Source organism: Oncorhynchus nerka, linkage group LG9b (genome assembly GCF_034236695.1).
Source record: "Oncorhynchus nerka isolate Pitt River linkage group LG9b, Oner_Uvic_2.0, whole genome shotgun sequence".
Taxonomy (NCBI): domain Eukaryota; kingdom Metazoa; phylum Chordata; class Actinopteri; order Salmoniformes; family Salmonidae; genus Oncorhynchus; species Oncorhynchus nerka.
Window position 1 is genome coordinate 46,523,304 of NC_088424.1, and position 53,014 is coordinate 46,576,317.

A 53,014-nucleotide genomic window follows, 5' to 3' on the forward strand; every position below is an offset into this window, starting at 1 on the left:
CTGTGGTAAGACTCTCTCCACCTCCTTAGATTTGACATTCACTCAGGTAGTAGCTAAATGCAACGTTTGAATTGAGTTCTGCATTTTCTTTGTGCACGTCTCTTATACGATTTTACAATATGCAATCAAGTGGCATTGATTAAAACTATTTTTATTATTATTATTTTAACATTAAAGGTGTTATCACTAAAAATCTATAACTTTAATTCACAGTCAAAAGTGGTGGTCCTGCACTTGTTTGTAAATTGAGGGGGTTGGTCTCAAATGTAACTGGGTTTTCAGAGGTATTTATTTACATTCTTGACCGAATGTCTAGTCATCTAAGTTGCCACCAGTAAAATGAAAGTTTCCAGTTGCACCCTGTAGTTGAATTGGACATGGCTGTAATGATTTGGGTTGAATGTTGGCATTCAAATGGTTTTCTAGCCTTTCAGGGGACTAAATGATAAGGCTTCAGAATTCACAACACCCTAATGTTTCACAGGCTCATCCAAGAAGTACAACTTCATCTGTAGGAGGGGAAAACGAAGGTGAGACATTGTTTGAGTCTTCATATAAAAACGATGAAAATATTGTGTAAGAGATACTGCTCATCTAACTCTGTTGACTGTGGAGGAAGCACCACAGAGTCATTCTAGTTTCCTTGTTTCATCTCTTTCCTAGTAATCCGTCACCATGAGTACGGACGCGGAGATGCAAATCTACGGCAAGGCTGCCTTGTACCTTCGTAAGCCTGAGAGGGAGAGGATGGAGGCACAAGCAGCACCTTTTGATTCAAAGAACGCCTGCTATGTGACAGACAAGGTGGAGCTGTACCTAAAGGGTTTGGTCACTGCCAGGGCCGACGGCAAGTGTACTGTGACAGTCACCAAACCTGACGGCAGTAAGGAGGTAAGTCTGATCTGAAAAGTATTCAAGTTCAACTTTGTGCCATTACTCTATTTCTTGAAAAATCATCCAAATGAATGAAACAAAATGCCTATAAGGCCATATGAAATCGGTAATAAAAGATCGTTTTTTTAAGTTGCCACCAGTAAAATGAAAGTTTCCAGTTGAACCTGTAGTTGAATTGGACATGGCTGTAATGATTTGGGTTGAATGATGGCATTCAAATTGTTTTCTAGCCTTTCTAGTCTGACCTTTAACAATGGAATGAATTATTGTTATTTATTAGTCAAGAATATCCATGCATGTGTCAATGGGCGATAACAGAGTAGTTGGATTCAACTGGGATATGCATTTAAAAAAAGATTGAACTAAATAATGAGCAAAACGCATTCAGTCATGTCCAGTTTGATCTGTGTGTAATGTAGATTTCTGACTGTTTCAGGAAGGAAAAGAGTTCAAAGAAGCAGACATCTATCAGATGAACCCCCCTAAGTACGACAAGATTGAGGACATGGCCATGATGACCTACCTGAATGAAGCCTCTGTGTTGTATAACCTCAAAGAGCGTTATGCAGCATGGATGATCTATGTAAGAAACCTGCATAAACATACACACACACATACGTCAACATAAGAAATACACACTTCCAGTACTACACATACATCAACATAAGAAATACACACATACAGTACTACACATACATCAACATAAGAAATACACACTTCCAGTACTACACATACATGAGCGGTATAAACCAAAACATACCACTACAGTAGACCAACAAGAAAACAAGTACATTTATCCGATTTGATTGAATCCCTTTCCTCCAGACCTACTCTGGGCTCTTCTGTGCCACGGTGAACCCCTACAAGTGGCTCCCCGTCTACGACGAAGAGGTCGTCAACGCCTACAGAGGGAAGAAGAGGATGGAGGCTCCACCCCATATCTTCTCTGTCTCTGACAACGCCTTTCAGTTCATGATGATTGGTACGAGCTCTCATGGATGGATGGATGGATGGATGGATGGATGGATGGATGGGATGGATGGATGGATGGGATGGATGGATGGGATGGGTGGGTGGGATGGGTGGGTGTTATGGAGGGAGGGAATCTACTGTTTCTCATGTAGGTTTGAACATTTTGTATTGAATATCTGATTTCATTAGCCTTAGAAAATGTTCCAAAATGAAATTCATGATATACCCATAATGTTGCTTAAGTATAATAAACATGATGTTTTTTGGTTCCAGATAAGGAGAACCAGTCCATCCTGATTACGTAAGTTGTTTGTGCTGAGCGATTAACCAAAATGTCTTTTTTTTTTTTATAACTAGGGAAAGGGGATACCTGGTCAGTTGCACAACTAAATGCATTATACCATTCCCCCTCTGGCCTTAGTGCTTCATCATTTAGTCACATTACTTTACTTTAATATTTAAGTTGTATACAGAACCCAGAGTCTCTGGTAGCACAGCTGGCGCAGCAATACAGCGGCCTTAACCACTGCGCCACTTGGGAGGCATCGCATTTGTTTATAATTTGATGACTTTATTTTTTAATTCCAAGTCATCATCTATTTTCTAGAGAGCTGCTGCCTATGTTGTCTGACAGAATCACTGTTATAGTAGTTCTTCAAAGTAAATAAGGCATACTTTTATGACTGCTGAATACCAACTATCCATCACTTAGATCATATATCAACATCTCTATATCCTTCTCTATCGCACGTCTTCTGTCTCTTCTCTCCCTCTCTGTGTAGGCGCACAATGGATTATAGTCATTGTAGTTAACACACTCAAACTGGTGTGCCTGGCACCTACCACCATACCCCGTTCAAAGGCACTTCAATCTTTTGTCTTGCCCATTCACCCTCTGAATAGCACACATACATAGTCCATGTCCCAATTGTCTCAAGGCCTAAAAATCCTTCTTTAACCCGTCTCCTCCCCTTTATCTACACTGATTGAAGTGGATTTAACAGGTGACATTAATAAGGGAGCGTAGCTTTCACCTGGGTTCACCTGGTCAGTCGATGTCATGGAAAGAGAATGTGTTCGTACTGTGTGGTACACTCAACATATATTTAATTGAGATATCATTGTTGGACATAAAAGACTGTAAAAAAATGTATAAATGGAAATCAGATCCAAGTTATAATGTAGGAAATCTGTTCTCAAAGTATTCCCACACATAAATAGAGAGACATATGTGATCATATCACAATGTAATCCAGGTTTGAAATTATGATGTTTTTGTTCAATCTGTTTGGGTTTATTGCAGTCAATTTGCACAAATTATTTGCAATTATGTTCCGGCCCCCTCCTCAGAAACAAAACAACATCTGCTTTAATGCATTTGGGATTATTTTGGACTAGGCTATGTGCAATAATACATCAATGAGTGGGAATATTTGTTAATTATTTACTTCTGTTAGAAAACAGGTCAACAGTGTATATTCTAATGCTATTTCTTAGTGAAAGCCAATCTGACACAATCTGTGACTAAAACCCCTCTTTCTCTGTCATATTAACCAGTGGAGAATCCGGTGCAGGAAAGACTGTCAACACCAAGCGTGTCATCCAGTACTTCGCCACCATTGCGGTATCTGGTGCCAAGAAGGAAGTAGACCCCAGCAAAATGCAGGTAGGTTGTGCCTTTTTAACACATTTCAGTTTGGTGTAAATGTTTTTTTTCCAGCGGTGAATCTTGTTTCAAGAAAGGGTTTACCAGTTTCTAAGCAACTTGTGTGTTTGTCTCAATCAGGGGTCTCTTGAGGATCAGATCATTGCAGCTAACCCTCTGCTGGAGTCTTACGGTAATGCCAAGACAGTGAGGAACGACAACTCGTCTCGCTTTGTAAGTTTGAAAGACATACTGTGGAAGTGACATTATATTTGGAAGAAAAAAAACATGTCAGTAGTTCCTTATAGTTATAACAGTCCAACAAACTAACATGTCAAGGGGTTCTATCAAATACCTATTTCTAACCCCCATGCTCTACTACAGGGTAAATTCATCAGGATTCACTTCCAAGCAGGCAAACTGGCTAAAGCTGATATTGAGACCTGTGAGTTGGATTTGATTGTTTGTCAATGCTTTCCATAATTCACACGGAATATTTTAGGAGATACATTCATCACATGTAATTCTCTCTCTCTCTCTCAGACCTGCTGGAGAAGTCCAGAGTGGCCTTCCAGCTGCCCGATGAGAGAGGCTACCACATCTTCTACCAGTTAATGACAGGCCACAAACCTGAACTAGTTGGTAAGGAAAAGTAGAGGTTGATGTGAAATTATTCACACCTCCATCTGTGGAACTTTAAAAAATAAAATAAATCATAGTTTATCTATTTATACTATTACAATGAGTACATCCAAGATAACAAGGCATCTAGACATGTGTCTGGTCTTTATAGATCTTTCATGGGAAAGACTGTGATGCCCTACTCTAGGAGCTTCAGTCCAGTCTTTTGATGCTATTTATTATATAATACATATAACCTCAGCAAAAAAAGAAACCTCTGACTGTCAACTGCGTTTATTATGTGTAAATATTTGTATGAACAGTATGGCTGGTGGCATTGTCATGCTGGAGGGTCATGTCAGGATGAGCCTGCGGGAAGGGTACCACATGAGGGAGGACGATGTCTTCCCTGTAACGCACAGCATTGAGATTGCCTGCAATGACAATGCAATGCCTGCAATGACAACAAGCTCAGGCCTCGGTGTAACGCTCATTCCTTCGACAATAAACGCAAATCCGACCATCACCCCTGGAGAGACAAAACCGCGACTCGTCAGTGAAGAACAATTTTTGCCGGTCATGTCTGGTCCAGCGACGGTGGGTTTGTGCCGGTGATGTCTGGTGAGGACCTGCCTTACTACAACAGGTCTACAAGCCCCCAGTCCAGCTTTCCAGTTTTCATAACTCCGACCTTTAATGCCTACCGTCTGTAAAATGTTAGTGTCTTAATGACCGTTCCACAGGTGCATGTTCATGAATTGTTTATGGTTCATTGAACAAGCATAGGAAACAGTGTTTAAACCATTTACAATGAAGATCTGTGAAGTGATTTGGATTTTTACTAATTATCTTTGAAAGACAGGGTCCTGAAAAGGGGACGTTTCTTTTTTTGCTGAGTTTATCCTTGAGTCCATCTACTGAGTAAAGGAGGGTGAGATACTGTAAAGGTGGGACAGGGGAATTCTACTAGATTTAACTGAGAAGCCATTCTCTGTTGTCCACAGAAATGACGCTCCTCACCACAAACCCCTACGACTTCCCCATGATCAGCCAGGGTCATATCGCTGTGCCCAGCATCAACGACAAGGAAGAGCTGGATGCCACAGACGTGAGTTATACAAAGGGCTAACCAAACTCTAGACATGGAACGGCTAGGAACATTGTGCAATTCCAACTTGGTGACAGATGGGCACCTTTTTGTTAGTTGACATGTGTCTCAAACCACTTGTCACGCCTCCACACTTCACCTTTAAGTACATGTAAGACAAGAGAGTGCCACTAAATGTCCTGCGGAACTGTGTAAAACTGCTCTTGTGCTGCCACATAATAGTGTTGGCCAAAAGTAATCATGTGAAACAGAGAAGCCAGTCAATTCTATCCATCCCGTTTGTTCTGGAGTGAGCACAGAACTGTAGTGTTCTGTAACAGACCAACCTACTGTTGAGTTCATCACTGTTGTACTTCCTCTCTAATTCCAGGATGCCATTACGATCCTGGGCTTCACTAATGATGAGAAGATGGCCATCTACAAGCTGACAGGAGCTGTAACGCACCATGGCAACTTGAAATTCAAGCAGAAGCAGCGTGAGGAGCAGGCCGAGCCAGACGGCACAGAGGGTGAGTCCCACTCATAGATATACAACATGTAAAGCGTTAGTCCCATTCACCAACATAGAAATAGAAACGGTAAGACAGACAGCACCACATCAAGGTCAGGTAGGAGATACACGATGGAGACTAAATTCCAACCTCCACAAAGATTTGAAACAAGAGGATGAGGATGACAATCAAAACCTGTCCAGTGTAACATCAGAAACAAGCGATCTGAGTACCTGAGTCTGTTGATGTTGGTTCTCTCTCCAGTGGCTGATAAAATCGGCTACCTGCTGGGCCTGAACTCAGCGGAGTTGCTGAAATGTCTGTGCTACCCCAGAGTGAAGGTCGGCAACGAGTATGTGACCAAGGGACAGACTGTGGCTCAGGTGAAGTGAAACACAGCATCTACCATTTTCTGAGCACCGGAATTATTTTGGGGATGAGAACATTGCCTTTATTTTCAATAGTCGGTCTAATGTTGTTTTTCCAAGCGCTTATCACCTTCTGGCTAGATATGGTCAATATCTCATGTATTCATTTGAGGTATTATCTTTGCAGGTTTATAATGCAGTCATGGCTCTGGCCAAGTCCATCTATGAGAGGATGTTCTTGTGGATGGTCATCCGTATCAACGAGATGTTGGACACCAAGAATCCAAGGCAGTTCTATATCGGTGTGCTCGACATTGCCGGGTTTGAGATCTTTGATGTGAGTACGAGACCAGAACAAGACAATTAGTTGTGATTGAGAGGGATTACAGCCTTGTACGATGAAATGATCCCTTTTGAAATTCTTTCAACAGTACAACAGCATGGAGCAACTGTGCATCAACTTCACCAATGAGAAACTGCAACAGTTTTTCAACCACACCATGTTCGTCCTGGAGCAAGAGGAGTACAAGAAGGAGGGAATTGTCTGGGAATTCATTGACTTCGGGCATGGACTTGGCTGCCTGCATTGAGCTTATTGAGAAGGTAAACTGTCTGTGAGGATTATACTGGACCACAACAGCAAAGCTCATAGCGAGTGATGTGTGTTATACTATCACAGAGGTACAAGGTTTCTGACGGTTGAGAACTCAATATGCCTCCATACATGTGACCCTTAATGAATTGAATCCTATAATAGCATGTTTACTAAAGGAATAAACGTTTCTTAAATCTATTTTCTTAAAGCCATTGGGCATCTTCTCCATCCTTGAAGAGGAGTGCATGTTCCCCAAGGCTTCAGACACTACCTTCAAGAACAAGTTGAACGACCAGCATCTTGGCAAAACCAAGGCGTTTGAGAAGCCCAAGCCTGCCAAAGGCAAGCCAGAGGCCCACTTCTCTCTCGTACACTACGCCGGCACTGTGGACTATAACATCACTGGCTGGCTGGATAAGAACAAGGACCCCCTGAACGAATCAGTTATTCTGATGTACGGGAAGTCCTCAGTCAAACTGTTGGCTACCCTGTACCCTGCTGCCCCACCTGAGGGTAAGACTAGCATCACATATCTACCTCAATGACCTGGTACCCCTTCACATCGACTCGTACTGGTACCCTGTGTATCTATAGCCAAGATATTGTTACTCATTGTGTATTTTTCCACATGTTATTATTTGTCATCTATATATTTCACTCTAAATTGTAGGTAAGTCAGCATTTCACTGTTGATCTACAACTGTTGTTTACGAAGCACGTGACAATTTAAACTGTTCTTGTCATTGAACGTATTACAATGTCTCAGGGTTCACTGGGTTCATTTTCTCCTACAATATGTGTTCATTTACACCATCTCATCGATACCAATTGCATTGAGATAAGTGTGAAGATATCCCGACATGATCTGGTTTATAATTAGTGTGCTTGCTGAAGACACCACCACTATAGATATCTTACATCTTATTATTATTCTACTTATTCTGCTCTAGGAAATGTACTTCTAATTACCTCTTGCCTTTCCCCTAATTTTAACAGATAAAGCCAAGAAAGGAGGCAAGAAGAAGGGTGGTTCCATGCAGACTGTGTCGTCCCAGTTCAGGGTGAGCTTTTGAAATGTATCTATTCAGACCTTCAAAAGGTGCAATGATAATCACAAATGATTTCTGAGAAAATGGTTTGTAACCCTCTTACAGGAGAACTTACACAAGCTGATGACCAACTTGAGGAGCACTCATCCTCACTTTGTGCGCTGCCTGATCCCCAACGAGTCAAAGACTCCAGGTGTATATTGAGTTAAATAGGACATCTTATCAGTACAGTATCACTACCCTTAACCATCTGAATCTTTAACCTGTTTATGATTATTAAAAGAGACTTGGTTTGTTTTACCAGGTCTGATGGAGAACTTCCTGGTTATCCACCAGCTCAGGTGTAATGGTGTTCTGGAGGGTATCAGGATCTGCAGAAAGGGCTTCCCCAGCAGAATCATCTATGCTGACTTCAAGCAGAGGTACATGCAGACAAATACTAATGAGCACAGTCACCGCACACACACCTGCGTTAAGGGTTTTCCCATCATCAGCATAGGCTTACCTTTCACGTAATTTGACCAACCTGTTACAATTTGACACATGTTAAAAATGTCTCCTCATTCAGGTATAAAGTACTGAATGCCAGTGTCATCCCAGAGGGCCAGTTCATGGACAACAAGAAGGCTTCTGAGAAGCTGCTTGGGTCCATTGATGTAAATCACGAGGATTATAAGTTTGGACACACCAAGGTCAGTCAAATACAACCCAGCCATGGCTGACAACACAACACAACTACAATGATGATAGAAACCTCAACCATTCAACATCTCTCCAGTTGATATATCCATGATATTGTTCTTTCTTCTTCATTTAACTAATTGAAAAGGTGGATAAACATTGTACCTTTTTTTCTCCATCATATTCAAACGTCAGAGAAACTCAACTCATTATCATGTGCATTGTGTTAGAGTGGTATGGCTGCAGTTATATCAGTAGACATTATTCATCTACAACTGTACAATAACTAACAACTTATAAACAACCTATCCCATGGTTTGTTTGTAAGAATTGCAATGTTTATGTGGTTCAATTCAGTCTAGTGGTGTTGTTCCCCTCTTTGGAGTCAACCATTTATATCTGTCCCCATCTGACTGTGGTTCCATTGACAACGTTAACCTGTTTCAGGTGTTCTTCAAAGCCGGTCTGCTGGGTGTCCTGGAGGAGATGAGAGATGAGAAGCTAGCAGCTCTGGTCGGCATGGTCCAGGCTCTCAGCCGTGGATTCCTCATGAGGAGAGAGTTCTCCAAGATGATGGAGAGGAGGTGAGAAATAGTAGACATCTTGGCAAAGCGTTCTGTCAACCCCCTGTATGTAATGCATTATTATTACATACTGTATGTGATGTGAGTTGATCAGAAGGAGAAAGTAGGTCTTCTAATGCTCTACTAACGCTGCAGTTTGGGAAACTGGCAAGCTGTTCAATAGTTCATTTAAATTTGGGATATTAACATATTCATTTCTTAAGAATACAAAATGCCTCATGAGCTCAGAACCTGTCAGTCCTGTGACCGAGAGAGCTGTCTATGAATTTAATAGAGGTTACATTTCAATTTAGACAGAAAAAAATCACATATACTGGAAAAACTTTTCCTTTGCAAAGTTTGTTCGTAGAATTACAGTAAAATCTCCTTTAGTTTCATTCTGTGAAATAACTGTTTATCTGCACAGTTCTTCCTGTGAAAGTGTTTTTGTTCAGCTGAAAAGGTGGCGCAGGGAATTCAAAAATATTCTTTAGAAATATTTAACTTTCACCCATTAACAAGTCCAATACCTCAAATGAAAGATAAACATCTTGTTCATCTACCCATCATGTCAGATTTTTTCAAATGTTTTACATTGAAAACACAACATATATTTATGTTAGACCACCACCAAACCAAAGAAAAAACAGCAATTTTTTCCAGCCAAAGATAAAATCACAAAAGCAGGATTAGAAATAAAATGAATCACTAAGCTCTTGAAAATCTTAATTAGATGACAGTCATATGACATGTTACACAGTACATTTATGTTTTGTTCGATAATATGCATTTTTATATCCACAAATCTCGGTTTACATTGATGCCATGTTCAGAAATTCCTCCAAAATATCGGGAGGAATTTATAGAAAGCTACGCCAGATAACAGAAATACTCATCATAAACTTTGACTAAAGATACATGTTCTACATATAATTAAAGATTATAGAACACTGGTTCTTAATGCAACCGCTGTGTCCGATTTTTAAAAAACATTACAGAAAAAGCCTAACATGCAATAATCTGAGACGGCGCTCAGACGTAACCTCCATGTTGGAGTCAACAGACATACAAAATTACAACATAAATATTCCCTTACCTTTGATGATCTTTCATCAGAATGTAGTGCAAGGAGTCCTAGTTCCACAATAAATCGTTGTTTTGTTCCATAATGTCCAATACTAGTGTCCAAGTAGCTGCATTTGCTATCACTTTCAGCTCACGTGCCCAAAAACTGACTGCTGGTCCAAGATAACTCGCACGAAAACTTCCAAAAGATATATTCCAGGTCGAATAAACTGGTCAAACTAAGTAGAGAATCAATCTTCAGGATGTTATTATTACATATATCCAATAACGTTCCAACCGGATCATACGTTTTCATCTGGAGCCGAATGGAACAGCCGTAGCACCCACAGAGAAATGCGTCACAGCAAAATGGCATTCTGTCGGGACACTGACTATTTTCCCTCCCATTAGGTCAAAGTTCACAGCAAATGCTCCATTACACTTTCTACTGAATGAGGCCATCTAGTGGAAGGCGTAGGAAGTGCTTCCAGATCCATATCTTGTTGGGAAAGGAGGGGGCGATGATGTCAAAGTTGCCCCAACTTTCAGAATTTCACTTCTTGTTTGGAAGATTGCTTGCCCTATGAGTTCTGTTATACTCACAGACATAATTCAAACAGTTTTAGAAACGTCAGAGTGTTTTCTATCCAATAGTAATAATAATATGCATATATTAGCAATCTAGGACAGAGTTTGATGCAGTTCACTATGGGCACGCAATTAATCCAAAGTGAAAATACTGCCCCCTATCCTCAACAAGTTTTAATTAAACTTTTAAATAAATGTTTTTTTGTTTGGTAAATATTTTCAAGTGTCTTCCATGACTATGCCTGTTACATTTCTCAAGCCCAATTCCTCAACTGTATACCATAATGTAGTGGGGTGGCAGGTAGCCTAGTGGTTAGCGCATTGGACTAGTAACCGAAAGGTTGCAAGATCGAATCTCCGAGTTGACAAGGTTCAAATCTGTCGTTCTGCCCCTGAACAAGGCAGTTAACCCACTGTTCCTAGGCCATAATTGAATATATGAAATTGTTCTTAACTGACTTGCCTAGTTGAATAAAGACGTGTTTTTAAATAAGCATGCCACTCTATCCTTTCTGTCGACCAGAGAGTCCATCTTCTCCATCCAGTACAACATCCGCTCATTCATGAATGTGAAAACCTGGCCATGGATGAAGTTGTACTTTAAGATCAAGCCCCTGCTGCAGAGCGCTGAGACTGAGAAGGAGCTGGCCAACATGAAGGAGAACTATGAGAAGATGAAGACAGACCTGGCCAAGGCTCTGGCCACCAAGAAGCATTTGGAGGAGAAGTTAGTGGCCCTGGTGCAGGAGAGGGCAGACCTGGCTCTCCAAGTTGCATCTGTGAGTGACCAACGACCCTCATAAAGGCATATTGACACACAAATCAATACTGTGAAGTATGTGGCTACCTCCCACATTTTTATAGCCCATGTTAAAAATATATTTCATGAATTTATATTGAATTGCTCCGATCTCTGACTAAATTAAGTCTATATTTTGATACACAAAGTGAGGCCTCTGTGTTTTTCTCCTGTTCTGAAACCAGGAAGGTGAGAGTCTGAACGATGCTGAGGAAAGGTGCGGGGGCTCATCAAGAGCAAGATCCAGCTGGAGGCCAAACTCAAAGAGATGACTGAGAGGCTGGAGGATGAGGAGGAGATGAATGCTGAGTTGACTGCCAAGAAGAGGAAGCTGGAGGACGAGTGCTCTGAGCTGAAGAAGGATATTGATGACCTGGAGCTCACCCTAGCCAAAGTGGAGAAGGAGAAGCACGCCACTGAAAACAAGGTCTCGTGTTTTTACCAGTGACAGTATAACCACCAAACAATAATCAACTCAAAACATAGCTTAACAGAAATGGAATTCAAGTTGTATTGTGGGTGCAGGAAAAATGAAAAATTGTTGATTTTCAGTTGCGGAGTACTCCCCACACTCATTGCACGTTCCCCCTCGTTTATGAATGCCATTCAGTACACTGGCATGGTGTACACTGCCATCTAGTGTTGAATATATGGTACTGTACTTGGTGACCCATTTCTAATATAATTTAAATGAATGCAAAATATATCAAACTAAATCTCTCCTTTAAAGACTAATTTTGTTTGGCGGTTTTCAGGTTAAAAACCTGACAGAAGAGATGGCGTCTTTGGATGAGAGTGTTGCCAAGCTGACCAAGGAGAAGAAAGCCCTCCAAGAGGCCCACCAGCAGACACTGGACGACCTGCAGGCAGAAGAGGACAAAGTCAACACTCTGACCAAGGCCAAGACCAAGCTGGAACAGCAAGTGGACGACGTGAGAGGAGTTTGACATTTTGGCCATGATAGTATGTGAGATGATATTATCTTCAGTTGTTAAGATTTGAACATTGTGGTTATATCTTATAGCTTGAGGGTTCTCTGGAGCAAGAGAAGAAGCTCCGTATGGACCTTGAGAGAGCCAAGAGAAAGCTGGAGGGAGATCTGAAACTGGCCCAGGAGTCCATAATGGACCTGGAGAATGACAAGCAGCAAGCCGATGAGAAAATCAAGAAGTAAACACACAGTCCTACCTGCCATAATGATCAAAATAATGGTTGTTCTTGACTAATCCTTGTAATTATGAATTACCATTTGCATGTGATTCTTGAAAGAAAACTGAATGGTATGATACTCTCTCTTTACAATATCGAACCAAAACTCTGCAATCTACGTGTTTGTGTTTCTTAGAAAGGAGTTTGAGACCAGCCAGCTCCTCAGCAAGGTTGAGGATGAACAGTCTCTGGGAGCTCAGTTGCAGAAGAAGATCAAGGAACTCCAGGTACAGTACAGGATCTCAGCTCCAGTACAGGAAAGCCAACACCTGAATCATTTCCTTCATTTCCTGAAAACAATTAATCTGGTAGCATACATTTTTCCTGGTGGCTTCTGATGGCTCAGTAGGATGGAAGATGGTGCTTCTTACTGGTCCTTCTTACCATTGTAAAGATGGTGCTTTTTACCATTGTGGTTTTGGTTCCTGCGTGGGCAAGTTAATACGGAATATATTAGTGGAACTGGCTTAGTTTGCACAAATGTAATTGTTTCAACTGCATTGTAGTGTTCATTCCTCCTGGTCCTGCCCCCTGTTCTAGGCCCGTATTGAGGAGCTGGAGGAGGAAATTGAGGCTGAGCGTGCTGCCAGGGCTAAGGTTGAGAAGCAAAGGGCCGATCTCTCCAGGGAACTTGAGGAGATCAGCGAGAGGCTGGAGGAGGCCGGAGGCGCTACTGCTGCTCAGATTGATATGAACAAGAAGCGTGAGGCTGAGTTCCAGAAGCTGCGTCGTGATCTTGAAGAGTCCACTTTGCAGCATGAGGCCACAGCCGCCGCTCTGCGCAAGAAGCAGGCCGACAGTGTGGCTGAGCTCGGGGAGCAGATCGACAACCTGCAACGCGTCAAGCAGAAGCTAGAGAAGGAGAAGAGCGAGTACAAGATGGAGATTGATGACCTCTCCAGCAACATGGAGGCCGTCGCCAAGGCTAAGGTGAGTAGTGATATTTTGATCAAGCAGTGTTGAGGAGGGTCAAAATACATTACCATTCAAGAGAACTGCAGCTGACAGGAGTCCCATATATAAAGTAATGATGGAACATGTTTCACTAACAGGGCAATCTGGAGAAGATGTGCCGTACTCTTGAGGACCAGCTGAGTGAGCTCAAGACTAAGAATGATGAGAATGTTCGCCAGGTCAACGACATCAGCGGACAGAGGGCCAGACTCCTGACAGAAAATGGTACCATCATCAACAATGAACAACAAACTGATGCTTTCTTTCAGTAAAACACAATAACATGTATTGTAGGATATATCCTGATAGTCCAGTCCACAATAGTCTCTAGTGTACTATTCACCACATCACAATGCCCTACAATACCTAAAAATACATTTTCAATCTTAGGAGGTCAGAGACCCCATTAACAAGGTATCCCTCTATCTCTGCAGGTGAGTTTGGACGCCAGCTGGAGGAGAAGGAAGCCCTGGTGTCTCAGCTGACCAGAGGAAAACAGGCCTTCACCCAGCAGGTGGAGGAGCTGAAGAGGCAGATTGAGGAGGAGGTCAAGGTAAGGGACATAAAACGGACACTACCGACCACAGAGTTAATAGCCATATCTTCATATAGATGGTGACTACGCCACCCTCAGAGACTTTTACTGTCATTTGCTGTACTATCTCTCTAATATCTCTTTGTCGTTCTCTTTCACAGGCTAAAAACGCCCTGGCCCACGGTGTCCAGTCTGCCCGCCATGACTGTGACCTCCTGAGAGAGCAGTTTGAGGAGGAGCAGGAGGCCAAGGCAGAGCTGCAGCGCGGCATGTCCAAAGCGAACAGTGAGGTGGCTCAGTGGAGGACTAAGTATGAAACTGATGCCATCCAGCGCACAGAGGAGCTGGAGGAGGCCAAGTGAGTCACACGCAACAGCAACAACTCAAATATACAGTGTGGATGGTGAGGGTCCATATGTATTGTAACATTCCTACACCCTCTGTCGTCAAACAGGAAGAAGCTGGCCCAGCGTCTGCAGGACGCTGAGGAGACCATTGAGGCGACCAACTCCAAGTGCTCCTCCCTGGAGAAGACCAAGCAGAGGCTGCAGGGAGAGGTGGAGGACCTCATGATTGACGTTGAGAGAGCCAACGCCACTGCCGCCAACCTAGACAAGAAGCAGCGTAACTTTGATAAGGTGAAAATAAATAAACCTCACACTAGGTTGACATTTTCTGTCTGCTATATGATCAATTGTGGTATAATTGTAGCATTTTTCTGATTTAAAACTCTTCATCAATTGCTTGAAATGAAAATCCCATGGATTCGCCCTAGGTCCTGGCAGAGTGGAAGCAGAAGTATGAGGAGGGTCAGGCTGAGCTGGAAGGAGCTCAGAAGGAGGCTCGCTCTATGAGCACTGAACTCTTCAAGTTGAAGAACTCCTACGAGGAGGCTCTGGATCATCTGGAGACTCTGAAGAGAGAGAACAAGAACCTGCAACGTGAGCATTTGACAGCAGTTTTACTTGGCTCATGTTTGACTAGCGTTTTGAACATTTTGGAAACTGTAACCATCAAAATTACTATTACACCATTTTAGAACGGTATAAAATGAAATAAAAACGTAACTTGTTATCGGTGTTCCTTTGAACAGCCCAAGGAAGTGGGGGCAATTAGATTTGCAAGACTGTATGAAGTGCTGATTAATTAATTAATTATTATGATTGAAGGTGTTTTCGTAAATTCCATCTGGAGTGCCAGAGTGCGCTCTGGGCGTTTGTAAATTCATAGTTTAATGCTCTCGGAGAGTTCAAAGCACACACTGGACACTGGCCTACGAGTAGGTTTATTTCCAGCGTTCTGACCTCACAACAGCAGTCAAGCACCCAAGCTAACTGGCTAACGTTGGCTAGCTATTTCCAGACACAAATGAGAGAAGACCTCACTCTGACCATGTTACTCACCCAAGCAGAGCATGTTACTCTCCCTAGCAGAGCTGGTTAGGCTGTTTTCCTGTTATCCAGAGCGTTGGTGACTGTAACTGTGCTGCTGGCCACAATTTAAATACGCTTTATTGCCGAAGTTTACTGACATCGACCATCTTCAAAGGGTGTTCAACATTCATAAATTCATCAATTATTCTGTGCTCTGGCACATGCAGACGAGAGTGCTCTGAAATCAGAGTAGGTAGCCAGAGTGAATTTACGAACGCACACTCAATGTCAACTTCAGCGCATTGGAGATATCCACTGAAAATCTCCCAAGTCTGAACTGCTCCTGTGTTTGTGTGTGCAGAGGAGATCTCTGATCTGACTGAGCAGATTGGAGAGACTGGCAAGAGCATCCATGAGTTGGAGAAGGCCAAGAAGACCGTGGAGACAGAGAAGTCTGAGATCCAGACCGCTCTGGAGGAGGCGGAGGTACAAACTGCAGCTGTTTGATGGGAAATCAGTGTAACAATAGCCAATGCCAGCTACAGTTCAATGCTCCCTGTATTTGTGTTTATTGTAGTTATATATATTTAATTCCTTGTGTTATTCACATCCAAATGCGTTGAACACAATTTACCCGACTGCTTCTCCTTGTCCAGGGAACACTGGAGCACGAGGAATCCAAGATTCTGCGTGTGCAGCTGGAGCTGAACCAGATCAAGGGTGAGGTGGACAGGAAGCTGGCTGAGAAGGACGAGGAGATGGAGCAGATCAAGAGGAACAGCCAGAGGATGATTGACTCCATGCAGAGCACCCTGGACTCTGAGGTCAGGAGCAGGAATGACGCCCTGAGGGTGAAGAAGAAGATGGAGGGAGACCTGAACGAGATGGAAGTCCAGCTGAGCCACTCCAACAGGCAGGCCGCTGAGGCCCAGAAACAGCTGAGGAACGTCCAGGGCCTGCTCAAGGTAAAGGGACTGGGATATCAGGCTCAAACACCTGAAGATGGAGAGGGATTTGTTTGTGAATCTGTAGAAAAGAATAGAACAGAGAAATTGAATAGTGTTGACTAATATACTGTAGAAAGGTAGGGATATTGGGGAAATTCTTACCAATGAACAGTTCTATCACAAATCCTATCGCCTCTACTTCCACAAGTCCTAATGAACCTATGTCATTTTGAACCCCAGGATGCCCAATTGCACCTTGATGACGCTGTCCGTGCCTCAGAGGACATGAAGGAGCAGGTAGCCATGGTGGAGCGCAGGAACGGTCTGATGGTGGCTGAAATTGAGGAGCTGAGAGTTGCTCTGGAGCAGACTGAGAGAGGCCGCAAAGTGGCTGAGACTGAGCTGGTAGATGCCAGCGAGCGCGTTGGACTCCTGCACTCCCAGGTGCGGCTCTAAGCCATTTCTCATTCAACTCAACCAAGCATACCTTTCCTGCCTTGTGACTTACTTGTAAGTTCTCTTGAGATTCAAACAAATTGTCTTGTTTCATCCTCCAGAACACCAGCCTTCTGAACACCAAGAAGAAGCTGGAGACTGACCTGGTGCAGGTGCAGGGAGAGGTGGACGACATCGTCCAGGAGGCCAGGAACGCAGAGGAGAAGGCCAAGAAGGCCATCACTGACGTGGGTTCTTATGATCTATTGAATTACATCCACTTGATTTTGTCACCAAGGGCCAATGGTTGCTGGGCTGGTTTACCACAACAAAGATCTCAGAGGGATGTTATGATTGGTGCCAAATGGTGCATAAATTAAACAAACTACCATTCCAGGCGGCCATGATGGCTGAGGAGCTGAAGAAGGAGCAGGACACCAGCTCTCACCTGGAGAGGATGAAGAAGAACCTGGAGATCACAGTCAAGGACCTGCAGCACCGACTGGATGAGGCTGAGAATCTGGCCATGAAGGGAGGCAAGAAGCAGCTCCAGAAACTGGAGTCCAGGGTGAGTTACCAGCAGGGTGGATTAGGACATATTGAAAGACTGATTTCTGGAAATGTATTTGATAACATACTCAGGACCATTGTGTAATGACTTTTTCTCTCAATAACCCACCAAGATAATGAACAGCTGTTATCATTACAGACAATTCAATTAGACAACAATTTTGCCTCCTTGACTGAGTAGAACAATATACCTCTGTTTTACAAAGATTTGTTACGTCTGATTTCACCCCCTCAAACAAATGCCTACGTTAATTTCTTCCAAACAAGGTTCGTGAGCTCGAGACTGAGGTGGAGGCCGAGCAGAGAAGAGGTGCAGACGCAGTCAAGGGAGTCCGCAAGTATGAGCGCAGAGTCAAGGAGCTCACTTACCAGGTAAAGAGAAAGCACCTTCTACAAACACTTCCCACTGGGCACACTGGTTAAATCAACATTGTTTCCACGTCATTTCAATGAAAATACATTGAACCAATGTGAAATAAATGCCCAGTGGGTTGATGCAAACAGACAGGTTTGTGTATAAAACTACTGGGCTTTGATTCTTTGATCTTCTCCCACAGACTGAGGAGGATAGGAAGAACGTTGGCAGACTTCAGGACCTGGTAGATAAGCTGCAGATGAAAGTGAAGGCCTACAAGAGACAGGCTGAGGAAGCGGTGAGCAGCCTTCATTAGTCAAATACTCTGAAAGCATACATTCAAAAACATATTTCTTCCCTAGGAGACATTACAACATTTTAGTTTATGCTTTTCAAATGCTTCGCAAAGAAGGGCACTGATTGGTAAGCTGAAGAAAGCTGACGCTGAGTGTCCTTTTGAGCATGGTGAAGTTTTTAACAAGGCTTTCAATGTTGTATCAATATACCCAGTCACTACAAAGATACAGACATCCTTCCTAACAGAGTAGCCGGGGAGGAAGTGAACCGATCAGTCATTTTATCCTGAGGGCATTGGCGAGTTTAAAACGGTTACAGAGTTTAATGGCTGTGATAGGAGAAAACTGAGGAAGGATCAGGAACATTGTAGTTACTTTACTAACCTAAATGACAGAGTGAAAAGGAAGCCTGTCCAGTATAAAAATATTCCAAAACATGCATCCTTTTTGCAACAACCCACAGGGCACAGACATTTCTTGGTCTAGTTTTGAATTTAGTTGTCAACTAACTGAATTCAACGTGAAATCAACAACAAATGTCACCACTTCTATGAATTAAGGTAAAATCTTGGTTGAAAAAAAAGACAAAAAGTTGATTACTTGTTGCAAATCAAATCATTTTTCCATGTTGAGTCAACATCATCACTTTTTTGGTTGTATAAACAACGTTGATTCAACCATTTTTTGCCCATCAGGAAGGCACTAAAGTAATACCGCAAAAAAGCATAGTATTTTCAAGCATGATGATGGCTGCATCATGTTATGGGTATGCTTGTCATCGGCAAGGACTGGGGAGTTTTTCAGTACAAAAAAAACATGAGCTCGGCAAAGACAAAAATCCTAGAGGAAAAACTTGGTTCAGTCTGCTTTTCACCAGACACTAGGAGATTAATTCACCTTTCAGCAAGACAATAACCCATAACACAAGGCCAAGTCTACACTGGATTTGCTTACCAGGGAGACAAGGAATGTTCCTGATTGGCCAAGTTACAGTTTTGACTTAAATCTGCTTGAAAGTCTATGGTGAGACTTAAATATGTCTATCTAGCAGTGATTAACATCCAAATCGACAGTGCATGAAGAATTTTGAAAGTAATAATGGGCTAGTATTGAACGGTCCAGGTGTGTAAAGCTCTCAGAGACTGACCCAAAAAGATTTATATTGACTCGGGGGCTACATATATATATATTTTTTATATATAGATGTATACACATGCAAAAGTATGTGGACACCCCTTCAAATATTTCAGCCACATCCGTTGCTGACAGGTGTATAAAATTGAGCACACAGTCATGCAATCGCCATAGACAAAGACATTGTTCTATTTTTCATTCTTTTTTTATTTATTGGAATCCAGTTTGTCATTCCAGAGCAGTTTGTGTAGATAGATGATATTATTTTTTTGTCAACTATCTCCCTACATACTTTGCAATCCTAAATTTGTCATATACAAATAAAAATAAAAACATAAAATACTTTTAAAATCATATTAATTTGCTACCTGAAGCTTCAAACTTTGAATGCTGATGTTGTGCTCTCCCTCTCTGTTCCTCACACAGGAGGAACAAGCCAACGGCCACATGTCTAAGTTCCGGAAGGTTCAGCATGAACTGGAGGAGGCTGAAGAGCGTGCTGACATCGCTGAGACTCAAGTCAACAAGCTCAGAGCCAAATCTCGCAGCACTGGAAAGGTACAGAGCTGCTACTAATTCTACATCTGACTCATGCTCAGATATGACCACATCAACACCACCTATGATTCAGTCTTCACAGAAATCAATATTGACCTTTAACACTCACTATCATGTAGGTATTTCAGACTGCTAATAAGTACATTTCATGTAGCGCAAAAAAAAAAACTAGATTAAGGCTGAACCTTAAATGCTGGACACATTATACTCTTTCCAAGTGTAAACACACTCATGAATAAAGATTTGTCATTTTCTTTGTTTTTTACAGGGCAAAGAAGTTGCTGAATAAACAAGATAAGAAGTTGCTGAATAAACAAGACAAACATCTTATATCATTTTCCTGTGTTGCATAAAATATGATTTTCATGGTGAAAATGATTGTTGATTAAAAACATGTAGGCCTACATACCCCTTGTGACGGTGGACTTATTACTCAGCAAACAGTTTGTTCATACCATAAAAATATTGTAATTTGTACCATATTGTATTCTGGGATTACAACAACAAATGTCACGTATTTTGGTAAACAGATGAGTGATGGGGCTGGAGAAATGCAACCAATCTGAAATTCATAGACTGAGCTATGGATGCCTAAAATCTCAAATGAACCCTTTACACTTGGAGGGGATATATTGACCTACAGTATATGGAAAGGCCCAAATTGAAACATTTCATAAAATAAATAAAGAGAGAAGCTGACGCATAACCGTGGTAGCAATTGAAAGGGAACACTGGAGATTATGGTGACATTCTCAGAACAAAGTTCTCAGGAAACAGACTGGATGACACATCATCTCTGGTGATCAGACTACGTAAACATACTGTAAATGTGGTGGTGGAAAAATAACCCAATTGTCTTACTTGACTAAAAATGAAGATACCTTCTGTGGAAGAGCAGGGGGTTTGGTCGAGACGTTTACACATATCAGATAGACAGAATTGCATTAGCTCAGTTTCAAGGGTGTTTATTTAAATAAGAAACAAAAAGGACTTCTCTGGGAAACTGTTCTCTGAGCTCCTGCTGTCTCCAATGGAGAACAAAACCCAACTCCCTCCGTAATCTCTGGTACTGCCCACAACTATACAGGAGTAACCTCTCTTCCCCAGTTACCACCCCCATGTGCTGCCGTTCTGGCAGCTTTATGGGACTCGTCCAGCTGGTGAGCGATTAGCCCTTTGATTACTCACCAACCATAATCATCCTCAATTATTCCTCTCCGGAGAGCCCGTCGAGACCTGGCACGTTCAGCAGAGGGAGACATCGCCGCGTGCTGTCGACTCCTTCTGTCACGAGGCCTCGATGAGTCTCCCCTGGGTGGCTAAACTGCGGTACACCACACTTCATAAAAAATGACTCAAATGAAAGTGAGTCACCCAGTAAATTACAAATTGAGTAAAAGTCAACGCCTCTGGTTTTCAATATAAGAAATCATTTCAAATTCCTTATATAACGCTGACCAGACGGCACATTTTTCTTGTTGTTTCAGTTTAATTTAGCGATAGCCATGGTCACATTCCAACACTCAGGCATCATTTACAAACAAGGCTGTTGTGTTTATTGAGTCTGCCTTATCAGAGGCAGAAGGGAGGACCATGTGTTCTATAGATGTATTGGACCATTTTCCTGTCCTGCTAAGAAATCAAATGTCATGAATTGGGTGTCAGAGAAAATGTTTGAGTAAAATGTATATATTTTCTTTAGGAATAAATCGGAATAAAAGTAAAAGTTGTCAGAAATATAACTAGTAAAGAACAGATACCCCCCCCCCAAAAAAAGTTTAGTTACTTCATACCACTGAATAAATGGCTAATGAACATCTGACCAAATTATGTGAGATTTTAGTTCTGGGTGAACTGAGATTATGCCCACAAATGGTAAAAGAAATGACAAACATGATAATGATTTATCATTAGCCATTTTGCATTTCCAATAGTGTTTGGGCAGATATACACTTCTGGAGAGGGACACTCTGTCCCTCCTTGGCTTGTGTCCTCGTCAAACTCGGGGTCGATGTAGAAGAACAAAAGATACGTCCACTTCCACTTTAGGGTTCAACCGCTGCTCCTCAAAACAGAAACAGTGGGAGGAGGAAAGAGAAACGTGTGTTAAACATTCAGATAGACAAGACTCAATATGGAGGTCAACGTCCCTAAACCAAGCAAAACAAATGTAGATGAAGCTGTACGTGAGCTGCGGTACTTCCCCAAAAAGTCTTGCAGTCAATGAAGAGATGAACACGCCAAAATGTGCACACTGATGCACACGTACAACAAAAAAGGTTCTTACTTTGTATTTTATTATTATTTGAATTCAATATCGTTCAGCCAGACCGATGTTGTAATGGTTTTCTTCCGTTGAAGGAGAGGACCAAAATGCAGCGTGGTTAGTGTTCAACATGCTTAATAAGGACAATAAACATGAACACTACAAAATACAAACTGTGACAGAACCAAAACAGTCCTATTTTATGCATAGACACAAAGACAGAAAACAACCACCCACAAAGTACCCACAGAATATGGCTGCCTAAATATGGCTCCCAATCAGAGACAACGATAGAGAGCTGCCTCTAATTGAGAACCAATCTAGGCAATCATAAACATACAAACTACCTAGAAAGGAAACAGCCCCATAAACATACAAAACCCCTAGACTAGATTAAAACACATAAATCCCCCATGTCACACCCTGACCTAACCAAAATAATAAAGAAAACAAAGATAACTAAGGCCAGGGCGTGACAGATGTTAAATTACCATGGAAATTTTACATTCCAATACCAGCTTTGACATTTTATGTGTACCCATGAGTTCACTGCCAAGGTCTGAGATTCCAAGACCGTTCTATAAAAAGGCTTAAATGAATTTAATAACAAATAATTCCTACTGATCTACACAACCTCCTCCACATTTTCAAAGTGAACGAAACATTTCCGAATGAAGACAAAATTAGAAATGAAGACGTCTTGATTGTGTATGTCTTCACAACCCAGGGATAATACTTGGTGGAATCACTCGGGCCGTCCTCCTGGCCGGTACTGTCATTCCCAGACTAGAATCCTGGCAACCCATCTTTACACACACCTGGCAACCATCAACATGCACACCTGACAGCTCACATCATCACTCCTGACTTCAAATGAGCCTTGATTACCTACCCTTTATATAGCACTATTTTGTTACTATCATCAGGTATGTTTGGTTGGTGTCCATGTCAGACGGAGGTGGAGGTGGAGGTGGAGGTGGATGTGGAGGTGGAGGTGGACTGCTCCTAAGGTGGAGGTGCACTGAGGTGGAGGATGGAGGTGGAGGTACACAAGGTGGCAGTGTGGGCCACGCCCTAATTAACAATGAGCCACACCTGGGACTGGTAGACCAACAAGGGCCCGTTCACAATGCATCAACCGGTTCTACCCTGTTACATATTCCCACAGCATCAGTTAAACTGGACAACCTTCCATTCAACGCCTTGAGTTTTAATATATAGTTTCTTAAAATACAGTGGAGAAAGAAACATCAGATGATCATACATCAGCCACAAACTTATTGCTGACCAGAAGATTGGCCAAATAAATAATCATCATTTGTTTCTATATAAACATACAAAAGTAAACCCATTTGTGTTGATTTGGCATCCACATCAATACATTCCCCATCCCCCAACACTGTCAACCAAGAGTCAAGACGCCCCAATCTCACCTTGGCAGTGTGCAGACAGGTTTTATATTATTCTTAATGATTTCAAACAAACCAGAAAAAAATGCAACAATATCCAGCACCCCCATCCACATTCATAGTATTATGAATGAATCTGGTTTGGTAGCCCCCATCCCATCTCCAGCGCCCCATTCACATCTCCAGCTCCCCAATCCACATCTCCAGTGCCCGATCCCATCTCCAGCTCCCCATCCACATCTCCAGTGGTCAGATCCCAGATCTCCAGTGCCCCATCCACATCTCCAGTGCCCCATCCACATCTCCAGTGCCCCCATCCACATCTCCAGTGGCCCATCCTACCTCCAGCACCCAATCCCACCTCCAGCACCCCATCCCACCTCCAGCGCCCCCATCCCACCACCTCCAGCGCCCTCCCACCACCTCCAGCACCCCCATCCCATCTCCAGCGCCCCCATCCCATCTCCAGTGCCCCCATCCCATCTCCAGCGCCCCATCCCACCACCTCCAGCGCCCCCATCCCACCAGTGCCCCCCCCCATCTCCAGCCCCCATCCCATCTCCAGCACCCCATCCCATCTCTCCAGCACCCCATCCCATGTCCAGTGCCCCCATCCCACCTCCAGTGCCCCCATCCCCACTCCAGCGCCCCCATCCTATCTCCAACGCCCCCCATCCCACCTCCAGTGCCCCCATCCCATCCCAACCTCCATCCCCCCATCCAGTGCCCCATCCCATCCCAGCTCTAGCTCCCCATCCCATCTCCAGATTCCCCATACCATCTCCAGCGCCCCCATCCACATCTCCAGCCCCCATCCCACCTCCAGCCCCCCATCCCATGTCCAGCACCCCCCATCCCATCTCCAGCTCCCCATCCCATCTCCAGCACCCCCATCCACATCTCCAGCACCCCCATCCACATCTCCAGCACCCCCATCCATATGTCCAGTGCCCCCATCCCATCCCACCACCTCCATCCCATCTAAAGATTCCCCATCAACATCTCCAACGCCCCCATCCCATGTCCAGTGCCCCCATCCCATCTCCAGCGCCCCCATCCCATCTCCAGCGCCCCCATCCCATCTCCAGCTCCCCATCCCATCTTCAGTTCCCCCATTCCATCTCCAGCGCCCCATCCCATCTCCAACGCTCCCATCCCATGTCCAGTGCCCCCATCCTATCTCCAGCTGCCTCCATCCCATCTAAAGATTCCCCATACCACCTCCAGCACACCCATCACCCACGCATTTTCAAAATGTAGATAATAAAGAGTTTGACCTTTCCATGTTAATGATGGAGGATTGGAGGATTGGTAGATTTCCAGTTAAATATATGTTTTTTTAAGATGATTGATGAGAAAAGTATCTCCCAACCCATCAGGTTTCTCACTGCACCTCATATGACATGTCTTGAAATATGCAGACAGACAGATTCAAAGTATGTTTACATTGTAATACTTCTGACAACCAGCTTTCTATAACACCACTTGTAACTTTTAGACTGTATAACATGCCCAGAAGGCAGGGTTATTGAGTCATTGTTAACACCTTCTATTCAACATTCCCCCCCATGATTTAAATCAGTCTTTCAATAGTGTGACTGGATGTGATGTGTTACACCTCTTAACATTGATCATTGGTTGGGCCATCTAGTGGATTGGGCTGCCACTTGTCTTGGCTCTTCCAAAATCTTGGCTAGGATGAGTCCCCTGCTCCCCCAGACGCTTTTGTTCCAACAGCTGCAGCTGAAAGGAGGGTGTGGGTTCCCAGTTTTATTGATGTTCTTAGTTATGGACTTTACTTTTCTTGTCCTTTACTGTGTCTTCCTACAATCTGTCTTGTCTTGATATTTGAACATCTAAAAATAAAGCTGTCCAAAAAGAAGCAGATATTTGACTGGTCCGTATAATGGCCATGTCAAGTATAAGTCTGCTTTGTATATGGTCATATCTTCTGGTGCACGGCTCAAATGACAATAAAGCAACGCCAAATGACTTTAGATATATTGCTGTGGAAGCTGGATGTATTTCTGACACATGGCCATATTGCACTTGTAAATGATCTGTTGCTTTGGTGTACTTCCTGTATCTCTGCCATCGACTGTATGGGATCAAGATGGAGTTTGAAGAACAGCTCAGCAGCTGTGGTTTGATACCATCTCTATGACGGAGGGTCATAGAACAATCCTAAACAACTTTAGGCTGCATGTATTTCTGACACTCAGTTTCAGAACATGGCCATTGGCTGCGGAGAAGGTCACAGACAGGGGGTAAAAAACAACCAGCTCAGTTGTTTTGTGGATCCATGCCACAGCATGTGACATTTCACATCCAGATTTAGATTTTTACATACCTGTGACATTTTAATGGATTGAATCATGTAAAAAAAAAGAAAATGCTGACGAGAGCCAAGGGGTTGGGGTGTCTCAGGCAAACTCTTGTCTGTGGTGATAAAACTTCTTTGCGAGCACAGACTAAGGGCTCGATTCAATCCGTAGAGCAGAAGACCTGCGTTGTAGAGTGGTTGATATTTCAAGTTACAGTTTTTTTCAAGGCTTTAGTGTAATTTTCACAAGTCTGTGGTATATTTTCACAACTCTTAGTACAAAACTCAAAACAGATCATCAAAAAGGCTGTTGTTTCAAAACTCTAAGCACATTTTCAATTGACTCACACATAATCACACAGTCAACTTTTCACCATACTTAATCGGTGTTTAATCTAGAAATACATGTTTCACACTGCAATACATGTTCATATACAGCACTTGCTTTTCACAATGCAATGTTCACTTTACTTTTGATGTGATTGTCATCTGATTTGTTAAAATACATTTTTACTATTACTTAATCCTACTTCTCTTAATTGATAATCACTTAAAAGTTAGGTAAACCTATACATTTTAAACTGCTTTGTAATTTTCATCATAGGTACACTTCAACTATGACAGACAAAATTAGAAGAAAAAAATCCAGAAAATCACTTTAGGATTTTTTATGAATTTATTTGCAAATTATGGTGGAAAATAAGTATTTGGTCAATAACAAAAGTTTATCTCAATACTTTGTTATATACCCTTTGTTGGCAATGACAGAGGTCAACATTTTTCTGTAAGTCTTCACAAGGTTTTCACACACTGTTGCTGGTATTTTGGCCCATTCCTCCATGCAGATCTCCTCTAGAGCAGTGATGTTTTGGGGCTGTTGCTGGGCAACACAGACTTTCAACTCCCTCCAAAGATTTTCTATGGGGTTGAGATCTGGAGACTGGCTAGGCCACTCCAGGACCTTGAAATGCTTCTTACGAAACCACTACTTCGTTGCCCGGGCGGTGTGTTTGGGATCATTGTCATGCTGAAAGACCCAGCCACATTTCATCTTCAATGCCCTTGCTGATGGAAGGAGGTTTTCACTCAAAATCTCACGACACATGGCCCCATTCATTCTTTCCTTTCCAGCCAAGGCAGCAGCTACTCTTCCTGGGGTTTATTATGGATCCCCATTTGTTCCTGCCAAGGCAGCAGCTACTCTTCCTGGGGTTTATTATGGATCCCCATTAGTTCCTGCCAAGGCAGCAGCTACTCTTCCTGGGGTTTATTATGGATCCCCATTTGTTCCTGCCAAGGCAGCAGCTACTCTTCCTGGGGTTTATTATAGATCCCCATTAGTTCCTGTCAAGGCAGCAGCTACTCTTCCTGGGGTTTATTATGGATCCCCATTAGTTCCTGCCAAGGCAGCAGCTACTCTTCCTGGAGTTTATTATGGATCCCCATTAGTTCCTGCCGAGGCAGCAGCTACTCTTCCTGGGGTTTATTATAGATCCCCATTAGTTCCTGCCAAGGCAGAAGCTGCTCTTCCTGGGGTTTATTATAGATCCCCATTAGTTCCTGCCAAGGCAGCAGCTGCTCTTCCTGGGGTCCAAACACATTAAGGCACTTACATTACGTATAAAACAAAAGATAAAAAGTACATCATATAACATTATTACACCACTACATTTCTACAATACATCATTTCTAACACCACAGTACAACACTATTACAATGTAGGTGTGTGTAGAGTGCTAGCGATTGTGTGCATATGCGTGTGTATGTACCTTTGTGTGCGTCTCTTCACAGTCCCCATTGTTCCATAAGGTGTATTTTTACCAGTTTTTTTTATCTGATTCTACTGATGTGGAATATAGTTCCATGTAGTCATGACTCTATGTAGTACTGTGCGCCTCCCATGGTTTGTTCTGGACTTGCGGATTGTGAAAAGACCTCTGGTGGCATGTCTTGTGGGGTATGCATGGGTGTCCTAGCTGTGTGCTAGTAGTTAAAACAGACAGCTTGGCACACTCAGCATGTCAACACTTCTAACAAAAACAAGTAGTGATGATGGTCAATCTCTGTTCCACATTGAGCCATAAGAGATTGACATGCATATCATTAATGTTAGCTAAGCCAGCCGTGCTGCCCTGTTCTGAGTCAATTGTAATTTTACTAAGTCCCTCTTTGTGGCACCTGACTACATGATTGAACGGTAGTCCAGGTGCAACAAAACTAGGGTCTGTTGGACCTGCCTTGCTGATAGTGTTGTTAAGAAGGCAGAGCTACACTTTATTATGTACAGACTTCTCCCCATCTTAGCTACTGTTCTTCCAATATGTTTTGACCATGGCAATTTACGATCCAGGGTTACTCCAAGCAGTTTAGTCACCTCAACGTGCTCAATTTCCACATTATTCATTACAATATTTAGTTGAGGTTTAGGGTTTGGTGAATGATGTGTCCCAAAAACAATGATTAAAAATGTCGAAACTTATTCCTTGCCACCCATTCTGAAGCTCTTTGTTAAGCGTTGCAGTCATTTCAGTTGTTGTAGTAGCTGACTGTATAGTGTTGAGTCATCCGCATACATAGAAAAACTGGCTTTAGTCAAAGCAAGTGGCATGTCATTAGTAAAGATTGATAAAGACAGGGGCCTAAACAACTGCCCTGGGGAATTCCTGATTCTACCTGGATTATGTTGGAGAGATTTCCATTAAAGAACACCCCCACGTGTAACTTTTTATCCACAATATAGCAGCAGGTGGAAATCCATAACACATACATTTTACCAGCAGCAGACTATGATCGATAATGTCAAAAGCCGCATTGAAGTCTAACAAAACAGCCCCCACAAGATAGTCAGCATATGAATGGAAGTTATTGACTTCATGAACCTTGATTCTTAGGCTACATATGTTAACATGGGATATTTTTAGTACTTTTCTGGGATGCTTAATTGTTTTTAACCTCTTACCTCTACCTGGGACGCTTGCGTCCCAACTAGAGCTCTGGAAATGCAAATGTGCTACGCTAAATGCTAATAGTATTAGTTAAAACTCAAAAGTTCATTAAAATACACATGCAGGGTATCAAATTAAAGCTACACTCGTTGTGAATCCAGGCAACAAGTCAGATTTTTAAAATGCTTTTCGGCGACAGCATGAGAAGCTATTATCTGATAGCATGCACCAATACACTACAACAGAAAAGCACAGCAGGGGACGTAAACAAAATAATTAGCATTTCGGCGTTACACAAACCGCACAATAAAATAGAAAACAGTCATTACCTTTCACCATCTTCTTTGTTGGCACTTCTAGATGTCCCATAAACACTATTGGGTCTTTATTTCGATTAAATCGGGCCATATAAAGCCAAGATATCGTTATATGTAGACTGTGTGATAAACGAAAAAAACAGCGATTTCACAACGTAACGTCATTTTTTAAAATTCAAAAAGTAGACGATAAACTTTCACAAAACACTTCGAAATACGTTTGTAATGCTACTTTAGGTATTAGTAAACGTTAATAAGCGATAAAAATCATCCGTAGGCGATGTAGATATCATTAGCTGTCGTCTTGGAAAAAATTTCAGGAGAGAGCTCTTCCGGAATGATCTGGGCGGAGACCGGAGGTAAGCGGTGCCCCTCTTTCGGTTCAACCAAGAATCAAAGATGATTAAATTCACAAGATACTCGACAACATGGGGATGCTGTGGGAGTTGAATGCTCGGTCTTATCTAATTCGGCTCACTGTTAACAATTGCGGTAGTGGCGCAAGGATATTTATTTCCATTTTCTGTGATCAGGTTTTCCTGCGCTTTCCGATGTAACGCACGTTATGTAATAGCCACAGTCGTGATTTAACCAGTTTTAAAAACGTCCGAGGGTTTCCTATACACACATTCTAACCATATGAACGTACTATATTCCTGGCATGAGTAGCAGGGCGCTGAAATGTTGCGCGATTTTTAACAAAATGTTCAAAAAAGTAGAGGGTCGACTGAAGAGGTTAATGCTTTACTGGGAAGCTTATCATAAGTAGACTTGCTCATGTTATTTATATTGGAGCTAATAGTGCATGTTGAGCTGCACACAGTGGCATTCCAACTTCCAACTAGGGCACAGTGTAACACTGGTTCATAGGCACATGATGACTGCATAGAATAGCTGCAGGATCAACAGAGGTTTTCAGGGTAGTTAGGGAGACATAAATTAAGTGACTTACATTGTGTCTGCCAACGCCCCGGGGATAATGTACATTTGATTCAGTATTATGACAACTCAGTGACATAATGGTAGGGATTAACTGATCTTGGGTCCTTGATAAGTCATTGTCTCAACGCAGCCTTGAAATGCAGGAGCCAAGATGATTTGGATGGACTCCATCATTCCTGTAGGGTATCGCCTGTTTCCAGAAGATTGCCAAGTTATCTATAAAAGTGATTCCAACAGAGCTATAGTAGCTGAATATTTCACATCTGCGGCCCAACGATGGTACCGGACCTGAAATCATTGGCCAATTTTTTTTGTTGTAACCTTTCAGTGATAGAATCCGTTCTTTAAAATACATTTTCAGAAGTTCCGAGCTAGCCCTCCTGATGTCGTTTGATCCCACATGGACTACGACAGTGTCAGCTACCGGCATCTGTCGTAGAACAGTCAGAAGCAGCTTTGTAATGTACTCCGGATCCGATCTCGAATCGGAAGCCCCTAGGGAAGAAGGCGCCAGAATTTCTGGATCCAGGGCGGCAAAGCCGTTTCTGGTCTGTGTCCGGTCCGTGCTTAACGACCCCAAGGAGGTCCACGTTGTCAGAGGACACTTTCTTTGACTTCCACGGCGAATGTCATATCTCCATGGCTGGTTGGTTGGGTCGAGAACAGGAACATCCCCTAAGTCATCCAGGAGCATCCTACTAGCTCCGTTTCTCCAGGTAAGGGGGAGATCCCTTCGGGGAAGAATCCCTGCAGAGTGACGGACAGTTGGCTGTGGTGAGCTGACACGGCGGCAACACTTCCAGCAGACCAGAGTGGCGTCCGACTACTGGGGTAGAAGAAAATGAAAAAGTAGGTGGTTGTGGATTCCCCAGTAGCTTGTCTAGGTTCGCCACTTGTTTGCTAAGAGTAGCCGCTTCACCCATGCCGTCCTCTGCAAGCAAACAGTTGCTACATTGAAAGTCCGGGCGGTCCACATTGTCCCCGGAATAAAGCAAAATATACACAGCTCCTGCAGCATTGAAAACGTTCAATAACGACCTCCATTTGAGACTGCCGACCCAGCTAGGCTAGCTGATTTTCCGTGTCTCTCTCTTTACATGGAATCTGGCAGGATCCCAGGACAGATAGTAGCGTTCACAGCAACTGAGCTGTGGGATGTGGGTCTGTGAGGTTCTGGAGGGAACATGATTAGGGATCCTCTTTGGAATGTAACAGCCATGTTTCCCAATAATAAACTTCACCTGCACCCAGTGTAGTTAGGGTGTGTGTTCCCTGAGGTATCCCAACCAACTTCTCTGTTATAGCCTGTCTGAGATCATAGTGATGTCTGACCCCCACCAACACCTCACCACAGGGAGATAGATGCTGCCTAGTCCTCATCAGAATCCTTCTCCTATTAGATGCTCTGTTTGTCCACAATCAGCACCACTACCGCAACAACACACAGAATCAGAAGTAAGGCTAAGACAGATTGCTTGATGGAGATACTAACGGTTAACACCTATGCTGTTGTTCTAGACGACGGACACTTTCTCTGAGAGAGCGTAGCGCCTCAGCCAAGACAACGCAGGAATGGCTTTGGGACAAGTCTCTGAATGACCTTGAGTGGCCCAGGCAGAGCCCGGACTTGAACACAATCGAACATCTCTGGACAGACCTGAAAATAGCTGTGCAGCGACGCTCCCCATCCAACCTGACAGAGCTTGAGAGGATCTGCAGAGAAGAATGGGAGAAACTTCCCAAATACAGGTATGCCAAGCTTGTAGCGTCATACCCAAGAAGACTCAAGGTTGTAATCGCTGCTTAAGGTTCTTCAACAAAGTACAGAGTAAAGAGTCTGAATACTTATGTAAATGTGATATTTCCATTTATTTTTATTTTTATACATTTGCAAACATTTCTAAAAACCTGTTTTTGTCTTGTCATTATGGGGTATTGTGTGTAGATTGATGAGGAAATAAAACAATTTGATCCATTTTTAGAGTGTGTGGAAAAGGTCAAGGGGTCTGAATACTATCTGAAGGCGCTGTGTTCTAATACATTCTAAGGCTGTCACACCTGCTCCCGCTCTCAGGCACGCGAGGGCGCCAGGCTACCCTTTATTAAGCACACCTGTCACCATCATTATGTGCAGCTGTGCAATATGGGACTCACCTGGACTCAATATGGGACTCACCTGGACTCACTTTGTTGATTGACTTCCCTATTTCTGTCTGCTCCTCAGTTTGTTCCCTGTGTCAGCATTGATTTAGTTAATTTTCCCCTGTCCAGACGCTGTTCCTGTTCTGTTAAATGTCTGTGTTTCATTAAATGTTCACTCCCTGTACCTGCTTCTTGTCTCCAGTGTCGATCCTTACAAAGGCTGCATGATGTGTCTCTTATGATGATATGAAAAAAGTTGCATGAAAGCATGCACTATGCTATCTTGGGCAGGGTGCACACACTTCATCAGTCTCTCATTCACAATTTAACAAGCACTTAATAATAGAGTACTTAATCTGCCCCCCCTAGAGCGCCAGCCCGCACAAAAGCAGAGTTGGAGCCAGTGCTGCCACCAAAACCGATGCCTCTTCACACGCCAAGGCCGGAACAGGTCCCAACATTGCCTGCTTCCCTCACAGGCATGCTTGGCCTGGACCTGAGGCCCAAGCAAACACTTTAGACAGAGTCCCAGGTGGTTCCCTCACCAGACCTGCCAGCATATTTTTCAGCCAGAGTGTGTGTGCGCTCTTTAGGAAACAAGGGATCACTGAAGTAGTCAGCATGCTGGCATGGCTTTGCCTGATACTTTACATTCTTGTTCTACCAGTGTGTGTGCCTGGCTGTGGGAGAGAGAATGTGCCTGGGTGAATGCACTCTTTAGGAACAGCATGACCAGTGCAATCTAGTATCAACACAATTGGTTTGTGACAGTACAATACATTTTACTCTCAATTATCCCATCAAATGTATTCATCAACTTGCCTTCCACTCTCCTCGATATTGTAAATGATAAAATGATGGTTAATGCTGTCAGGGTTTACTTGAACCAAGCTGAACCAACCTGTTTAAGACCAAGATAAAAGCAAGTAATGTATTCAGTAGTGTTACACTTATCCACATACCAGGGGCTTCAAGTTGCAATGAGCCGAGTCTTGTAGATCTTTGTAAGCAGGTATTACATCAAAATGGTCTGATCTTTGATCTCCACTATATCTATCATGCCACATACATAGTGCAGGCCTCAGGCATTTATGGGACAGCTAAACATAGAATCCAGTTTGGCGGGAAAGGTTGGCTTCAAGGCCAAGCAGACAGTTACATTTAAATAACACAGCTATGGGGTTTGAAGGTTGTTGTTTTATAGTTAACCACAGTTTAGATTGTTTGTGTGAGAACAATGGTTCTTAGATACACCTGTAAACTCCACAAATAATGATCCTGGAGATCAAAGAGGATTCGAGAAGGTCCTGATTAAGGGACCAGTAACCGAAAGGTTGCTTGATCGAATCCCCAAGCTGACAAGGTATAAAAATCTATCGTTCTGCCCCTGAACAAGGCAGTTAACTCACTGTTCCTAGGCCGTCATTGTAAATAAGAATTTGTTCTTAACTGACTTGCCTAGTTAAATGGTTAAATAAATTATTATTTTTTAAGTAATGTTGAAAAGGAATTGGTCTAATATGAATTAGAAGTGTAGTCAGTAAGACATTACTTAACGGTCCCACACAGTCATCCTATTTCCTAAGTAAAAATAGCCTTTGACTGACCAAAACATCACTCATAATATTTTTACGCTATTAATTTTGAAATGCTCAGAGTTTAAGAAATGGTACCTTTATCTCTCATCTCTCATCTATCAGAAAGCTTGAAAGAATACTCTGTGTGGGCGGGGAGCTTATATTCATGAGCCCGCCTTAATTGACACTTCTTTGAAACGTCCTTGTGGCCTTTGCCAGGTAACAAGGTAAACAATTGGCCACTTGTCATTGATGACAAGGTAAACAATGGGCCACATGTTATTCTGAGCCTAAATATTATGCCTCGAGCCAATTTTGTCTGCAAAATGCTCTCATGGTCAACAGAGTTGATCATGAACTGTTGGATATCAGACAAACAGCAGCAATACACAACTTAATTTTCTATTGTTTTGTAACTATACTGAACAAAAATATAAACGCAACATGCAACCATTTCAAAGAGGTTACTGAGTTACAGTTCTTTTTTTTCTTTTTTAAAAATTGTACCTTTATTTTACTAGGCAAGTCAGTTAAGAACAAATTCTTATTTTCAATGACGGCCTAGGAACAGTGGGTTAACTGCCTGTTCAGGGGCAGATTTATAAGGAAATCAGTCGATTTAAATAAATAAATTAGGCCCTAATCTATGGATATCACGACTGGGATGGTCACAGATACCTTTTTTTTTTAAGTAGGGGCGTGGATCAGAAAACCAGTCAGTATCTGGTGTGACCACCAATTGCCTCATGCAGCGCAACACATCTCCTTCGCATAGAGTTGACTGGGCTGTTGATTGTGGCCTGTGGAATGTGGAACACCTCTTCAATGGCTGTGTGAAGTTGCTGGATATTTTGGTTGGAACTGGAACACGCTGTCGTACATGTCAATCCAGAGCATCCCAAACAATGGGTGAAATGTCTGGTAGGTATGCAGGCCATGGAAGAACTGGGACATTTTCAGCTTCCAGGAATTGTGTACAGATCAATACGACATGGGGCCGCGCATTATAATGCTGAAACATGAGGTAATGGTGGCGGATGAATCTCTGTGCATTCAAATTGCCATCGATAAAATGCAATTGTGTTTGTTGTCCGTAGCTTATGCCTTCCCATACCATAACCGCACCGCCACCATGGGTCACTCTGTTCACAACGTTGACATCAGCAAACCACTCACCCACACGACACCATACGAGTACTGTCAAATTCTCTAAAACGACATTGGAGGCGGCTTATGGTAGAGAAATTAACATGCAGTTATCTGGTAACAGCTCTGGTGGAAAATCCTGCAGTCAGCATGCCAATCGCATGCTCCATCAAAACTTGAGACATCCGTGGCATTGTGTTGTGTGAAAAAACTGCACATTTTAGAGTGGCCTTCATTGTCCACAGCACAAGGTGCACCTGTGTAATGATCATGCCGTTTAATCAGCTTCTTGATATGCCACAGCTGTCAGATGGACTATCTTGGCAAAGGAGAAATGCTTACTAACAGGGATGTAAACAAATGTGTGCACAACATTTGAGTGAAATAAGCTTTTTGTGCATATGGAACATTTTGGGGATATTTTATTTCATATCATGAAGCATGAGACCAACACTTTACATGTTGTGTTTATATTTTTGTTCAGTATAATTACAGAATACAGTTTGCTGATATACTTCTTCTTCACAATAATTAGTAAAGCCCAAGTCACCTTTGAAGCTTAGACTGTAAGGGACTGTACATGTAAACAGCATACAATAAGTCTACTGGAGAATTGATTGGTGTCGCTGCATTAACATAATGAATGACAATATGTTCAGAATTTATTTGATCATTTACAATAGACCAGCATAACCAAAATAGTTATCAGCATGAACACTCAAGAGACATAAAGGTGAGAAATAATGATGAGACATCATGCCTAATATCAGTGATGTAAAGTACTTAAGTAAAAATACTTTAAAGTACTACTTAAGTAGTTTTTTGGGGGTATGTGTACTTTACTTTACTATTTATATTTATGACAACTTTTACTTTACTACATTCCTAAAGAAAATAATGTACTTTCTACTCCATACATTTTCTCTGACACCCAAAAGTACTTGTTACATTTTGACAGGAAAATGGTCAAATTCACGCTCTTATCAAGAGAACATCCCTGGTCATCAATACTGCCTCTGATCCGGCGAACTCACGAAACAGAGAACATCCCTGGTCATCCCTACTGCCTCTGATCTGGAGGACTCACTAAACAGAGAACATCCCTGGTCATCCCTACTGCCTCTGATCTGGAGGACTCACTAAACAGAGAACATCCCTGGTCATCCTTACTGCCTCTGATCTGGAGGACTCACTAAACAGAGAACATCCCTGGTCATCCCTACGGCCTCTGATCTGGAGGACTCACTAAACAGAGAACATCCCTGGTCCTCCCTACTGCCTCTGATCTGGAGGACTCACTAAACAGAGAACATCCCTGGTCCTCCCTACTGCCTCTGATCTGGAGTACTCACTAAACAGAGAACATCCCTGGTCATCCCTCACTAAACGGCCTCTGATCTGGAGGACTCACTAAACAGAGAACATCCCTGGTCATCCCTACGGCCTCTGATCTGGAGGACTACCTAAACAGAGAACATCCCTGGTCCTCCCTACTGCCTCTGATCTGGAGGACTCACTAAACAGAGAACATCCCTGGTCCTCCCTACTGCCTCTGATCCGGCGGGCTCACTAAACAGAGAACATCCCTGGTCATCCCTACTGCCTCTGATCCGGCGGACTCACTAAACAGAGAACATCCCTAAACAGAGAACATCCCTGGTCCTCCCTCTGATCTGGTGGACTCACTAAACAGAGAACATCCCTGGTCATCCCTACTGCCTCTGATCTGGAGGACTCACTAAACAGAGAACATCCCTACTGCCTCTGATCTCTGTGGACTCACTAAACAGAGAACATCCCTGGTCATCCTCACTAAACAGAGAACATCCCTGCCTCTGATCTGGAGGACTCACTAAACAGAGAACATCCCTGGTCATCCCTACTGCCTCTGATCTGGAGGACTCACTAAACAGAGAACATCCCTACTGCCTCTGATCTCGTGGACTCACTAAACAGAGAACATCCCTGGTCATCCCTGCTGCCTCTGATCTGGAGGACTCACTAAACAGAGAACATCCCTGGTCATCCCTTCTAGCCTCTGATCTGGAGGACTCACTAAACAGAGAACATCCCTGGCCATCCCTTCTAGCCTCTGATCTGGAGGACTCACTAAACAGAGAACATCCCTGGTCATCCCTTCTAGCCTCTGATCTGGAGGACTCACTAAACAGAGAACATCCCTGGTCATCCCTTCTAGCCTCTGATCTGGAGGACTCACTAAACAGAGAACATCCCTGGTCATCCCTACGGCCTCTGATCTGGAGGACTCACTAAACAGAGAACATCCCTGGTCATCCCTTCTAGCCTCTGGTCTGGAAGACTCACTAAACAGAGAACATCCCTGGTCATCCCTACGGCCTCTGATCTGGAGGACTCACTAAACAGAGAACATCCCTGGTCATCCCTTCTAGCCTCTGATCTGGAGGACTCACTAAACAGAGAACATCCCTGGTCATCCCTACTGCCTCTGATCTGGAGGACTCACTAAAAACAAATGCGTTGTTTTTAAATTAATGTCAGAGTGTTGTAGTGTGCCTCTGGCTATCTGTAAATTACAAAAAAAACAAGAAATTGTGCTGTCTGGCTTGAATAATACAAGGAATTTTTTATTATTAATATTTGTACTTTTACTTTTGATACTTAAGTACATTTTAGCCATGCGTAGCAGACAGAACAGTTGGGGGGAGCCTTCTGGACCTAGACTTGGTGCACCGGTACCATTTGCCATGCAGTAGCAGACAGAACAGTTGGGGGGAGCCTTCTGGACCTAGACTTGGTGCTCCGGTACCATTTGCCATGCGGTAGCAGACAGAACAGTTGGGGGGAGCCTTCTGGACCTAGACTTGGTGCTCCGGTACCATTTGCCATGCGGTAGCAGACAGAACAGTTGGGGGGAGCCTTCTGGACCTAGACTTGGTGCTTCGGTACCATTTGCCATGCGGTAGCAGACAGAACAGTTGGGGGGAGCTTTCTGGACCTAGACTTGGTGCTCCGGTACCATTTGCCATGCGGTAGCAGACAGAACAGTTGCTAGGATTGCTGGAGTCGTTGACAATTTTTAGGGACTTCCTCTGACACCGCTTGGTACAGAGGTCCTGGGTGGCAGGAAGCTTGACCGCAGTGATGTACTGGGCCGTACGCACTACCCTCTCTCGTGCCTTGCGGTCAAACGCCGAGCAGTTGCCATACCAGGCGGCGATACAACCAGTCACGATGCTCTCGATGGTGCATCAATAGGACTTTTTGAGGATCTGAGTACCCATGCCAAATCTTTTCAGTCTCTTGGGGGGACTAGGCGTTATCGTGTCCTCTTCATTAATGTTTTGGTGTGCTTGGACCATGATAGTTTGTTGGTGATGTGGACACCAAGGAACTTGAAGTTCTCAAATTGCTCCACTACAGCCCTGTTGATGTGAATGGTGATGTGCTCGGCCCTCCTTTTCCTGTAGTCCACGATTAGCTCCTTTGTCTTGATCACGTTGAGGGAGAGGTTGTTGTCCTGGCACTACACTGCTAGGTCTCTGACCTCCTATGGTCAGAGCTTACAAGATCCACTAACCCACTGTCAATGATGGTACATCATCCTTATTCAGGATCAGCTTCCTGGCAACACCCATCGAATGTTCTCCCTAATTGACAAAGCAACTTCACTTGAAATGTGCACTGCACACTGCACACTGCACAATTTTCGGTGCACCCTGTCCACCCAAAATGAGAAGCAGACACTTCTGTCAGATGTCTTCATTCTTCGTAAAATAGTGTAAAGTTAATATTACACTATGACATCCAGGCACAACACAGTGTGCTTTTGCCGGCATGCTGGTAAGAAGCTTGCTAGCTAACAGTCAAACCACAGATGAAAGGTTAACATTTAACATTTAACATTTAAGTCATTTAGCAGACGCTCTTATCCAGAGCGACTTACAAATTGGTTTATTCACCTTATGACCTCCAGTGGAACAGTAGTGCATCTAAATCTTTTCAGGGGGAGGGGGGGTGAGAGGGATTACTTTATCCACTGGTTACCAGTGTCTTTGGTCGTAGGCACACATGTGACGATGGTTTTAAGGTGGTTCATATTTCAATTAATTAAAATGATAAGACGCTACCGTTGGTGTATAACATTTCTGGCTTTATGTGACATTGCTTAAACCAGGAAGTAAATCCTTGGTAATGACTTCCTCCTGAATTCACAAGGGGGAGGGGCACCACTAACTTTATGATCAAACTTGATCAATGTAGCAGCTACAGTCATTTTTCATACCTGGGTCACCCCACAGCACTTTGAACTGGTTTCATACAAATATCATCCAATTTGATTGACAAGGTGTTATAACCATATCATAATGCATATAACCACTTCATTACAACCACTTCATAATACATTACACAGTCAGCTTCAAGTGTTTGAAAAACTGTGTTGTCATATTTTCAGATTCAGCGAATATGGAGTGTTCGGCTTGGAAATATGAGGTAAAAAAATGATATACGTTGTATTAATCGATAACTTGAACTGCTTAACAAAGGATGTAGATAGTCATAGTGCATTGTAACCCACAGTATTATAGCCACTACACTACAGACAACCTTACAGTGATGCCATGCCAAATAATGCAGCAAATCTGATTCCAACCCAACAAAATGAACATTACTTCAATTTCACAGTCAATTCCATACAGCATTATTAAGATGATCACTGAATTACGTTGACGGATATTAATTATGACAGTTTTGACAGCTATTACAGTGAGTCTCTCAGAATATGTCATTGTTCATGGGGTGGATGTCAGGGCCGGATAGATCCTTTCATCACGTCTTCAGTCAGACTGCTATCCTCAGTGTCCAACAGAAACAACAGCTGCCATAGAGGTCAAGGCTATGAAGCAAGTGCTACAGACACTAAACTGTCAGGGACAACTTTATTTTCTCATTCATGCACAGACAGGAACACAATCAGTCAAGTGTGCGACTGGTGGGGAAACTGCAAATGAATGGACTGTGCTGTACTTTACTCTTACTTAGATCAGACTGGACCCCTGCTCCTCTAGTTACTGGTCCTCTAAACCCTAACCATTGGAGCTGACTGGACCCCTGCTCCTCTAGTCCCTGGTCCTCTAAACCCTAACCTTTAGATCAGACTGGACCCCTGCTCCTCTAGTCCCTGGTCCTCTAAACCCTAACCCTTAGAGCTGACTGGACCCCTGCACCTCTACTTCCTGGTCCTCTAAACCCTAACCCTTAGAGATGACTGGACCCCTGCTCCTCTAGACCCTGGTCCTCTAAACCCTAACCCTTAGAGGATACTGGACACCAGCTACTCTAGTCCCGGGCCGTCTAAACCCTAACCCTTAGAGCAGACTGGACCCCCGCTCCTCTAGTCCCTGGTCCTATAAACCCTAACCCTTAGATCAGACTGGACCCCTGCTCCTCTATCCCTGTTCCTCTAAACCCTAACCCTTAGAGCTCACTGGAACCTTGCTCCTCTATCCCTGGTCCTCTAAACCCTAAGGCTCAGAGCTGACTGGACCCCTGCTCCTCTATCCCTGGTCCTCTAAAGCCTAACCCTTAGCGCAGACTGGACCCCCGCTCCTCTAGTCCCTGGTCCTCTAAACCCTAACCCTTAGAGCTGACTGGACCCCTGCTCCTCTAGTCCCTGTTCCTCCAAACCCTAACCCTTAGAGCTGACTGGACCCCTGCTCCTCTAGTCCCTGGTCCTCTAAACCCTAACCCTTAGAGCTGACTGGACCCCTGCTCCTCTAGTCCCTGGTCCTCTAAACCCTAACCCTTAGAGCTGACTGGACCCCACTCCTCTAGTCCTTGTTCCTCCAAAGCCTAACCCTTAGCGCAGACTGGACCCCCGCTCCTCTAGTCCCTTGCCCTCTAAACCCTAACCCTTAGAGCTGACTGGACCCATGCTCCCCCAGTCCCTGTTCTTCTAGACCCTAACCCTTAGAGCTGACTGGACCCCTGCTCCTCTAGTCCCTGGTCCTCTAAACCCTAACCCTTAGAGCTGACTGGACCCCTGCTCCTCTAATCCCTAACCCTTAGAGCTGACTGGACCCCGCTCCTCTAGTCCTTGTTCCTCCAAAGCCTAACCCTTAGCGCAGACTGGACCCCCGCTCCTCTAGTCCCTTGCCCTCTAAACCCTAACCCTTAGAGCTGACTGGACCCATGCTCCTCCAGTCCCTGTTCTTCTAGACCCTAACGCTCAGAGCTGACTGGACCCCTGCTCCTCTAGTCCCTGGTCCTCTAAACCCTAACCCTTAGAGCTCACTGGACCCCTGCTCTCCAGTCCCTGGTCCACGTTACAAACGGCATATCACATTCAACAAACCAAACATTCAAATACCCGTTATGGAAGGTAAAGTAAAACACAAACTGGTCAGTGCATCAATACCGATATATTGTAAAATACGCTATACCACCCAGCCCTAGTTTCAATGCTCTAGCACCCTCCCCTTGCAAGGATAACGGCGCTGAGCTTTTTTTATAAAATGTTTTCTGAGATGGGAGAACACATTGGAAAGGATCTTAGACAATTCCTCCATACAGAATCTTTCCCAGATCCTTGATATCCTTTGTCTGCGCTTGTGGACTACTCTCATCAGTTCAAACCACATGATTTCATTGGGATTCAAGTCCGGAGACTGAGATGGCCATTGCAAAAATGTTCATGATGCCGTTGAGCTTAACAAGGGCCTCAGGACCAGTAGAAGCAAAATAGTCCCATAACATTAAAGATCCACCACCGTATTTTACAGTAGGTACAAGGTTAGTTTCTGCATATGCATCCATTTTTCGACGCCAAACCCTCTACTGGTGTGCATGGCTGAAAATGTAGCTCTGTATTTGTATAATTTATTTTATACAGTCTTTACTGCTCATTTTATCAAAGGGTGCCAATAATTTTGACTGACTGTATATTTCTCCCATCTGCAACACAGCAAAGCAGAGATAGACTACAGACATTAACATTTATGTTAACGGTCTGTCACAAGAGACTATACTCTAGAGGACTGTGATGTCACTCTTTCCTAAGGCTGGTCTGGACGAGTCGCCCCTGCTACCCAAGATGCTTGTTCTGCCAACAGCTGCAGGACAAGCGACCTTGAAGGAAGGGAGGGGATTACCGCTTTCATCAATGTTCTCTTTTGTATTTCACACTGGTCTGTATTTGGCTTTGTCTGGTCTGTATTTGGCCATATCACGCTGGAGCGCAGCTCAAATTGCAGCAGATGTGGTTTGATACTCATTACTATGGCGGGTGGGGGGGTAATAAAGCCATCGTGCTATGGTGGCTGCATTTACTTCTAACACCCAGTTTGTGAACATATTTATTTATTGATTTTATTTTTATTTCACCTTTATTTAACCAGGTAGGCAAGTTGAGAACAAGTTCTCATTTACAATTGCGACCTGGCCAAGATAAAGCAAAGCAGTTCGACAGATACAACGACACAGAGTTACACATGGAGTAAAACAAACATACAGTCAATAATACAGTATAAACAAGTCTATATACAATGTGAGCAAATGAGGTGAGAAGGGAGGTAAAGGCAAAAAAAGGCCATGGTGGCAAAGTAAATACAATATAGCAAGTAAAACACTGGAATGGTAGTTTTGCAATGGAAGAATGTGCAAAGTAGAAATAAAAATAATGGGGTGCAAAGGAGCAAAATAAATAAATAAATAAAATACAGTTGGGAAAGAGGTAGTTGTTTGGGCTAAATTATAGGTGGGCTATGTACAGGTGCAGTAATCTGTGAGCTGCTCTGACAGTTGGTGCTTAAAGCTAGTGAGGGAGATAAGTGTTTGAAGACAAGGTCATTGATAAGGCTTGTAGATAATCCTGTTTTGGTCTACTGTGTGTACCTCTGTCTTTGACTTCCTGATCATTGAACCTTATTAAGTTTAACAGATCTGTTTGATTGGGTGGTTATGGGGGATGTAAATCTTGCTAAAAGACACAATAACTCACCTTTTGGATTCATTTATTTATACTTTTAAGAAATATGTGTAATTATACATTTCAGACTGTAAAAGTAAAGCCAAGGACAACCTTCACTGTAGAGCAGAGGGATCCGGTGCAGGACAGCACAATATTTTGACCATATTAGTAGACCCTGTCTTCACATTGCTGACATTGGGTACTGTAATAGATTTTACCATGGAGATATGGCCTGGAAAAAAACACGCTCTGAATGAGCTGAGCCTTGCACTGGCCTCTCCAAGTATTTCAAAGGGGACCAGGGGTGTTATGTGGATCCCTGCCACCGCATGTGACATTACACATCCCAAAATAGACCTTTTACCGTGGGGACATTGTTATGGATTAAATCATGTAAAAAAATAGAAATTCCGCTGTTGTGAGCCAACGGCTCATGCCTGTTGTAATGAAAACTACTTTGTGAGTGTAGATGTAGTTTAAAACACCATTAAAGTGTACTGGATCAAGAGTTTACTTAGCAACCACAAAGGCTCCGCAGTCAAAAAAGATCAGACTTTTAGAATGACAGTAATGACAGTTTAGCATACTTATCGACAGCTGACGGTCAACAATACCATCGGGGTTTGGCAATGGTTCTGACAGCTGCAAGGTGTGCAGACTTATGTTCCATCCCAGCAACACCCTATCACAGCTTATTGCGAAATAGACAAATTAGCCTACTTATTCGAAATTCATTGTTCGTTGTGTATTACACCATGTTTTTCATAACATAGTCGTGTACATTACACCATTTTCTTACGAATTCCAATTTGTTGTGGCTATAATAAGCTAGGTCAACTCTGTGGCTAACGTTAGCTAGGTCAACTAAGTGGCTAACATTAGCTAGGCTAAAATAACCATTTGCTAGCATGTTAAGGTTAGGGTTTAGTTAACATGCTAGCTAAGTAGTAAGTAGTTGCACAGTTGCTAATTAGCTAAAGTTGTCAATGATGTGATTCGAACACGCAACATTTGGTTTGGTAGACCTTTGCGTTATCCGTCCTGACCACCACCCTCCTATTGTTTCTGTCTTAAGTAACCTACTGTATTTATCTGATTGAAATGCACTGTATATTAGTGTACTGTACACACACAAAAAAAACGAATTTCCAATAAATAATTTGGATGTTTTTCACAATAATCTGTGATAGTGGGTTGATCACAGCTCATAGTTTTCATTTAGATGAGCCAGGTGTGTTAATGCTGGGACTGGTTTAATAAAGCATGTGCACAGCAGCTCTCCAGTTAGGTGGATCGAATCCTGAGCTGATAAGGTCAAAATCTGTTGTTCTTCCCCTGAGCAAGGCAGTTAACCCACTGTTTCCCCGGGCGCCGATGACGTGGATGTCGATTAAGGCAGGCCCCCCCCCCTCCCGCATTGAATTCTTCTTTCCTTTTTATTTTTTTTATGCGGAAGACACATTTCAGTTGAATGCATTCAGTTGTACAGCTGACTAGGTATCCACCTTTCCCTTTCCTGTCCACAGCATTCATCGTCAGCACACCTTAACCCCTTCCTGTCCAGGGCATTCATCGTCAGCACACCTTAACCCCTTCCTGTCCACAGCATTCATCGTCAGCACACCTTTACCCCTTCCTGTCCAGGGCTTTGGTCCACAGCATTCATCGTCAGCACACCTTTACCCCTTCCTGTCCAGGGCATTCATCGTCAGCACACCTTTACCCCTTCCTGTCCACAGCATTCATCGTTGGCACACCTTAACCCCTTCCTGTCCACAGCATTCATCGTCAGCACACCTTTACCCCTTCCTGTCCACAACATTCATCGTCAGCACACCTTAACCCCTTCCTGTCCACAGCATTCATCGTTGGCACACCTTAACCCCTTCCTGTCCAGGGCATTCATCGTCAGCACACCTTTACCCCTTCCTGTCCACAGCATTCATCGTCAGCACACCTTTACCCCTTCCTGTCCAGGGCATTCATCTTCAGCACACCTTTACCCCTTCCTGTCCACAGCATTCATCGTCAGCATACCTTTACCCCTTCCTGTCCAGGGCATTCATCGTCAGCACACCTTTACCCCTTCCTGTCCAGGGCATTCGTCGTCAGCACACCTTTACCCCTTCCTGTCCACAGCATTCATCGTCAGCACACCTTTACCCCTTCCTGTCCACAGCATTCATCGTCAGCACACCTTTACCCCTTCCTGTCCACAGCATTCATCGTCAGCACACCTTTACCCCTTCCTGTCCAGGGCATTCGTCGTCAGCACACCTTTACCCCTTCCTGTCCACAGCATTCATCGTCAGCACACCTTTACCCCTTCCTGTCCACAGCATTCATCGTCAGCACACCTTTACCCCTTCCTGTCCAGGTACCGTTTTAACACTCCTTTACACTGCTCATTCCATTATGAGAGTCCTCCCTTGGCTGTGAAGTCAGTTTTGACCTTTGTGGCCTACTGTACAGGTGTGCCCTCTGGCTTGGAGTGAAAGGTATATAATTACTTTTACATTGATCTTTCTAAATCCCCCTCCACCTGTAATGGTTCAATTGAAGATTTGGTAAACTGATGTTAAGGGAAGCTTCTAACCAACTGTTTATCTTAGAGAAACATGTCCCTCAGGTGTCAAACATCAAGTATGCTACATCTCTTCCCATTCAAATATCTTTAATGTCATGAACTCCATTGAAATAATCTTCACGTGCGAAGGCTCTCTCTATCCACAAACGAGTCCAAGAAAATATGTTGTGTCTCTGTGTGGCATCAGTGGCCAAACTTAGCTGTGTGCAAGTGTTGGCTGATAATCACTTCAAAGGTGTTAAACAATAAGCCTTGAATGCAGAGATGAGAATAGCATAGCCCAAGAAATGTAAAGATTGTTTGCCTTGCCTACTCAACATTTGTCTCCTGCAACGCCCCCAATGGGGTTTCCAACTTTATTAACATTGTGACATTGTCACATCGTTGCACATGTTTGGAGAATGTTGTTATCAGTTTACTAGTAGGGGATAGGATGAGACATCTAACATAAACAGAATGCCACATTAATTTAGCTGAACCAATTGGAAATAACTCCCTTTAATTAAACAACAGCTGATTGCAGAAGTTTGACAGAAAATATTCACTGGATATTAAAAGCTCTGAAATTATTGACTTAAAAATTTAAAAAAGAAAAGAAAAATTATACCATGAACAAACACATCTCTTAACAACTACATATATCAAATCTTAAGGATAAATCTCAGATCTCCAATTTGGAAAAACAAATGAATTGTTTTGGCCACAGGATTGGTGGTTTCTTTTGGTATCATTTGAAAGGGTTACACATGAAGCTTCGACAACACCTTGGTGAAACAATTTAAACAAGTGTTTTTAGTACCATTCACAGCAGCATTCAAAACACCTGTTCAACATCATTCATATTTATCAATTTCACAATGAAAATGTGTATTTTTACTGTCGCAATCCCTAAGCACCCTGACACACTGCTCACTCAAAAGGATAGTGGTCAGTGTAACAGGGGTGTTCATGCCAATTCAGTAATCTAATGTTTATGATCGGTTGGTTGAATTTGCTTGCCAATAAGACGTATTGCCGTTGGCCACGCTTGTTGATAGCGGGAGATCGAATGTCAATTCTTCCCAGTCTAATATTTACATACAAGCGGTAGGCCATGTTCTAAACTTAATCTCTGTATTCCATTCATGTAAATGAACATGTGTAGAAGTTTAGTACGTACAGCAGCAGAGGGTCAGTCACGGCGCTTTACTCTTGTAGCACGTTAGGGGTTAAATCCCTTGCTCAAGGTCGACCGAGGTTTAAATTGTACATTTCACATTTTTGAACTAGATTAGCTTGATTTCACTTTCCAGACGCAATGAAACCAATGGAATAGTCCCAAAAGTGCAAACCCAACCCGTCTGACACTCAAGGCAGGTTCAAGCAAATTCGATTTGAACCCAGGTGTGGAAGGCACCTGAGCAATTTGATGCTATTGTAACGTGTTAATTAAACTTACCGGAGACTAGCATTACTGCCACAACCCTATGGATATAGGCTTTAGTAAAGGATGAATTGACATGAAATGTAAATGAATGGGAATAAATTACTTTATTGTAACTATTCCGTATAAATGTTACATCAGTTTTTATTGAAGCCAGCTCAGCTGCTATGAGTGTAATACAAGTTTGAGGTCAGCAATACGAGTGGATAACATTATTGGGTATCATTTTACAATAACACCTTATAATAAAGCACTTATAATGGATTATAAATAGTTTACCTATCATTTATTAATCAATACTCCCACATTTGTACATGTTAATAAGCTACTTATTCACGCATTTATAAACACTTAACTTTTATAGTATGTCATAATGATTTGTAAGATGTTTAATATAGGTCCTTATAAAATCATTTACTAATTATTAGTTAAGTATTTTTTTGCATAACCTAAAGTGAGGGCTATTTATACTTTACAAACGTTTCGAATGACCAGTGTAATTGCGCGCAAAAAGACATGCCATTTGTGGACATTCCTGCAGTAGGCTACCTGACGCTCCTTAATGTATGTCTCAGAATAGCCTAGAACATATCAACGGTAAAAGAATAAGGAGTGTGATGCTCCTTGACGTGGGAGGGGCTAGTGAAACACAGACACACAGAGATCTCTCATCCAATCCATTTCCTTCACCAGGGTGGTCCATAATTAACTTTTGCTTGGTTGGCACTTTCAACCAGATATAAGGAAGCTGAGGCCCCAGCATCCATAAGTCAGATACCTTCTTCTTCTGTGGTAAGACTCTCTCTCAACCTCCTAAGATTGGTTTATTTGTCTCATCTTTGTGCTCAGCGTCTGAGGTAGTAGCTAACTGCATTGTCTGAATTTAGTTTTACATAAATTTTGTCTCTTGTTATATTGACAAAATGCAATGAAGTGGCATTGATTTAAAATGTAAAAAAATAATTGTTTTACTTAAAATCTGGTACTTTAATTCACAGTCAAATGTGGTTCTTCTGCACTTGTTTGTAAATTGAGGGGGGTGGTCTCGAATGTAACTGGGTTTTCAGAGGTATTTATTTAAACCAGTTGAACCTGTAGTTGAATTGGACATGGCTGTAATGATTTGGGTTGAATGTTGGCATTCAAATTGTTTTCTAGACCTTCGGGGGCTAAATGATAAGGCTTTAGAATTCACAACACCCTAATGTTTCACAGGCTCATCCAAGAAGTACAACTTCATCTGTAGGAGGGGAAAACGAAGGTGAGACATTGTTTGAGTCTTCATATAAAAACGATGAAAATATTGTGTAAGAGATACTGCTCATCTAACTCTGTTGACTGTGGAGGAAGCACCACAGAGTCATTCTAGTTTCTTGTTTCATCTCTTTCCTAGTAATCCGTCACCATGAGTACGGACGCGGAGATGCAAATCTACGGCAAAGCTGCCTTGTACCTTCGTAAGCCTGAGAGAGAGAGGATGGAGGCACAAGCAGCACCTTTTGATTCAAAGAACGCCTGCTATGTGACAGATGTCAAGGAGCTGTACCTAAAGGGTTTGGTCACTGCCAGGGCAGATGGCAAGTGTACTGTGACAGTCACGAAACCTGACGGGACTAAGGAGGTAAGTCTGATCTGAAAAGTATTCAAGTTCAACTTTATGCCATTACTCTATTTCTTGAAAAACAAAATCATAAAAATGATAAAAAACAAACGATATGAAAATCAGTAACAAAAGACAGTATTGTTTTTGTATAAACAGAATATAACCTTCAAGCACACCATTTTTCTTACTGCTATTTATAAATGGTAAAATGGTATTGATATTGATTAGTCAAGAATAACCATGTATGTGTCAATGGGTGATAACAGAGTAGTTGGATTAAATGGCAGTTTAATTTTTTGAACTAATTAAGGAACAAAAAGCATTCAGTCATGTCCAGTTTGATCTGTGTGTAATGTAGATTTCTGACTGTTTCAGGAAGGAAAAGAGTTCAAAGAAGCAGACATCTATCAGATGAACCCCCCTAAGTACGACAAGATTGAGGACATGGCCATGATGACCTACCTGAATGAAGCCTCTGTGTTGTATAACCTCAAAGAGCGTTATGCAGCATGGATGATCTATGTAAGAAACCTGCATAAACATACACACACTCATACATCAACATAAGAAATACACACTTCCAGTACTACACATACATCAACATAAGAAATACACACATACAGTACTACACATACATCAACATAAGAAATACACACACAGTACTACACATACAGTGAGCTCCAAAAGTATTGGGACAGTGACAGATTTTGGGGATTTGAAATTATACAATGACTATGACGTTAAAGTGCAGACTGTCCGCTTTAATTTGAGGGTATTTTCATGAATATCGGGTGAACCGTTTGGAAATTACAGCACTTTATGTACATAGTCCCATTTTAGTGGACCAAAAGTATTGGGACACTTATGTATATTAAAGTAGTAAAAAGTTAAAGTATTTGGTCCCATATTCTTAGCGTGCTATGATTAAATCAACATTGTGGTTGGATGCATTTGCTGTTTCTTTTGGTTATGTTTCAGATTATTTTGTGGCCCAAGAATCATTTTGGAGTCACCTATTGTAAATAAGATTTGAATATGTTTCTAAATACTTCTATATTAACGTGGCTCCTACTATAATTACAGATAATCTTGAATAAATCGTGAATAATGATGAGTGAGAAAGTTACAGACGCACAAATATCCCCCAAAAAAAAAAAAAAACAAATGCTAACCTCCCCTGTTACTGTAATGGTGAGAGGTTAGCATGTCTTGGGGGTATGCTAACCTCCCCTGTTATTGTAATGGTGAGGGGTTAGCATGTCTTGGGGGTATGCTAACCTCCCCTGTTATTGTAATGGTGAGGGGTTAGCATGTCTTGGGGATATGCTAACCTCCCCTGTTATTGTAATGGTGAGGGGTTAGCATGTCTTGGGGGTATGATAAATTGACAGTCTGCTCTTTAACCTCATTGTCATTGTATCATTTTCAAATCCAAAGTGCTGGAGTACAGAGACAAAACAACAAAATATTTGCCACTGTCCCAATACTTTTGGAACTGTAAATTAAATGGTAGAATACAGTAGACCAACAGAAGTATACCAAAGTACACCCACATCCTCACATGAATCCAGGTAAAAGTAATTCTGATTTACTGATTTACTCCCCGAATTCAAATGAATCCCTTTCCTCCAGACCTACTCTGGGCTCTTCTGTGCCACGGTGAACCCCTACAAGTGGCTCCCCGTCTACGACGAAGAGGTTGTCAACGCCTACAGAGGGAAGAAGAGGATGGAGGCTCCACCCCATATCTTCTCTGTCTCTGACAACGCCTTTCAGTTCATGATGATTGGTATGAGCTCTCATGGATGGATGGATGGATGGATGGGTGGGATGGGTGGGTGGGTGGATGGATGGATGGATGGATGGGTGGGATGGTGGATGGATGGATGGATGGATGGATGGATGGATGGATGGATGGATGGGTGGGATGGTGGATGGATGGATGGATGGATGGATGGATGGATGGATGGATGGATGGATGGATGGATGGATGGATGAATAGACGGATGGATGGACAGATGGGGGTAGGGAGGGAATCTACTGTTTTCTCATGTATGTCAGTTTCATTAGTCTCCAATTGTAAAATATTGCTGTTACATTGTACAACCTTCAATGTTATGTCATAATTATGTACAATTCTGGCAAATGAATTAGGGTCTTTGTTAGGAAGAAATGGTCTTCACACAGTTCGCAACGAGCCAGGTGGCCCAAACTGCTGCATATACTGATTGCACGGAACGCAAGTGACAAAATTTCACTCGTTAAAAGAAAGTCATGTTAGCAGGAAATATTAACTAAATATACAGGTTTAAAAATATATACTTCTGTATTGATTTTAAAGAAAGGCATTGATGTTTATGGTTAGGTACACATTGGTGCAATGACAGTGCATTTCGCGAACGTGATTGTTAAATCATCACCCGTTTTCGAGAAGTAGGCTGTGATTCGATGAGAAATCAACAAGCACCCCATCGATTATATGCAACGCAGGACACGCTAGATAAACTAGTAATATCATCAACCATGTGTAGTTTACTAGTGATTATGTTAAGGTTGATTGTTTTTTTTACAAGATACGTTTTATGCTAGCTAGCAACTTACCTTGGCTTCTTGCTGCACTCGCGTAACAGGTAGTCAGCTTGCCACGCAGGCTCCTCATGGAGTGCAATGTAAGGCAGGTGGTTAGAGCGTTGGACTAGTAGCCGGAAGGTTGCAAGATCGAATAAAAATCTATCGATCTGCCCCTGAACAAGGCAGTTAACCCACTGTTCCTAGGCCAGTTAACCCACTGTTCCTAGGCCGACATTGAAAATAAGAATTTGTTGCCTTGTTAAATAAAGGTAAACAAAATAAACAATGATGAATCAATAAAAATCGGCCACAATCGGTGTCCAAAAATGCCAATCACCCCAATTAATCGGCCATTCCGATTAATCGGTCGACCTCTACTATGAATGCAATAATATACCCATAATGTTGCAGGAGTATGATAAGCCAAATGTTTCTTTTTGGTTACAGATAAGGAGAACCAGTCTGTCCTGATTACGTAAGTTTTTATAAAATACATGACATTAAGAATGACCCCTGGATCAATGTGCAATAATACATCAATGAGTGGGAATATTTGTTAATTATTTACTTCTGTTAGAAAACAGGTCAACAGTGTATATTCTAATGCTATTTCTTAGTGAAAGCCAATCTGACACAATCTGTGACTAAAACCCCTCTTTCTCTGTCATATTAACCAGTGGAGAATCCGGTGCAGGAAAGACTGTCAACACCAAGCGTGTCATCCAGTACTTCGCCACCATTGCGGTATCTGGTGCCAAGAAGGAAGTAGACCCCAGCAAAATGCAGGTAGGTTGTGCCTTTTTAACACATTTCAGTTTGGTGTAAATGTTTTTTTTCCAGCGGTGAATCTTGTTTCAAGAAAGGGTTTACCAGTTTCTAAGCAACTTGTGTGTTTTTCTCAATCAGGGGTCTCTTGAGGATCAGATCATTGCAGCTAACCCTCTGCTGGAGTCTTATGGTAATGCCAAGACAGTGAGGAACGACAACTCGTCTCGCTTTGTAAGTTTGAAAGACATACTGTGGAAGTGACATTATATTTGGAAGAAAAAAAACATGTCAGTAGTTCCTTATAGTTATAACAGTCCAACAAACTAACATGTCAAGGGGTTCTATCAAATACCTATTTCTAACCCCCATGCTCTACTACAGGGTAAATTCATCAGGATTCACTTCCAAGCAGGCAAACTGGCTAAAGCTGATATTGAGACCTGTGAGTTGGATTTGATTGTTTCTCAATGCTTTCTTTAATTCACACAGAATATTTTTGGGAGATCATGTCATCGTATGTAATGTTCTCATGTTCTCTCTCTCTCTCTCTCGCTCTGTCTCTCTCTTTGTCTGTCAGACCTGCTGGAGAAGTCCAGAGTGTCCTTCCAGCTGCCCGATGAGAGAGGCTACCACATCTTCTACCAGATGATGACAGGCCACAAACCTGAGCTAGTTGGTAAGGAAAAGTAGAGGTTAGGGGGAAACTATCCCCATCTGGGAAATCTTCTCCAGCATCACCCCAACATCAACATTATGTGAAAATGGTGCATTTCTGTGTTTTGTAGTAAAAAAATATAGAGGAAGTGTTTCCAATGACATCATCAACCAATTAGTAGACAACTAGTAGATTCAAATCACTTGATGCACATTGATGATGTCATCGGAGACACTTGTCTTCCTCCTTTTTAACTACAAAACAAACACGACAATTTCATTTTTGTTGATGTTGGGGTGGCGCTTTATTTTATGTTGAGATGATGAGGAAGGAAGATACTGAGATGATGAGTATCTTCATCTATTACTCTAATAATACTATTACAATGAGAACATCCAAGATAACAAGGCAGCTAGACATGTGTCTGGTCTTTATAGATCTTTCATGGGAAAGACTGTGATGCACTACTCTAGGAGCTTCAGTCCAGTCTTTTGATGCTATTTATTATATACAACATATATCTTTGAGTCCATCTACTGACTAAAGGAGGGTGAGATACTGTAAAGGTAGGACAGTGGAATTCTACG

General features: G+C 42.7%; 1 protein-coding gene and 1 pseudogene across 1 annotated transcript in view; both read left to right on the forward strand.

Moving 5' to 3' along the window:
• The first annotated feature begins 444 nt into the window (after positions 1-444).
• Positions 445-20,211, forward strand: LOC115114783 (myosin heavy chain, fast skeletal muscle-like; annotated as a pseudogene).
• A 27,392-nt stretch (positions 20,212-47,603) lies between these two features.
• The window catches only part of LOC115114782 (myosin heavy chain, fast skeletal muscle-like), a 25,181-nt gene continuing 19,770 nt past the window's right edge, over positions 47,604-53,014 (forward strand). Inside the window, exons 1-10 of the mRNA XM_065013785.1 lie at positions 47,604-47,622; positions 48,046-48,091; positions 48,224-48,451; positions 48,809-48,955; positions 50,066-50,222; positions 51,452-51,479; positions 51,682-51,790; positions 51,911-52,003; positions 52,154-52,214; positions 52,350-52,448. Of these exons, the coding sequence (XP_064869857.1) occupies positions 48,236-48,451; positions 48,809-48,955; positions 50,066-50,222; positions 51,452-51,479; positions 51,682-51,790; positions 51,911-52,003; positions 52,154-52,214; positions 52,350-52,448 (910 nt within the window). The 5' untranslated portion in view covers positions 47,604-47,622; positions 48,046-48,091; positions 48,224-48,235. The remainder of the gene's footprint in view (positions 47,623-48,045; positions 48,092-48,223; positions 48,452-48,808; positions 48,956-50,065; positions 50,223-51,451; positions 51,480-51,681; positions 51,791-51,910; positions 52,004-52,153; positions 52,215-52,349; positions 52,449-53,014) is intronic.